We start from the raw sequence: 72,089 nt of genomic DNA on the forward strand, positions 1-72,089 counted from the left end.
TGCTGGGCTTTGTGCTGCTCTAATGGATGGCGTCTGTTTCTAACGAGAATACTGCGTGTTCTTGGAAGACAAGAAGTCCATGTTCAGGTTTCTGCAGTATTAGCAGCTGGAGAGTGCGCAGTGTGGGTTTTATTCTTTGCTCAGCAAAGGAATCTGCCAGCTGATTGAAGCTGCATGCAATGCTTTGACAAAAGGTAGGAGGACCGGTTGGTTCTCCTGTTTATTAAACACAATTCATATTCATAATAAGGGGGCAGAGGCAGCAGTCGAGAAAGATTAAAGAGCATGGCAGCGAGAGGAGAGATAAGACAAATAATATCGCTCACATAATAAATGAAACGCATTCCAGCTAGAAACTAAGCGTCGAAAGGAGCACGATGCAGAGGGAGAGGAATCTGTGGAAGGTTCCATGTGCACCGTGCAGAGGGAGAGGAATCTGTGGAAGGTTCCATGTGCACTGTGCAGAGGGAGACTCATCTCCGGAAGACTTCCATGTGCACCGTGCAGAGGGAGAGGAATCTTTGGAAGGTTCCATGTGTACCTTGCAAAGGGAGATGATCTCTGGAAGGTTCCATGTGCATTGTGCAGAGGGAGATGAATCTCTGGAAGGTTCCATTTGCACCTTGCAAATGGACATGAATCTCCGAAAGGCTTCAATGTGCACCGTGCAGAGGGAGAGTAATCTGGAAGGTTCCATGTGCACCTTGTAAAGGGAGATGAATCTCTGGAAGGTTCCATGTGCACCTTGCAGAGCGAGATGGATCTCTGGAAGGGTTCCATTTGCACCCTGCAAAGGGAGATTAATCTTTGGAAGGGTTCCATGAGCACCCTGCAAAGGAAGATGAATCTTTGAAAGGCTTCCATGTGCACCGTGCAGAGACAGCTAAATCCCTGGAAGGGTTACATGTGCACTGTGCAGAGGGAGAGGAATCTCTGGAAGGTTCCATGTGCACCTTGTAAAGGGAGATGAATCTCTGGAAGGCTTCCATGTGCACAGTGCAGAGGGAGAGGAATCTCTGGAAGATTCCATGTGCATTGTGCAGAGGGAGATGAATCTCTGGAAGGTTCCATGTGCACCTTGCAAAGGTAGATGAATCTCTGGAAGGCTTCCATGTGCACTGTGCAGAGGGAGAGGAATTTCTGGAAGGCTTCAATGTGCACCGTGCAGAGGGAGAGGAATCTCTGGAAGGCTCCATGTGCACCTTGTAAAGGGAGATGAATCTCTGGAAGGCCTCCATGTGCACCGTGCAGAGACAACTAAATCTCTAGAAGGCTTCCATGTGCACCGTGCAGAGGGTGAGGAATCTCTGAAAGGATTCCATGTGCACCACGCAGAGACAGCTAAATCTCTGGAAGGGTTCCATGTGCATCGTGAGGAGAGAGGAATCTCTGGAAGGGTTCCATCTGCACCGTGCAGAGGGAGATGACTCTCTGGGAGGGTTCCATGTGCACTGTGCGGAGGGAGATGACTTTCTGGAAGGGTTCCATGTGCACCGTGCATAAAGAGAGGAATCTCAGGAAGAGTTCCATGTGCACTGTGCAGAGAGAGCGGAATCTCTGGAAGGGTTCCATGTTCACCATTCAGAAAGAGAGGAATCTATGAAAGGGATCCATGTGGACCGTACAGAGGGAGAGGAATCTCTGGAAGTATTCCATGTGCACTGTGCAGAGACAGCTAAATATCTGGAAGGGTTCCATGTGCACATTGCAAAGGGAGATTAATCTCTGGAAGGGTTCCATGTTCACAGCGCAGAGACAGCTAAATCTCAGGAAATGTTCCATGTGCACCGTGCAGAGTGGAATCTCTGAAAGGGTTCCATGTTCACCGTTCAGAGAGAGAGGAATCTATGAAAGGGATCCATGTGCACCATGCAGAGGGAGAGGAATCTCTGGAAGTATTCCAAGTGCACTGTGCGGAGACAGCTAAATCTCTGGAAGGGTTCCATGTGCACCTTGTAAAGGGAGATGATTCTCTGGAAGGCTTCCATGTGCACAGTGCAGAGGGAGAGGAATCTCTAGAAGGGTTCCATGTGCACCATGCAGAGAGAAATCTCGGGAAGGGTTGCATGTGCACCGTGCAGAGGGAGAGGAATCTCTGGAAGGCTTCCATGTGCACTGTGCCGACACAGCTAAATCTCTGCAAGGGTTCCATGTGCACCGTGCAGAGGGAGATGAATCTCTGGAAGGGTCCCTTGTGCACCGTGCAAAGGGAGATGAATCTCTGGAAGGGTTCCTTGTGCACAGTGCAGAGGGAGAGGAATCTCTGGAAGGTTCCATGTGCATTGTGCAGAGGGTGATGAATCTCTGGAAGGTTCCCTGTGCACCTTGCAGAGCGAGATGAATCTCTGCAAGGGTTCCATGGGCACCTTGCAAAGGGAGATGCATCTCCGGAACGCTTCCATGTGCACCGTGCAGAGGGAGAGGAAATTCTGGAAGGCTTCCATGTGCACCATGCAGAGGGAGAGGAATCTCTGGAAGGTTCCATGTGCACCTTGTAAAGGGAGATGAATCTCTGGAAGGCTTCCATGTGCACCGTGCAGAGACAGCTAAATCTCTAGAATAGTTCCATGTGCAACGTGCAGAGGGAGAGGAATCTCTGAACGGCTTCCATGTGTACCGTGCAGAGACAGCTAAATCTCTGGAAGGGTTCCATGTGCATAGTGAGGAGGGAGGAATCTCTGGAAGGGTTCCATCTGCACCATGCAGAGGGAGATGACTCTCTGGAAGGGTTCCATGTACACTGTGCAGAGGGAGATGACTCTCTGGAAGGGTTCCATGTGCACCGTGCATAAAGAGAGGAATCTCTGGAAGGGTTCCATGTGCACTGTGCAGAGAGAGAGGAATCTCTGGAAGGGTTCCATGTTCACCGTTCAGAGAGAAAGGAATCTATGAAAGGGATCCATGTGCACTGTGCAGAGACAGCTAAATCTCTGGAAGGGTTCCATGTGTAACATGCAGAGGGAGAAGAATCTCTGCAAGGGTTCCTTGTGCACTGTGCAGAGGGAGAGAAATCTCTGGAAGGGTTCCATGTGCACTGTGCAGAGACAGCTGAATCTCTGGAAGGGTTCCATGTGCACCGTGCAGAGGGAGATGAATCTGTGGAAGGATTCCATGTGCACCGTGCAAAGAGAGAGGAATCTCTGGAAGGGTTCCATATGCACAGGGTGATGAATCTATGAAAGGGATCCATTTGCACAGTGCAGAGGGAGATCAATCAATGAAAGGGATCTATGTGCACCGTGCAGAGAGAGAGGAATCACTAGAAGGGTTACTTGTGCACTGTGCAGAGGGAGATAAATCTCTGGAATGGTTCCATGCGCACTGTGCGGAGGTGGATGGATCTCTGGAAGGGTACCATTTGCACCATGAACAGACCGCTAAATCTCTGAAAGGGATCCATGTTGAGTGTGCATAGGGAGATGAATCTATGGAATTGTTCCATGTGCACAGTGCAGAGGTGGATGAATCACTGGAAGGTTGCCATGTGCACCGTGCAGAGACAGGTAATTCTCTGGAAGGGTTCCTTGTGCACCAGGCAGAGAGGAATCTCTGGAAGGGTTCCATGTGCACCATGCAGAGACAGCTAAATCTATGAAAGGGATCCATGTCCACCATGCAGAGGGAGAGGAATCTCTGGAAGGGTTCCATGTACACCGTACAGAGGAAGATAAATCTCTTGAAAGCTTCCACGTGCACCGTGCAGAGGGAGATGAATCTATGAAAGGTGTCCATGTGCACCGTGCAGAGAGAAAGGCATCTCTGGAAGGGTTCCATGTGCACCGTGCACAGGGAGATGAATCTATGAAAGGGTCCCATGTGCATATGTCCCTTTAATGGTATGCGTTGGTCCAGGGGTATCACGTAGTACTCATGTGCGATACCTATGCTAACATCCAACCAAAGTCTCAGGGGGGTCCCGGTGTTACATGATAGCAGTATATTGAGGAAGGTCAGTAACCCTCTAGGTTAGATCTAATCGTGTGGGAGGGTGGTTCATATGTGAACGTGGTTCAAAGAATGTCCAAGGGCTTGTTATGTTTCGCAATGTACCCCATTATAGGCCTTGGTAGTCTCCTAACATTTCAACTACATTTACCTTGCCATTGTACTACCGATCCGTTTTGTTGCTGACGTTTTACTTAGTTAGGTGCTACATAATTTTTGTGTGGTTTTCCCCGAAAAACTAGCCTAATTTATTATGCATGATGATTCTCGGAATCACAGCAGGATTACCATCTTCTGTATAATAGATGTGTATAAGGCTCATCACTATTGTCATCCTCGGCCGACATGACACAGCAAGGTAGAACCCCTGGGGGTACCTTTTTGGTATATAACACCACATCTTCACTGAGCCAGGCAGAGGAGAAAGACTTCCCATGCTGACACGCTGACACAAACGTTGAAATCCCTGCACGCAGATAGTCCAGCACGCAGTATTCTGACATCCCTTGCGGGCTGTCCATTCTCTCACACCAGGTAATGGGGTTGGCTCTATCCTAGGGGGATGCTTGGCTATACACCTACATACATGCTAGGTACAGTTGGGTACATCTAGTTAGGGTTTGCATCCAAGGAGTACACATTATTACTGCCATGTATTTATATGCCTGCAAATATTCATTGTTTTAGCACTATGGTAGAATTCTACAATCTATTTACTCTTTTGGTGCTTATAACTGTATATATATGTTTCTGTCTTATGGCTGTTGCAGCACACGGAGTTTACACTAGAATGACGCCGCTTTAGTAAATTCTTATTGAAAACATCCCCATTGTTTATTCTGTGTATCTCTCTGAGACAAAGTGAGGACAAGTGACTGAGCAAAATGTATTGTACTGTTTCAACGATCCCTGAGGAGACAGGATTGTCATGTTCGATAGTTGCCAAAAACTATTCACTCCTTGGTAAGAGGGGCACATAGTGGCACTGTGAGCTAGCTGGTATACAGGCGAACATATCGGGTGTGGGTGTCTGGAATCAGTCTGGACACCAATCCCACAGTTTGTGCTGTCTAAACACACAGGAACTACATGACATTGCGCCCAACCTTGGTTTAGTTCAGTCGTGCTTTTCTTAGAGACCCTTACTCACATTTACCCAGAGACGTCTGGAGTGGGAAGGGAAAAATCTGCCACACCTGAATAGGCATATCCTATGTATTGGCTGTAGGTTTATTCAAGCTTGAAGGATTGTAGTTCCTTCCATTGTACATAAACCCTTATCTGGTTTTCCTTGAAACTCTTTCAACAGTGTCTATCGAAGAGAACGCTGCAGCAGCATTGCATGCAAATGCAGTGGAGGATGGAGAGCGGGAAGGTGCTATAAACATTTCAGAAATGCTCTTCCTTTAACACTAGCAGAGTTTGGAGTCTCAGCATTAGGTGAGACTGTTACATTCGTGATTGAGGCACACGAGCCATACAGGACAGAGGTATTCTATTCATGGGTTAAATTCCCACCTGCAGATGCACGCACAAATACATTTCATTCTTACACTCCAGATGAAACACCGGACGAATACTGTCCATACGAGGACATTGAAGTTCCTCTCAGTTACCAGGAGCATATAAACTAGTTTAAAGACGCCCTCCCACATACCACAGATAAAGTGAGACTCGGTCCGCTCTGCAGAGACCAAGCGACTTGGCCGGTCCTAGGGGCTTACACACCTCATCCAGACGTTGACATATTGCATATAGCAGACTTACGTCCACTTCACAAAGAAATAATAAAACTTTACAGAAATCTAAAACAGTTTGTTATGAGAACACTCACACTTCAACCCACTAAAATAACTCCAGCAGGTCAACTACAAGGGACTGCAACTATAATCACCTCACAAAGGCTGAACGCAGTTATGGGAAGAATGCCCACTATACATGAGCAAATGCCATTCTGGATAGCACAGAAAATAGCACAATTAGAGGAAGCGTTTCCACACACAGGGCCACAAGAAAAACACAGAATACTGACAATATGCTTGCCAATGGGGATAGGTCCTCTGATATCTTGGGGTACAGTTTTCGCTGCCATCTATATTAGAACTCATGATATCCCTACAATAGCAGCGATATCAGAAGTATTAAGACAAATACAGAATGAGTATGGAGCAGAACCTGCTCTGAACTTGCGGAAAATTTTATTAGGCAATTTTTCCCAGGTATCTACAATTATGTTAGTAAACATAAAAGGGGAGGCAGCAGCAGTGGCTTTACGACAACGCCTGAGGGAATGCACTTCTGCACAATAGGAGCAAGAATTGCCAAAAATTATCGAAGAGACATATGCAGAATTAGGTAGAGATCATTTGGGAGCTATAAAACCACAAGTAATGGGCAGTCCTGAAAAGGATAACACCAAGCAATCACCTGATTCTTCAAAAAGAAAATGGGATAGTAAAAAACAAAAAAATAAACAGAATAGATCACAATCTAGGGGTGGGTCTCCTCAACAGGAGACCTCTGAAAGGAGGTATAACCTTAGAAATCATCATAACAGTTAAAAACCTTACAGGTATCAGGATACTGATAAACGTTCCTCTCGTTCCTTTCAAGGTTCATCCAAAAACTCACAGAGGTAAAGATGGTCAGAACACAGTTCAGAAGAGCAAGCAAAGTCCAGAGATACATATCGTACTTTGGACTATAATATCGAAAAAGAAGATATACCCAAATCTAAACCTCGATTTAAAAAGAAGAAAGTAGCTGGCCTTAAGATAAGAAATGCCCAGGCTGCTGAAGACTCAAATGGGAAATGGGCTCTGACGATGCTAGACAGAGCAGCAGAAGTAACAATAGCTTGCCAGAACCTGATGGAATTTCTGGTGACAGCGGCGTTGAATGAACATATCACGTTGGAGACACCTGATACTAGGGTAGGGTAAGTGTCCCACATCCGCTATACAAAATAACACTCCAAATGGAGGAGGACAAACCCAGGAAAGTTAAAGGTCTCTTTTGGGTGAACCTGACTTTTGGATACAACATCCTTTTGGCTGAAAATGATTGGCCACCAATTATGGTGGTCTGCTCAAAAGGAGAAACTGTAATTTTACCTGCTTTCTCTGACCTCATTCCAAAATCACCACAATATCTGATAGAGACATCTAGCCGCAGATTCCTTAACTTAGAATATCCCCAGGCGTCAGACTGGATCTGGAAAACGTTTTCCCCAGCAGTACCTCTGCATGCCGGGGGCGGCGCCGCTTGGCTCTGTTCTGACGTCGTCCACGGAAGTGACATCAATGGAGCCATATAAGACCCCCCATCCCCCGGCGCTGATCTGGGAGAATCGGTTCCTCTGGCCTGTTTTGATTTCAGGCCTTTTCAACGCCTTTTTTGCGTCTGGAACAGTGTGTCGATTCCTGCGGGCTTCAAGTCAGGTGCGTCCTGTTCGCGGCAGATGTCGGCGACGGATCCACACGAGATCTCTATGTGGTGTTTGGGTGAACACAAAGACTCCGTCGAGTGCTACGCCTGCCGGCAGCTGAAGCCGGAGTCCCTGCGGGAATGATCGATTAAATTGATGTCCGCCCGGTTGTCCCCGGTTGGAATCCTCGCGGTGCCGACCTCCGTCTCCGGCAGAAGGCTCCCAACAGCAAAAGAAAGGGGGGTGTTAATGATCACAGGGTATGGAATGGCGCTTGCCAGGTGGCGTGGAGTTAACACAAATGAGGACAGTAAATGCGGTGCTACAGGTGAGGAAAAAAACCCTAAACCCTCAGTTCTGGACCTGGGTCCGACTATAAACAACAACAAGTCCTCTGCACACGCATATGAGATGATAAACATTATTAAACAGTTTCCGTTGGTCAAGGATGAAGACCCTGATGTCCTTTCTTTGAAATGTTGATTTTTAATGGTGTATTGCTTCAAGAGCCAGCCAACACGTGTTTCGTCAATGGGGTGTAAAACCCTTGACTTCTTCAGGGCTGGAAACAAACATGGAAAACAACGTGTGTCACAATGTGTTTACAAGAGTATTACAAGTAAGCGCCTTCAAAGATGGTTCATTCAGTGGTGCGCCAGGAATAGAAAAATGATTGAATCATTGAACTGGCTGCCTTTTTGACCCCCCATATCCAATCCTCTTCCAAACGGCCCATAAAGAGTTTCGCAAAGCTGGGTGAAAATTTTGAACCCATGGCGACACCTCTTTTTCGTCTGTACCACTGTGTGTCAAATAAGAATACATTGTTGTCAAGGATCAGGTTCATCATAGCCAGTAGCATGTTGGTGTGTTGCCACTGTATAGCTGATCTCTTATGCAGAAAGTGTTGAACCGCCTTAGACCCAAGTCTGGTTTGATGCTTGTGTAAAGCAACACCACATCTAAGGTCACGAGGGTCATGCCCTCTTCCCATGTGAAGTTAGTCAGAATACTAAGTATGTGCTTAGTCTCCCTAATGTATGAAGGGAGATTCTGGACTAAAGGTCCAAGAAAAAGATTAGCACCAAAAAAGGGTACAAAGTTCCTCGTATACAGTAGCGAAGAGGAAGGCAACTGAAGGTGGGGAGGAAGGTGTCTCAACCAACCAATGGTGATAAGAAAGTAATCAAGGGAAGACACAGGGGAATTCCCTTACTTTCTTATCACCATTGGTTGGTTGAGACACCTTCCTCACCACCTTCAGTTGCCTTCCTCTTCGCTACTGTATACGAGGAACTTTGTACCGTTTTTGGTGCTAGTCTTCTGGGGTATGTACACTGGACCTCTTTAAACAACAACACCCCCGGTCCCTATTTTTGGATAATAACCAAGAAAAAGATTGACATATTCGGCTATTCGCTCGGTGGGGCCTCCTATACCCGATACAATAGGTCTTCCGGGGGGGAAAGGTAAGTGTTTGTGTACTTTGGGGAGCGTGTAGAAACACGGATAGTGAGGTCTGAAAACTTTCAGATATGTATGTTCATCGTCATTGATGAGACCCGCATTGTGCCACTCAACAAGACCTTTGTTAATTTTAATGGTTAAAGGTCCAATGGGATTGTAAGCGAGGCGTTCATAGCAGGTTTCATCCTGAAGTTGTGTAAGGATCTCATGGTTGCACTTCATCACTGATAAATACTAAGACCCAGTTGTAAGGTGAGCCAATTACATTAGCGCTTATGCATTTTGTGTGTACTGATACCCATGGTGTCTTTGCCTCATACTTACATAAGGCACTGTTTTACCTGAGTGCCCACCTCTCATTTCAGGTCCATGAATCATATTACTCAATTACAGGTAGGCTTGTCGTTATCTCTCATAAGAGTTATATCCGGATATCATAGGCACTTTCACTTGCATATTTGATCTCTGTTTTGACTCAATTAACACCCTGCATTCGCTTTCTAGTCTGGATCCCACACCCACATTTTAGACTTTCGCTCACTATTAAACACATTTTACCCTCACTTTATTCTGGATCTCGCGCTTACATCTCAAACCTTAGTTGGCAACAGACTGTGCACTTAAATAGTGACTCACCACCACTTTTGCACCAACACCACGCTATACTGTGGCAGATAATGTCTAAATTTCACACACAATGTTGAAACCGTGCATGAATTTCACCACAATGGGTTTCACGATGAACTTAATATAAACTTCATCTCAATATTCTGGTGCTTTCCCTTAACAGTCAGGAAATTTCTATTCCTGGCGCACCACTGAATGAACCATCTTTGATGGCGCGTACTTGTAATACTCTTGTAAACACATTGTGACACACGTTGTTTTCCATGTTTGTTTCCAGCCCTGAAGAAGTCAAGGGTTTTACACCCCATTGACGAAACACGTGTTGGCTGGCTCACAAAGTAATACACCATTAAAAATCAACATTTCAAAGAAAGGACATCAGTGTCTTCGTCCTTGACCAACGGAAACTGTTTTATATTGTTTATCTACTCATATGCGTGTGCACAGGACTTGTTGTGGCTCCCAACAGCGCAGCCCCTTCTCCCACGCTGAGGTTCCTGTTCAGGACAGGTCCCGGAGTTGTTCCCGTGGACGTCGCTCGCCTGCCTCAGGTAAGCACCGAAAGAAATCACGGAGGTCTCCGACCTCGCACAAGCGTGACGTCAGGGCCCGCTGCTCCTGGTTTTCACTGGACATGGGCCCTAAGGAGTCGGCCCCTGCCTACCTGCCTTTTCCTGGTGATGGAATGACTCGGACCCAGACGGAGGCCTACTCCAGGGCTCTGCAGGCCATCTTTGGGTCACCCCAACTCCCTGGCACGCCTTCGGGCCCCACAGTGGGTAGGGACTCAGGTCGGTAGTTCGCCTGCGGGTTCTCCCCTGGCGCCGACCGAGTGCCTTGTCTCCGGGTCCGGAGTCGCTGCGACGTCAGGACACGGCCCGGAGGGGCATCCCACTCAGACGTCTAGTTCTCCTGATGTGTCTTTGCACAGTCCTGCGGGGTTCCCTGCATCGTCGCTGGATGCAGCTGCAGCGCTGAGCTCGACTCCGAGTCGACTTCGTTCCACTCCGCTGGCCCCGGCCTTGGTGGAGGTCGTGTCGACGCCGGGCGAGCGAGTCCTCTTCGGGGGTCATCAAAGTCATTCCGATTCCGTCTCGACGCCGGTTGATGCCGGTTCCGTCCCCGGCTGTTCCTCTGCTGGTGGAGGACGTGACCCCAGTGGTTTCCCCACCCCATGGTTTTTTCAATGTTCCACGCTGCAGGAGCCCATGAGGCACTGGCCGGTTCATTCTTCTGCAGGGCCTCCTTCGTTGGGTGGACGGATTAGCCTGCAACCGTCACCAACAGATAACTTGCTGTCTCCTCCTCGGATGGTCACGGAGGCTAGCACAGAGTTTGTGAGGGCGGTTCGCAGGGCTGCAGATATCTTGCTGATGCAGCTGCCCTCTGTTTCCCTGCCTTCGGATCCTTTGTTGGATCTTCTCCACCAGGGCACGGTGGACGTGAAGCCCTTATTGCCCTTTAGCGGGGCATTGTATGAGGTAATTCTGGGGACTTGGGCCAGAACCTCATCGGGTGACCCCGTAGGTCGTGCTATTGCACATCGTCCAGCTCCAGATGACCCTGCCTGTTTGTCCCTCCGAGGGTTCATGGACTTGTAGTCCAGGCAGTGCTCCCTTCCTCTCCTCCTCCGTTGCTTCCTCCCACTTGGGAGTCTAGGTGGTTGGAGTTGTGTGGCTGCGATGTCCACCAGCTCAAGCCTTCGGTCCCTGAAAACGACCTGCGTGTTTGCTCGGGCTACTTTTGCCCTTTGGGACTCAGTTGGACAACTCCTTCCTTCTTTGCCGGAGGGCCCTCGCACTGACCTGGCCCGACTTATTTGGGATGGCCGCGACAAGGCACAGTTTTCCATTCATTTGGTCATGGACACCACTGACTCTGTGGGTCGAGCTATGGCTGTGCGATGGCGGTTTCCCCGAGAATGTTTGGGAGCGACTCAGAGATCTGCCCTTTGATGGAGTCTATCTTTTTAATGAGCATGCCGATTCGGCGGTCCGGCGCCTCCTATCTGGATTTCCATGACTGCCAGGTTTTTAGTCCTCTATAGTGGACTTGCGTTTTCGTATGCAGTTTTGTCACTGCTTTTATGATTTCTGCCTCTGGGTTCAACACATTATTTCCCAGACAGACTGTATGGCTGTTCAGCCGTGGTTCTTTCCTTCCTTTGGTAGGGCCAGCTGTTGATATGACTCTTTTTGACCTCTGCCTACGAGCTTGTCTCAAAAGGTGTCCCTTGCTTTTTATAGGGATGTGACATACCCTATGTGGGGTATTTGTTCGCTATTGTGTAGCTGCTCTTCCTTACCAGGAAGTTTCGGAGGCTCCCCTGGAGTTCTCTTCGTTCTTTCTGTCTCTCTGGGGATTTTTCCTGTGAATTATGCTGTGTGCATCTCTCTTTGTTCCATACTACCTGCTGTGGTGGAACGCCTCCTCTATTGAGACCCACGGACTGACGTAGCCTTCTCCTGGAGCTCCTGTAGTGCTGCCCACGGTTGTTCCGTCGCACTCTCATGCGTCTATGGACGCAGACTGCTCCTGTGTATTGTTGGGGTTTTGTAGTGTCCGACTCGCCCCAGGGGGTTTCCGTCCTCCTGCCCTGCATTTTGCTAATCTTTCCACCTACATTCTGCCCCTTGAACTGTTGGCTATCTCGGGCTATCTCGGGGAATGTGCCCCTGCAGGCGCTTGTTCCGTTCCGCTCTGGATCAGTTCTTCTATGTTTTGGGAGGGCACCACCTCTGGCCCACGCTGGGGGGTATGTGCTATCTCGGGGGGACCTTGGTGTTCCTTGAGCCACTGTCTTGGCTGACTTCTCTGCCTTTTGCCTTCTTCACTGGTGTTGGGAAGGGCTTGGGCACACCCTATTAATATCACAAAAAGGACACTGTTCCTGAAAAGTAGGGTGCAAAAAGTCACCCATACAATAAGGTGCAAACAGTCACCATATGTTAAGAAGAGGAATCAGAAAAAAGAGAAAAGAGGAAGGAAAAAGAAAAAGAAAGGTAAAGTTCTGGTCCTGACGAAGCGCCAACGACCCTTATGGCGACGTAGCCGCGAAACATGTTGACCTATGTCTTTCTACACCCGGGCATAGTATGCCTTTGGGGCTAGATTTTATTTAGCAGTTGAGTCTGCTTAGGGTACACAATTCAGACAATCGCTGCAGGTTTACCCTTCACGAATTTTCTCTTGATACTTGCACGCACTTTTGTTTTCACCCTCATTGGACCCCCCACCCCACACACCCACATGCACCATCCGGCAGTCCTATAAAAGATCTCCGACAAAGAGACCCTTCGGGGGACCCGTAGGGAATTGCAGCGCCGGCCCTACGAGGAGCAACTGCCCGATGATGAAGCATGACAGCCTTTGGGGTGTGTGAGGGCAACAGAGGACACATTATGGTTTTCCCTTTCATCTAAGGGTCCCTTCACCTAGGTATTTCTCTCTTTCTTTTTCTTTTTCCTTCCTCTTTTCTCTTTTTTCTGATTCCTCTTCTTAACATATGGTGACTGTTTGCACCTTATTGTATGGGTGACTTTTTGCACCCTACTTTTCAGGAACAGTGTCCTTTTTGTGATATTAATGCAGATATTAGGAGCGTGGACACTGGACCTTTTATAAGCTCCCGGTCCCCCCCTCTTTTGTATAGCAAGTCATGTACGGCGGCTCAGCCGTGGGACCTTACTATTTTACCTTTTTTTTCCTTTTTTATCATAGGCGCATGAGATAATACCCTTTTGAAAGTGGTTCCCCCCGTTATACAGGCACCAGCAATTATGGACCCCTTGTGTATTCACTGGGTCTGTTAACAGTAATGTGGGAACTTTTCTCACTCTAGGAGATCTTACATATTGCAGCAATGATAATTGATTGTGAGCACGAGTTGAGTCTACACTCATTAGTAGGCATTATCGTTTGTATTGAGCGCATGATTTGCGCATGTGTTGGGGATTAGTTTGCCCTACCTATGCACTTGCGCGTTAAGCTCATAAACTCGAGCATGCGCACTAAACTTTTCGACTATCAGGATTTACCGGATGGAGTTAACGCCCTGTACCTGACCCCGGTGATTTGTTATAATTGAACCGCGTAAAGCTTCGTTGCTTTCTGGCATATGCAACGATGGGGTAGGTGCACTGGCGGCAGTATCCGAGGAAAAATGTGAGTAGCCTTGTTTAAAAGGGATACAGGCACCACTATTAGTGGGGGCTTAATATATATTTGGTCCCATGTTTGTTTTTGTAAACTCCTTTTGATCTCCCGTTTTCCACAGCACGTTAAATTAGGGGCGTTTCATTGCTTGTGCCAGCGGTTTTTTTCTTCAGCAGTGCGAGGTAAGCACTCATTAAAAAACCCCTGTTTTAATTTTGATGGGGTGGTATGTGTATAAATCTTAGAGCGGTTGATTCCTCTGGACACAGTGTCCATAAGCACTATTCGATGTGGGTTATTATCTCATACGCCGATCTATTTCTTGTTTTTCATGTACTGGATGTGCAGACAACGGTGGCACATCATGTGGCATCAAGGTGTTCCTGATGCTTATATTTGTGTTTTACTTCGTTTTGTTTTTTCTGTCCTAGGTACTGATCAGGAGCGGTTACATCATGCAGCTGTAGCCAGATTTCGGGTGATACAGGTTACTGCCCACCCTGATCTATTTTGAGGGTATTTTAATTGGTTTTCACGTGCACATTACATTTTAAAGTTCTGGTCCTGACGAAGCGCCAACGACCCTTATGGCGACGCAGGCGCGAAACATGTTGACCTATGTCTTTCTACACCCGGGCATAGTATGCCTTTGGGGCTAGATTTTATTTAGCAGTTGAGTCTGCTTAGGGTACACAATTCAGACAATCGCTGCAGGTTTACCCTTCACGAATTTTCTCTTCTCACTTGCACGCACTTTTGTTTTCACCCTCATTGGACCCCCCACCCCACACACCCACATGCACCATCCGGCAGTCCTATAAAAGATCTCGACAAACAGACCCTTCGGGGGACCCGTAGGGAATTGCAGCGCCGGCCCTACGAGGAGCAACTGCCCGATGATGAAGCATGACACCCTTTGGGGTGTGTGAGGGCAACAGAGGACACATTATGGTTTTCCCTTTCATCTGAGGGTCCCTTCACCTAGGTATTTCTCTCTTTCTTTTTCTTTTTCCTTCCTCTTTTCTCTTTTTTCTGATTCCTCTTCTTAACATATGGCGACTGTTTGCACCTTATTGTATGGGTGACTTTTTGCACCCTACTTTTCAGGAACAGTGTCCATTTTGTGATATTATTGCAGATATTAGGAGCGTGGACACTGGACCTTTTTATAAGCTCCCGGTCCCCCCCTCTTTTGTATAGCAAGTCATGTACGGCGGATCAGGCGTGGGACCTTACTATTTTACCTTTTTTTTCCTTTTTTATCATAGGCGCATGAGATAATACCCTTTTGAAAGTGGTTCCCCCCGTTATACAGGCACCAGCAATTATGGACCCCTTGTGTATTCACTGGGTCTGTTAACAGTAATGTGGGAACTTTTCTCACTCTAGGAGATCTTACATATTGCAGCAATGATAATTGATTGTGAGCACGAGTTGAGTCTACACTCATTAGTAGGCATTATCGTTTGTATTGAGCGCATGATTTGCGCATGTGTTGGGGATTAGTTTGCCCTACCTATGCACTTGCGCGTTAAGCTCATAAACTCGAGCATGCGCACTAAACTTTTCGACTATCAGGATTTACCGGATGGAGTTAACGCCCTGTACCTGACCCCGGTGATTTGTTTTAATTGAACCGCGTAAAGCTTCGTTGCTTTCTGGCATATGCAACGATGGGGTAGGTGCACTGGCGGCAGTATCCGAGGAAAAATGTGAGTAGCCTTGTTTAAAAGGGATACAGGCACCACTATTAGTGGGGGCTTAATATATATTTGGTCCCATGTTTGTTTTTGTAAACTCCTTTTGATCTCCCGTTTTCCACAGCACGTTAAATTAGGGGCGTTTCATTGCTTGTGCCAGCGGTTTTTTTCTTCAGCAGTGCGAGGTAAGCACTCATTAAAAAAACCCCTGTTTTAATTTTGATGGTGTGGTATGTGTATAAATCTTAGAGCGGTTGATTCCTCTGGACACAATGTCCATAAGCACTATTCGATGTGGGTTATTATCTCATACGCCGATCTATTTCTTGTTTTTCATGTACTGGATGTGCACACAACGGTGGCACATCATGTGGCATCAAGGTGTTCCTGATGCTTATATTTGTGTTTTACTTCGTTTTGTTTTTTCTGTCCTAGGTACTGATCAGGAGCGGTTACATCATGCAGCTGTAGCCAGATTTCGGGTGATACAGGTTACTGCCCGCCCTGATCTATTTTTAGGGTATTTTAATTGGTTTTCACGTGCACATTACATTTTAAAGTTCTGGTCCTGACGAAGCGCCAACGACCCTTATGGCGACGCAGGCGCGAAACATGTTGACCTATGTCTTTCTACACCCGGGCATAGTATGCCTTTGGGGCTAGATTTTATTTAGCAGTTGAGTCTGCTTAGGGTACACAATTCAGACAATCGCTGCAGGTTTACCCTTCACGAATTTTCTCTTGACACTTGCACGCACTTTTGTTTTCACCCTCATTGGACCCTCCACCCCACACACCCACATGCACCATCCGGCAGTCCTATAAAAGATCTCCGACAAAGAGACCCTTCGGGGGACCCGTAGGGAATTGCAGCGCCGGCCCTACGAGGAGCAACTGCCCGATGATGAAGCATGACACCCTTTGGGGTGTGTGAGGGCAACAGAGGACACATTATGGTTTTCCCTTTCATCTGAGGGTCCCTTCACCTAGGTATTTCTCTCTTTCTTTTTCTTTTTCCTTCCTCTTTTCTCTTTTTTCTGATTCCTCTTCTTAACATATGGTGACTGTTTGCACCTTATTGTATGGGTGACTTTTTGCACCCTACTTTTCAGGAACAGTGTCCTTTTTGTGATATTAATGCAGATATTAGGAGCGTGGACACTGGACCTTTTATAAGCTCCCGGTCCCCCCTCTTTTGTATAGCAAGTCATGTACGGCGGCTCAGCCGTGGGACCTTACTATTTTACCTTTTTTTTCCTTTTTTATCATAGGTGCATGAGATAATACCCTTTTGAAAGTGGTTCCCCCCGTTATACAGGCACCAGCAATTATGGACCCCTTGTGTATTCACTGGGTCTGTACAGTAATGTGGGAACTTTTCTCACTCTAGGAGATCTTACATATTTCAGCAATGATAATTGATTGTGAGCACGAGTTGAGTCTACACTCATTAGTAGGCATTATCGTTTGTATTGAGCGCATGATTTGCGCATGTGTTGGGGATTAGTTTGCCCTACCTATGCACTTGCGCGTTAAGCTCATAAACTCGAGCATGCGCACTAAACTTTTCGACTATCAGGATTTACCGGATGGAGTTAACGCCCTGTACCTGACCCCGGTGATTTGTTATAATTGAACCGCGTAAAGCTTCGTTGCTTTCTGGCATATGCAACGATGGGGTAGGTGCACTGGCGGCAGTATCCGAGGAAAAATGTGAGTAGCCTTGTTTAAAAGGGATACAGGCACCACTATTAGTGGGGGCTTAATATATATTTGGTCCCATGTTTGTTTTTGTAAACTCCTTTTGATCTCCCGTTTTCCACAGCACGTTAAATTAGGGGCGTTTCATTGCTTGTGCCAGCGGTTTTTTTCTTCAGCAGTGCGAGGTAAGCACTCATTAAAAAACCCCTGTTTTAATTTTGATGGGGTGGTATGTGTATAAATCTTAGAGCGGTTGATTCCTCTGGACACAGTGTCCATAAGCACTATTCGATGTGGGTTATAATCTCATACGCCGATCTATTTCTTGTTTTTCATGTACTGGATGTGCACACAACGGTGGCACATCATGTGGCATCAAGGTGTTCCTGATGCTTATATTTGTGTTTTACTTCGTTTTGTTTTTTCTGTCCTAGGTACTGATCAGGAGCGGTTACATCATGCAGCTGTAGCCAGATTTCGGGTGATACAGGTTACTGCCCGCCCTGATCTATTTTGAGGGTATTTTAATTGGTTTTCACGTGCACATTACATTTTAAAGTTCTGGTCCTGACGAAGCGCCAACGACCCTTATGGCGACGCAGGCGCGAAACATGTTGACCTATGTCTTTCTACGGTGAGCAGTCTATATATCGACTTTTTAATATCGAGGGACATAAATATCGAGTCAAAAATATCGAATGTCCAAAATATCGAAATAGATAATATCGATGTGAAAAATATCGCTTTTTTTTGTTTTTTACTTATATGTCGATGTAAGTAATATCGTTAGTAATGATATCGACATGTGAAAATATCGTCATTGTGTGTTTAGTAAATATTTTGAAGTTGTTTGTATAAATAGTTAAAATGTATATAATATGAGAAATATTCATATTGTTTTAGGGGCGGGATGTTGGGTTATAGGGGATAAGGGTGGGGAGTGTTTTAAAAAAGTTAATTTATTTTTTTAATATATTGTAAAATTTAATTAGTACATTTTATTTAAAATGTGAAATGTATATTTAATTTTAGGAGCGGGATGTTGGTTTATAGGGGATAAGGGTGGGAAGTGTATTAAAAATGTTTATATATTGTTTAATTTAAAAAAAAAATTATTTAGAAATTGTAAATTAAATGTAGAATTTTAAAAATAATTTTAGGAGCGGGATGTTGGTTTATAGGGGATAAGGGTGGGAAGTGTTTTAAAAATGTTTATATATTTGTAAATTTTTAAAAATAATTTTTTAGAAATTGTAAATTAAATTTAGAATTTTAAAAAACATTTAGGAGCGGGATGTTGGTTTATAGGGGATAAGGGTGGGAAGTGTATTAAAAATGTTTATATATTGTTTGAATTTTTTTTTAAATTATTTAGAAATTGTAAATTAAATTTAGAATTTTAAAAATAATTTTAGGAGCGGGATGTTGGTTTATAGGGGATAAGGGTGGGAAGTGTTTTAAAAATGTTTATATATTTGTAAATTTAAAAAAAATTTTTTTTAGAAATTGTAAATTAAATTTAGAATTTTAAAAAATTTTTTAGGAGCGGGATGTTGGTTTATAGGGGATAAGGGTGGGAAGTGTATTAAAAATGTTTATATATTGTTTGAATTTTTTTAAAATTTATTTAGAAATTGTAAATTAAATTTAGAATTTTAGAAATAATTTTAGGAGCGGAATGTTGGTTTATAGGGGATAAGGGTGGGAAGTGTTTTAAAAATGTTTATATATTGTTTAATTTAAAAAAAAATTTAATTTAGAAATTGTAAATTAAATGTAGAATTTTAAATAAAATTTTAGGAGCGGGATGTTGGTTTATAGGGGGTAAGGGTGGGAAGTGTTTTAAAAATGTTTATATATTGTTTAATTTAAAAAAAAAATTAATTTAGAAATTGTAAATTAAATGTAGAATTTTAAATAAAATTTTAGGAGCGGGATGTTGGTTTATAGGGGATAAGGGTGGGAAGTGTTTTAAAAATGTTTATATATTGTTTAAAAAATTTTAAAATTTATTTAGAAATTGTAAATTAAATTTAGAATTTTAGAAAAATTGTTAGGAGCGGGATGTTGGTTTATAGGGGATAAGGGTGGGAAGTTTTTCAAAAATGTTTATATATTTGTTAATTTTTTCTTAAAAATATTTATAAATTGGAAATAAAATTTCGAATTTTACAAATATATTTCGGAGCGGGATGTTGGTTGATAGGGGATAAGGGTGGGAAGTGTTTTAAAAATGTTTATATATTTGTTAATTTAAAAAAAAATAATTTAGAAATTGTAACTTTAATTTAGAATGTTACAAATAATTTTAGGAGCGGAATGTTGGGTTATAGGGGATAAGGGTGGGAAGGTAATTTAAAATGTTTATATATTTTTTAATTAAAAAATAAAAATATTTAGAAAATTTAAATATATTTTAGAATTTAACAAATCCCATAATTAAATATAGATTTCAGTCAGAATATTAAATTAATTAAGTTCACTGTCCAGCACTTATCTTAATGAAATATAGACAGGAGTAGGAATAGTAAATTAATTAAGTTCATTGTCCAGCACTTACTGTAATTTAATATAGTTTGGAGTGAGAATAGTACATTAATTTAGTTCAGTGTCCAGCACTTATCTTAATTAAATATAGATTGGAGTGGGAATAGTAAATAAATTAAGTTCACTGTCCAGCATCTACTCTAATGTAATATAGGTTGGAGTGAGAATAGTAAATTAATTAAGTTCAGTGTCCAGCATTTATCTTAATTAAATATAGACTGGAGTGGGAATAGTAAATTAATTCAGTTCAGTGTCCAGCACATACTCTAATTAAATATAGGTTGGAGTGAGAATACTAAATTTATTAAGTTTAGTGTCCAGCACTTATCTTAATTTAATATAGACTGGAGTGGGAATAGTAAATTATTTTAGTTCAGTGTCCAGCACCTACCCTAATTTAATATAGGTTGGAGTGAGAATAGTAAATTAATTAAGTTCAGTGTCCAGCACTTATCTTAGTTAAATATAGACTGGAGTGGGAATAGTAAATTAATTAAGTTCATTGTCCAGCACCTACTGTAATTTAATATAGTTTGGAGCGAGAATAGTAAATTAATCAAGTTCAGTGTCCAGCACTTATCTTAATTAAATATAGATTGGAGTGGGAATAGTAAATTAATTCAGTTCAGTGTCCAGCACATACTATAATTAAATATAGGTTGCAGTGAGAATAGGAAATTAATTAAGTTCAGTGTCCAGCACTTATTTTAATTTTATATAGACTGGAGTGAGAATAGGAAATTAATTAAGTTCAGTGTCCAGCACTTATTTTAATTTTATATAGACTGGAGTGGGAATAGTAAATTAATTTAGTTCAGTGTCCAGCACTTACCCTAATTTAATATAGGTTGGAGTGAGAATAGTAAATTAATTAAGTTCAGTGTCCAGCACTTATCTTAATTAAATATAGAGTGGAGTGGGAATAGTAAATTAATTAAGTTCATTGTCCAGCACCTACTGTAATTTAATATAGTTTGGAGTGAGAATAGTAAATTCATTAAGTTCAGTGTCCAGCACTTATCTTAATTAAATATAGATTGGAGTGGGAATAGTAAATTAATTCAGTTCAGTGTCCAGCACATACTCTAATTAAATATAGGTTGGAGTGAGAATAGTAAATTAATTAAGTTCAGTGTCCAGCACTTATTTTAATTTAATATAGACTGGAGTGGGAATAGTAAATTAATTTAGTTCAGTGTCCAGCACCTACCCTAATTTAATATAGGTTGTAGTGAGAATAGTAAATTAATTAAGTTCAGTGTCCAGCACTTATCTTAATTAAATATAGAGTGGAGTGGGAATAGTAAATTAATTAAGTTCATTGTCCAGCACCTACTGTAATTTAATATAGTTTGGAGTGAGAATAGTAAATTAATTAAGTTCAGTGTCCAGCACTTATCTTATTTAAATATAGATTGGAGTGGGAATAGTAAATTAATTCAGTTCAGTGTCCAGCACATACTCTAATTAAATATAGGTTGGAGTGAGAATAGTAAATTAATTAAGTTCAGTGTCCAGCACATACTCTAATTAAATATAGGTTGGAGTGAGAATAGTAAATTAATTAAGTTCAGTGTCCAGCACTTATTTTAATTTAATATAGACTGGAGTGGGAATAGTAAATTAATGTAGTTCAGTGTCCAGCACCTACCTTAATTTAATATAGGTTGGAGTGAGAATAGTAAATTAATTAAGTTCAGTGTCCAGCAGTTTTCTTTATTAAATATAGAGTGGAGTGGGAATAGTAAATTAATTAAGTTCAGTATCCAGCACCTACTCTAATTTAATATAGGTTGGAGTGAGAATAGTAAATTAATTATGTTCAGTGTCCAGCACTTATCTTAATTAAATATAGACTAGAGTGGGAATAGTAAATTATTTAAGTTCAGTGTCCAGCATCTACCCTAATTAAATATAGATTGGACTGAGAATAGTAAATTAATTAAGTTCAGTATGTAGTGGGAGTAGTATGTTAATTAAGTTTGGTAAATAGCAAATATTAGAATTAATTATAGAGTTGAATAGGAATAGTTAAATTAATTGGATTTAATTTACAAAAAATCTGTAGATTTTAGTTTTGGTTGGATAAAAGATAGAAGTTATATCAGAATGCAAATTCCAATTTTTTTTTATTAAATAGTAGAAAGGAAATTAATATTTATTTTATAGTTGTTGGAATGTATATTCATTAGAGAGAAAATTGTGTTTATTATTACGCATATTCTAATAATTTAATCATTGAAATAAACATGTAATAAAATAATTAATATTTAACATTTGTATTATAGTTATAATTTTTTTATAATGGATATACATTTGTTTAATGTATATTTTGGACATGAATATATGAACACACAAAATAAATAAAAATTAAAGAATCAGATTTTTATAGCTGTATAATATTTATAAATTTATATTGTGTACTCTGAAATTTTTTAGAATTTATTTGGATTTATAAGAAATTGTATGTTTTGAAATATATGACTAATATATTTTAATTATTAATATTTATATTATATATTTAATATTGAAATTGTTAACATTTTAGAATATGTATTTTTATAAATATTTTTTTGGTATGTTGTAGATACAATATATTAATTATATCATGTTCATCTATTTATTTTGTTAATATATACTGTTTTATTGATATATTAATAAAAATATTTTATTTATTATATTTATTTTTATACGTTAAAGAATTTTCACATAGAGACAAAAATTAGGTATTCTTTTTGAGTATTGTATTCTAATGTTTTACTAATTTTTAAAGTAATGTGTAATGTTAAATAAATAGTTAGGCCATTTATTGGTATTTTTTTAGTTGTTATGTTTGTTTGGGTCTTTTATTTGGTAACCGCTCGCTGTTGTTTTGGGTTATTTTGGTCGAATCCAGGTCGCGGTCCGGAGCTGTTTCGCGTTTGAGAAGGTAAGAGTTATTTTCTTTATTATTAAATAGTTTTAAGTGTTTTGTGGAAGTAGTAATGTTGTAATAAGTGTGTATTGATTGATGTTTTAGAAGTTAGGGTGTTAGTAATAGTTTGTATACGGTTTTATAATTTACGTTGTGTTCCGTGTTTGTGGCTTTGTTAGTGTTTTGTTATTTCGGTGTGTTAAAGTTTTATAGTGTTTGAATAACGTTTGTAGTGATGTTTTTAGTTGCGTTTTGTGTGTTTGTGGGTGGGTGGGAATGTTTGTTTCTCTTTTGTAGGTTTTACGGAGAAGATATTTTCGTCGGTTTCAAACACCTTATGTTTTTTTAAAGGAAGTGTGTATTAGTTGTGTTTACTAATGTTTATTTTACACTTCCTTTATTGTGCGGGTTTCCAGGAGCGGTTATTTACCTTTTTAATATTTTTCGGGATTTTTATGGTTAATGGATAGTCGTTTTTTTGCGTAGACGTTGTTTTCGTTAAACAGATGTATTTTTACATTTTATTGGGATTTTTTTTGGGATACCTATGGATTTTGAACTCCCTGGATTTATTTGGAAGGAATGTTATTATCCCATTGGAGCAACTACACAGGTAAGTTCATTTAAATATTTTTATTGTTGGTGGCCAAACCTTATATATTTAATATTGTTGTTGTGTACTTGGTTTGTTTAATTATGTTGTCTAAATATATGTCCATATAATTGATGTATATATTTTAGACCACATAATTAAATATGTGATATAATAAAGTGGTTTATTTGTGTTGTGATAGTTGTTTTAGTAGAATTGTGGGTTAATATTTAGGAAAGGGTTTAGAAGAGAGTTTGAGCTATTATATTTAAGTACTCAAGTCCTCTTGTGGATGGGTATAGCTGTACCTGTTGTTGTAGGTAATTATACATTTGAGTAGTTTGTCTAGACTGTTTTGGTTTTAATTGTAGGACAGATTGTTGCATTCTTAATTCTTGGAAACTTTGTTCCTTTTGTATGGCAATTAGTAGTTTTTGTAGTGTTGGAGTTGTTCTCCCAGTAGAAGTTAGGAATGCATTATGCCAGCCCTCGACGGCGTTGTTAGTTTTGGCTTGTTGGTTGAGTGTACTTACATATACATTCCACCAAGGTATTTGGAACTTGGGCTGACGTCTATGGCCTGATCTGTGTAGTCTCCCCACCCAGGTATCCTCAAAATAATCTAAGAGGGGAGATAACTTAACTTCATTTTGTTTGTAGAATGGACTTTCTAATAAAAGATTGTAATGTTCTGCAACATCTGTGGTTGGTACATAAGCTAGGGCTGTTAGAAGTTTTATTTGATGTGCAAAACTTATGTTAGTGGCATATTCTACACAGAGGTGGCAATTCCGATCCGGTAAAAAAATTCCCCGTCCGACTCGTATCCGGATTTTTTTCCGTCCGAATCGTCAAAGTAGCGTACAAACTGCCAAGTACGATTCGAACGGAAAAAAGTCCATACGAATCGCATTGGGAAGATTTCCCCACACGTCCTCGGGTCGGGAAAAGTCACCGACACGTCCCCGGTTGAAAAACCCACCGTGCGGAAAAATAAAGTCCGGCTGCGCAAGTACGATCCCTCCCGTCCTCCCCATTTCACAACCGTACGCAAAAAACACCGTCCGAACCGAACTCCCATAGCAACCATGGAGACATGTGCCCGCATACGCGCCGAACACCCCACCACCCCCCCGCCCGCGTATGTACGCACCGAACCACCACCCGTGTATGTACGCCCCGAACCACCACCCGTGTATGTACGCCCCGAACCCCCACCCGTGTATGTACGCACCAAACCCCCACCCCAGCCGTGTATGTACGCACCGAACCACCACCCGTGTATGTACGCCCCCGAACCCCCACCCGTGTATGTACGCACCCAACCCCCCCCAGCCGTGTATGTACGCACCGAACCCCCACCCGTGTATGTACGGACCGAACCCCCACCCGTGTATGTACGCACCCAACCCCCACCCCAGCAGTGTATGTACGCACCGAACCCCCACCCGAGTATGTACGCACCTAACCCCCCCCCAGCCGTGTATGTACGCACCAAACCCCCCCAGCCGTGTATGTACGCACCGAACCCCCCCCAGCCGTGTATGTACGCACCGAACCACCACCCGTGTATGTACGCACCGAACCCCCACCCCAGCAGAGTATGTACGCCCCGAACCCCCACCCGTGTATGTACGGACCGAACCCCCACCCGTGTATGTACGCCCCCGAACCCCCCCCAGCCGTGTATGTACGCACCGAACCACCACCCGTGTATGTACGCCCCCGAACCCCCACCCGTGTATGTACGCACCAAACCCCCACCCCAGCCGTGTATGTACGCACCGAACCCCCACCCCAGCAGTGCATGTACGCCCCGAACCCCCACCCGTGTATGTACGCCCCGAACCACCACCCGTGTATGTACGCCCCGAACCCCCACCCGTGTATGTACGCCCCGAACCACCACCCGTGTATGTATGCCCTGAACCCCCACCCGTGTATGTACGCACCAAACCCCCACCCCAGCCGTGTATGTACGCACCGAACCACCACCCGTGTATGTACGCCCCCGAACCCCCACCCGTGTATGTACGCACCCAACCCCCCCCAGCCGTGTATGTACGCACCGAACCCCCACCCATGTATGTACGGACCGAACCCCCACCCGTGTATGTACGCACCCAACCCCCACCCCAGCAGTGTATGTACGCACCGAACCCCCACCCGAGTATGTACGCACCTAACCCCCCCCAGCCGTGTATGTACGCACCAAACCCCCCCCCCCCCAGCCGTGTATGTACGCACCGAACCCCCCCCAGCCGTGTATGTACGCACCGAACCACCACCCGTGTATGTACGCACCGAACCCCCACCCCAGCAGAGTATGTACGCCCCGAACCCCCACCCGTGTATGTACGGACCGAACCCCCACCCGTGTATGTACGCCCCCGAACCCCCCCCCCCAGCCGTGTATGTACGCACCGAACCACCACCCGTGTATGTACGCCCCCGAACCCCCACCCGTGTATGTACGCACCCAACCCCCCCCAGCCGTGTATGTACGCACCGAACCCCCACCCGTGTATGTACGGACCGATCCCCCACCCGTGTATGTACGCACCCAACCCCCACCCCAGCCGTGTATGTACGCACCGAACCCCCCCCAGCCGTGTATGTACGCCCCGAACCCCCAGCCGTGTATGTACGCCCCGAACCCCCACCCGTGTATGTACGCACCCAACCCCCCCAGCCGTGTATGTACGCACCGAACCCCCACCCGTGTATGTACGGACCAAACCCCCACCCGTGTATGAACGGACCGAACCCCCCCCCAGCCGTGTATGTACGCACCGAACCCCCCCCCAGCCGTGTATGTACGCCCCGAACCCCCAGCCGTGTATGTACGCCCCGAACCCCCACCCGTGTATGTACGCACCGAACCCCCCCAGCCGTGTATGTACGCACCGAACCACCACCCGTGTATGTACGCACCGAACCACCACCCCAGCCGTGTATGTACGCACCGAACCCCCACCCGTGTATGTACGGCCGTACCCACACCCCACCAGGGAATGTACGGACCGCACCCCCACCAGTGCATGTACGGACCGTACTGACGCCAAAAAAACACGTACTGAACCAGGACAAACCATACTTACACAAGGAGAGTCAAGTAGAGTTTCCCCACACCACCAAACATGCCCAACAACCCCACAAACATCACATACACTCACCTGCAACTGCCAAACTGCCAAACAGAGGCCCAAAACTCAATCACTCCTCATAACACACCCACACAAATTTCAAACACAGCCACACCCACAAATGGACCAATAAAAATGGACCACACACACAAACCATGAGCCTTTGCAACAGACCCACTGCTGCCAGAGCCCACAGACGACCCACACCACCATACTTGAACCTCACACTTGCATACCTTCACACAACCACCTACACAAACACCCCCTCATCACATTCACACACACACCTCCACTACCACACCCACACACCCACAACCATCCACACCCACACCCCCACAACCATCCACACCCACACCCCCACAACCATCCACACCCACACCCCACGCCATGTCCACCACCAAGAATCCAAAGTTCACAAAGGAGGAGCTGGAGATCCTTGTCGACGAAATCCTCAGAGTCGAGCCACAGCTCTTTGGGACATTGGTCAGACAGACCAGCATATCCGAAAAAACGGCCATGTGGCAGAGGATCGTCGATTCTGTGAATGCTGTTGGGACCACCAGAAGGACCAGGCACGAGTGCCAATCCAGGTGGTACGATCTGCGGAGGACGGTCAAGAGGAAGATGACTGACAATCACAACCAGGGGAACATCACTGGAGGAGGGCCGCCCCCCAGACCGGTACAATACCATCCCTGGGAGGAGAAGGTGATGTCCACGCTGGCGGTGGAGGGACTACACGGACTGCCTGGACTCCCAGACCCTGGTGAGTACACAAACAACTCACCTCACATGGGGGGGATGCCATACACAATCAATCATGCATGCCACCCCCCCCAAGCCACCACCGCACACAACAACACTCCACAAACACACACATGCCACTAGCGCCTCCATGCCCCATGCATCAATCAGGGCCATGCCAAGTCACAGGCCACACAAAACACCAACACAACACAGGATGTGGTCGATGCTGGGAGTGGGGGCATCAAAACTAACATTGAGCAACTCACAAGCACAAAACAATGCCCCAGCCCATATGGCCCTGGGCACAGCCATACAAACTGTGTGTACCCACACAGTACTGTCTTGCCTGCAAATGGTGGCTGCCATGCAGGATGACATGGGTCTGAAGGCAGAATTTGCACATTACAGCAGACAATGAAGATGCACCGCTCTGATAGAGTCTCAGCACACACCGCCACAGCAGCAGCCTACACTCAGACACACTGCCCAATGGGTGCCCGGAGAACAGGGACTAACTCACATGAACAAGCCAATGGCCATTCAAAGACCGGCTAACTGTGTGTGCCCAGGAAGCTGGCCTGAGGTGACAGAGAGTGACAAAGAGAGGGAGGGAGAGGGGGAATGAGAGGGAAGGAGACAGAGGGGGACACAGGGAGACAGACAGAGGGAGGGAGTAGGGTGACAGAGGGAGACCGACAGAGGGAGGGAGGAGGGTGACAGAGGGAGGGAGGAAGGGAGACACAGGGAGACTAAATCACCCTTGGGTGGTGTGGCCATGTCCACTCGTCAGCCGGTGGACTGTGTGCATGCAGACCAGGTCTGGCAGTGCCTCAACCCCCCCTTCCGTAGATGAAGACCGGTCCATGTGTCAATCTGTGCACGAGTCCATCCGTGCTGCAGGCACAGACCTAACCACACACCCAGTATACCCACCCACTGTGTCGGTAAGAACCCTGTCACAAATGCTTCAGTCCCCTACCTGCAACATCAAATTGCCTTGGCAAAACACCATTTGGCCACGTACAGTGCAACACGTAAGGCGCCTCTGCATGGCTCGCTACGCCCGCACACCACACTGCTGACTGTGTACCCAAATAGATGCATCAACTAAGATTGTGTCTCACACATGCGTAAAGCCCTGACAGCTGTGGCCAAGGGACATAGCCATGCACAAGTGCACTGTGAGAGGAATGCAGGACAGATCCAACTACCCAGAGGAAGAGTGCCAAATCAGAAATGCATGCAACATGGATGCCACATGTGACACTGTTAACATTGTCTCTCTCACACACAGGTCAACGTCGACGAACACCCCCCAACACTGGGGGGGAAGTCTCACAGGACCAGGCTCCGCGGGATGAGGACCCCACCGCCAGCGATGACTCTCACCACTCCGTGGATGACCCAGACCAACCTGGCCCCTCTGGTGTCCAACCACCTGCAGCACCTGCGTCAGGTACAACTGTGCCAACCACCACCCCCATTCCTGCCACATCCCAGGAGACGTCCAGGAGCCCTGCCCGCACACGACCACCCAGCCAGTCTGCCCAGGAGGGACACGGTCCTCCGGGCACCCAGGAGGAGGCAGGCGGCAACGCAGATGCCATCCCTCAGGGGTCCCGGAGACCCGATGCACCCACAACGGCAGGCCAGGTGCACGTGGGCAGGGGTGGCGGGAGTGGAGGACGGCGGAGGCGCGAACCTGACCAGGCAGCTCAGGACCCGGTAGTGTCCCAGGTCAGCAACATCCTGGATACATACCGGCGTGACACCAGGGGCATGGACCAGATTGCGTCCACCCTCAATGACATCAAGGGGACCCTCCAGGAGATGAAGACCCTGCAGTCCCAGCAACATGCCTGTCAACTGCAACACCAAGGAAGGATGGAGGATAGACAGGCTGAGCTTGTGGCGGTGCAAACCCAAATGACCGGTGTACTCCGTCGGATTGCCGACAACATGGGCAACCCTCCCTGTGGCACCAGGCGAAGGCCATTACCAGACACAGGGAGGGATCAGGAGGAGGAGGATTCATCCGACGGAGCGTCACAGACAACGTCACGGACTGCTTCCGAGGGTCCCCGCAGGAAGGTGGGTCGTCCACGAAAAAGACTGTGAGAGTCAGCAGAACATCACCATCTCCCAGGTCACCTGGCCTGGCACCTGGCCCTCTGGCCCAATAGCAGCACATGACATTCTCTGCCACATGGACTTGCTGGTCACTGTCTGACCTATGTTGACGAAGACTGTGGCATGGACTCTGACATTTTGCTACGGCAAGGATACCAACTCCCCCAGTGAACTTTGGATTCTACACTCCCGCTGTGCACCTCTTGTCATCCCCACAAACCCGTACCCCACCACAAATAAATTAATCACACTTACAAGATGATGCCGTGATTCTGCATTATTACAATACATGTGTGTGTCGTGAAGTCAAAGCATGCCTGATCTCAGAATTAACTCCAACCATCCAAACCGTGGGGTCGCAGTCTTGCCCAGGACACACATGGGTCCCAATGTATCATCTGATACAGACATGGAGTACCATACTCACCTGTGCTGGGCCCAACCAGCTGAGTGGTTCCCGCACAACTGTGGCTACAGACACATTCAGGGGAGCAACAGTCATGCGCAGAGGTCAGGGATCATGTGGAGTGCCGCTCCCAGGTATGTCTAGACATGTGTCCCTACAATGTGCAGCATGCTTGCGTCAGGCGGATGTTGAGAATGGTGGCTAGGCCAAGGTTGGATGCATGGAGATGCCAGAATGCAGTTTAGGATCACAGTGCCACATGGTTGTGTTGGGGTTGTGGGCTGCATCATGAGTGTGGGCGTGGATCGAGAAGGTCATCCTGCAGCTGGCTGTGAAACATTCCCCCCATCCCGTTTGGACGTTGATGTGGCCTGGTTGCCCGACGCAGTAGCAGAGCTGTGCAGATGCACTCCGGATATGGACAAGTACCATGGGAGTCGTAAGGCACATGTCCGTAGACTGCAGGGTAGGATTCGACACGGATGTTGTAGTTGCCCTGGGGGATGGTCTCTCTTGCCTTGAGGTGGATGGAACTGTGCATCTTGTGCATAATACAGTTCCCACTCCCTGACAAACCCCTAGCATCTTGTCACTCTACACATAGACACATATGCACCACCTATGAAAACTATGCCAGACATGCCGCACGCACAGTGGCAACAGGCCACCATTGACAGGGAAGAGGCACCTTGGAGACAGAGGGACAAATTTATTAGTCATGTGTGTTGGAATGACAATGATACTCTGTCAACACATACACAGGTCATGTGGATGAACATGTGGGAGCAACACTGGCACCCCCCATTGCAACACAGATGCTGGTATCCCATTGACCTGGCACACAAGTGACGGATAACAGCTAAACACCCCCTGCTGCCACGGAGAGGCCGCTATACACCATTGAGGCCCTGATGGGGCAATCACACACCATGTCAACCCGGTGCAACCTGTATGTTTCCGAGGCCAGTATTACACACAATGATGGCCTCATCACAATCCCCAATCCCCTGCCACATGACAGTCACCAAGTCTGAACATGGCTCCAGGTGAAGCCTGCCCCATGTCATGTTCCCCATGTAGGATCACCATGTATGCAAATGGAACACACATGAACCGGAGAATTGCACACAGACTACAAACAATTCACACACCCAAAACGACGTGAGGCATCCCTTACCCTAAGGAGATTTCAACACTTGCCCGTGCATGTGACGCTGAATCAGCACATGTTGCTGTGTTCATGAGGAGTAGCAGGAGCACAACAATGCCACCAGCAGACAGCATGCACATGGACCTGTGGAAGAGAGACACACAAGGAGTCAGCACAAAGGAGCACATCCGCAAGCATGTACTCAACACGTATCATGTTGTCAACATGACAGGTGACAATGATGACCCTCAGACAACATCCTTCCATTGCGCCATCACTTGAGTGACACTTCAATACACACCACTGACTCACTTGGCAGACATGCAGATGGACACACACATTGCAACACATGCCACACACGGCCCAATGCGTGCACACTCAGACACTGGAACTCACCACTAAGCAAAGAAGTTGCGTATGAGCCGACTCCGCATGTCCTCCACAGCCTCCTCCTCCTCCACATCACTTGCCCCGTCACCAAGGCCTTCATCCTCCACGGGTGGATGGTCCTGGTCATCTTGATCCAGTATGAGTGGAACAGCTTCCTCCACTGCCATGTTGTGCAGCATGCAGCAGACGATGATGATCTTGCACACCTTCACCGGGGCATATGGGAGTGCTCCGCCGGTCTTGTGGAGGCACCGGAATCGGCTCTTCAGAAGTCCAAACGTCCTCTCAATGACTCTCCTGGTCCGCCCATGTGCGTTGTTGTAGCGGTGCTCGGCAGCCGTGCTGGGGTTGCGGACAGGCGTCATCAGCCATGGCATGTTGGGATAGCCAGCGTCCCCTACAAGGAAACATCATGGACAGAAGTGTGTCAGCACAGGCAGTGAGATTGGAAGATGACGCCAAACACTGAACTGCCAGAGTCTACCCACCAACAATACATGCTCGCTCGTTCCGCAGCTGCAGCATCATTTCAGGCAGCCTGCTACGCCTCATGATGAAGGCATCGTGTGCTGATCCTGGAAAGCGAACACAGACATGTGAAATCACCATGTTGGACAGACACACCACAAGGGCATTAATGGAGTGATAATGTTTGCGATTCCTATACACCACCTCCTGTGCCTGTGGTGGTACCAACGCAACATGTGTCCCATCTATGGACCCAATGACATGGGGCATCCCTCCCAGGGCATAGAACTCACGCTTGACATCTGTCAACTGCTCACGATTTGGGAATTTAATGTACTCATCCAGGTGAACCAACATGGCCTCTAAGAAATCATGCAGAACACGGCTGAACATCGTCTGGGACATGCCCCCGACATCAGCAATGGTATGTTGGAACGTACCCGTGGCAAGGAAATGTAGGGCTGCCATCACCTTCAACTTGGGTGTCAGTGCACTGGGATACCTGTGGCGCGGGAGGAGTTGTGCTTCCAGCCGGCCAGTCAACTCATCAATCAACCGTTGGCTGAATCTGTAGCGGCGTATACAGTCCCGTTCATGCAGGGCAGCCATGTCTGGCATACGTCGAGGGAGAGGCGGAGCCCTGCAGTGAAATGGAAGGAACACCGAAGAGTGAGCACTGTACAACGACATCGTCAATGCACTGAGCACATGTTACACAGCCAATATACATATGCCACGTTGTGAGTCAGGTCTGTGCCACATTTCCTGGACACGTACGCCAGTCAGGTGACACTCCTACCAAGGGACAGCCACTAACGGAGGGGGGCAAGATCACGATGACATGGCATGAGACTAGCTGTGGGCCAGTGTAAGTGAACATGCACACGCATCACAGGATTCACAGACATCCACACATGTGCAGAAGTAGTATGCGTATGGTACAGACAGGTAGTTGGATGCGATATGCACTGGTCACATGTCATAGGAATAGGACAGGCCACACACATTGCCTTTGAGGAGTACATGTCGAGACAGAACATACATAGGGAGCATGTGGATGGGGAACCACCTTTACAACGCAACTTTTACAACGCTATGCTATTACAACGCATTTTTTACAACGCAAAAACTTTTACAACGCATGCTTTTACAACGCGTGCCATTATATGGTAAGTACTGTTACAACGCATATACCTTTACAACGCATTATGTGAAAATGCCTTTACAACGCATTCATTTACAATGCATGGCTTTACAACGCAAGATGTTATATGGTAAGTACTTTTACAACGCATATACTATTACAACGCATTTTTTTTTCTTTGTGTTTCCATTTAAATAAATATTTATCTTGTTTAATTATTTTTAAAAAAGCATTTGTAATTTGACAAAAGTTATTTGTTTTTCAAAATATTAATACTAGAGTATTTTGTCTAGTAGAAATGTTTGGATGTATAGTAGTTAAATTAATACTTGAGTATTTTAATTATTTATAATAAAGCAATATTAATTTTTAAAAAGTGAGTAGTTAATTAAAATATTAAGGCTTGAGTATTTTGTCTAGTAGTAATGTTTGGTTGGATAGCAGTTAAATTAATACTTGAGTATTTTAATATTTATACTTGGCCATTTAGTTTAGTAGGAATGTTTTGTTGGATAGTTAAAAAACTAAAAGATTTTTAAAATATTAAAAGATGATACTTAATAATTACCAAATTTAAGAGTTGAGTATTTTTCTAAATTGAATGTGTTTTTTAAAAAAAATAATGGAGTATTTAATATTATAATTTAAATAAATATGAGTGAGTACCTAATTTAAAATACTAGAGTATTTTTATCACATATGAAAAGACTAGAGTATTTATAAGTACAAAAGACAGTGCCCTTTTTTAAAGTAATGGAAGAGTATTTTTGGTTTAATTATTATAAAAATAATATAATTTTATTTTAAAAATTAAAAGAGTAATATATTTACAAATTTATCATTAATAAAGTTTTAAAATTAGAAAAAACATTTATAACTTACTTTTTGTAATAAATTCCCACGCTTTTCCATTGTAGTCTATGAGCGTCTTTGTCCTTTATTTATTTTGGCAGCCTTAGAATATACAACCCGCGGAACAAGAAAAGAAGGTACAGAAAGTGAAGTAAGAGAAAGTTTTGAAGGGAAAAGAAAATAGAGTCAAGGTAAGGAACATATTTAGTTAATTTACATTTATTTAATTACAATATTGGTGTTTAGAAAAATTAATTTAAAATAATGATAGTAAACAATTTTTGATTTCACATTTTTATTTGTTTTAAAAATCATGAAAAAAATAAGCATATTTTTAATAAATTTTTCAAAGTAACTTTGATTTTTATTACAAAATATATATATTTTATTTACAGATATTAACATTTATTTACAGTAGAATTAAAAAAAGTAGTCCGCCATAAATTGAGATGCACGCGATGACGTAAGGACGTGAGCGTCGACGTAATGCGCCATTTTGCAGAGCATCGGAGGAGGAAGCAGCAGGAAGCTGATCTGCGTCCAGGTAGGAAATGTTTTCAGTTGATATTATAGATTAAACATTTAAAAGGGATACATATATAGTAAGGAAAGAATAAGGGGAGGTTGCTGGAAAACTAATAGATGTCTTAAATGTTGTTAAACATGTCCACATTAATGTCATTAATACATGACTATGTCGGGTCGCTTAAAGTAAGTTAGTTATTTAAAAAAAGTATGTAACTCTTACAAAATTAAAAGTTACTGTTCAGACAGTTGATTTGTTTATTTACGAAGTAAAATACGTATTGTCGAACTTCATTTCTAAGTTCAAAAATTGTGCGTACTTGTAAATTTTGTAAATGAAAAACTGAAATACAAATGATGATTCAGCTGCAAAGTGCATTTCGGAATATGGTTTGATTTGTATATTATACATCTGTTTGAAATTTGGTGATTGGTTTTGACGGGATTTAAATTGGATTTTTTCGGTAATTTGAAAAATGGAGTTCCGATAATGGAAAGTGGTTCAAATTCGATGGAACAGTTAATTTGTACTAATTGGTTTATTTTGGTGGAAATGAAGATTTGTATTAAATAAAAAAAAAAACCCGATTTGTTTGTTTGAAAAAATTTTTAGAAAAAAAAAATTTGTATGCCAATTGAATTTTAAAAATTACTATAATTTAAAGCAAAGCAGGAAAGTAAGTACATTCATTGTTTTAAAAAGAAAGAATGTTAGATAGATTTTCCAGGTAGTCTATAGCCACACACAACGAAAACTGTTGCAGAATTGCCAATAGTCTCTCAGACATTTCCCTTGTTTTGACTGTTACTCGTGGGTTTAGACTACCTGCGAGTGTTTGTGCTATTCTCATTTCTTGGAAACTTTGCTCCTTCTTCAAAGTTTCCAAAAATGAGTAGAAGTTAGGATGTGGTTTTCCAATTGTATGATTGAAGGAGTTATGCCACCCCTCAATGGCATTGTTTGTTTTGGCCTCTCCCTCTAAACAACTCGTGTAGCAGTTCCACCACTCCACATGGAATCGTGGCTTCCTCCTGCGACCCGATCTGCTTAGGTGTCCAATCCATGTGTCCTCAAAATAATTTAGAATGGGTGCCAATTTATCCTCGTTACTCGTATAATAAACAGATTCTATAATTGCAGTGTAGTACTCGTCCACACTATCGGGAGGAACAAAACAAAGTGCAGTTAATTTTTTAAGTTCAAACTGTAGTTTGCTATCCCGAGAATATTCTGCAACTAGGGATGTTTTCTGTAGTTTACGCCAAAATGCCTGCGAAAAATGGAAGAAACATCCCTGAATTTGGGTATCCGTGTACGTTTTGGTGATCACATTGATCATGCTCAATTCGAAATCAATAATTATTTTTCGAGGACTTGCAGATGTTTTGCTTTTAATCACTGATAAAAGTTCAGTGTATGTTGCAGAAGTCTTATCAGGTAGCAAACTATACACTAAGGGAATTACACTATTGTTAATTTTAGCATGTATAGTGTAAATTTGAGTGAAAGGATGGGGTGTACTTTTAAACGTCCCATCCATCATCCAAATTTCACTACTTTCTAACTTAGCAAGGTTACGTGGGGTACTAAAAATTAGAATACGTTTCTGAGGGTTTTCGTTGTCATGCAGAAGGAAAGGTTCATCAGAAAAAGAAATAGAAAGATCATGAGGTATTCTAATGTCAGAGAATGTATGTGGTGTAGACAATTGAATATTACTTGCCTGCTTTTGTCTCTGAATAATTCTTCTCAAATTGGGTATTATAGGCATGTTACTAGCAACATGACTGGGGACATGCTGTGCAACCTCCCTTAAAATTGATCCTGTAGAATCATTGGAGGTGCTTGCAATTGCTTTCATCTCATTTATTGTCTCTCTGATTTCTACATCCATTGCAGAGGCAGAGTGGTTATGTTCAGTGGTTTTCACAACCAAATTATCAACAGTAACCGCTCTGCCACTGCAATGGGTAGTGTAGTATTGCACGCACCTCCAATGATTTCTAGTTAAACTTATTCTTTCCTTACTATATATGTATCCACCATGGTTTAACAAATTTTTGCCCTTCCTGGATTTAAGGTAGTTGGCTGGTCCAAGGCTAGACATTATCTGAAAAAAGGAGAAAAGTTAAAAAAATTAGCATGATATAATTTACGATTTTTTGACAACATAACTTTTACTCTATCCATTATTTTGCCTACTGATGCACCTTCATGGAGTAAAAATAGTAAATTGTTACCCCTACACTATCCAACACTTTCCCTACTGATGCACCTTCCTGGAGTTAGAATAGGAAATTGATACCCCTACACTATCCAACACTTTCCCTAGTGATGCACCTTCCTGGAGTTAGAATAGTAAATAGATACCCCTGCACTATCCAACACTTTCCCTACTGCTGCACCTTCCTGGAGTTAGAATAGTAAATTGATACCCCTACACTATCCAACACTTTCCCTACTGATTCACCTTCCTGGAGTTAGAATAGTAAATTGATACCCCTACACTATCCAACACTTTCCCTACTGATGCACCTTCCTGGAGTTAGAATAGTAAATTGATACCCCTACACTATCCAACACTTTCCCTACTGCTGCACCTTCCTGGAGTTAGAATAGTAAATTGATACCCCTACACTATCCAACATTTTCCCTACTGATGCACCTTCCTGGAGTTAGAATAGTAAATTGATACCCCTACACTATCCAACACTTTCCCTACTGATGCACCTTCCTGGAGTTAGAATAGTAAATTGATACCCCTACACTATCCAACATTTTCCCTACTGATGCACCTTCCTGGAGTTAGAATAGTAAATCGATACCCCTACACTATCCAACACTTTCCCTACTGCTGCATCTTCCTGGAGTTAGAATAGTAAATTGATACCCCTACACTATCCAACACTTTCCCTACTGCAGCACCTTCCTGGAGTTAGAATAGTAAATTGATACCCCTACACTATCCAACACTTTCCCTACTGATGCACTTTCCTGGAGTTAGAATAGTAAATTGATACTCCTACACTCTCCAACACTTTCCCTACTGATGCACCTTCCTGGAGTTAGAATAGTAAATTGATACCCCTACACTCTCCAACACTTTCCCTACTGCTGCACCTTCCTGGAGTTAGAATAGTAAATTGATACCCCTACACTATCCAACACTTTCCCTACTGCAGCACCTTCCTGGAGTTAGAATAGTAAATTGATACCCCTACACTATCCAACACTTTCCCTACTGATGCACCTTCCTGGAGTTAGAATAGTAAATTGATACCCCTACACTCTCCAACACTTTCCCTACTGATGCACCTTCCTGGAGTTAGAATAGTACATTGATACCCCTACACTATCCAACACTTTCCCTACTGATGCTCCTTCCTGGAGTTAGAATAGTAAATTGATACCCCTACACTATCCAACACTTTCCCTACTGATGCACCTTCCTGGAGTTAGAATAGTAAATTGATACCCCTACACTATCCAACATTTTCCCTACTGATGCACCTTCCTGGAGTTAGAATAGTACATTGATACCCCTACACTATCCAACACTTTCCCTACTGATGCACCTTCCTGGAGTTAGAATAGTAAATTGATACCCCTACACTATCCAACACTTTCCCTACTGATGCACCTTCCTGGAGTTAGGATAGTAAATTGATACCCCTACACTATCCAACACTTTCCCTACTGATGCACCTTCATGGAGTTAGAATAGTAAATTGATACCCCTACACTATCCAACACTTTCCCTACTGCTGCACCTTCCTGGATTTTGAATAGTTAATTGTTACCTCTAAAGCATGGTACATTTAAAAATCTGCTGCACCTTACAATGTTGCTTGAAATTACCTTTTTCTTTTGAAATTGCTTTTCTTGCTGACTCTTGTTCAGTGGTATTGGTGTGTAGGCTTGTGTAGACACTTACAAGGTGATTTGTTGTGGAATCGATAAATAAATGTCTGGAAAAGTGAAAAAAGAAAAAAATTTGGAAACAGAACGATGTTGAGAAATGTGTTTTTTAAAAATTTCCTTAAAAAATCGCACATGTGATATAAGTTGCAGCACATAACAATTTCCGTAATGCTAAACCATCCTTTAGACATAAAATATAATTCTGAAATGGGGAAATGTAATCATAACTGCATTGATTTTTTTTTGAAATCTTTAGCAATGTCATAGTTATTGTAGTATTTTTAAGGTTAAGAATCCGTGCTGAAAATAAATACCTTGTTTCGTAGAACTCGCTTTTCTGGATGAGGTGGCTGAAGATGATTTCCTTTGTTGGCTCAAGATTTTAGTTGTGATTTAAAGTTGTTTTCTTTGGGAAAAAAAAAAGAGGAAAAAAAAATAATTAACGGTGGTTACAAATGTTGAAACTGAGTATCTTTAAAATTATACTGACATACAATATAACTAGTACTACATGACACTGTCCTAATCAATGCACCTTACTGCTGTAGAAATAGAGATATGTATACCTACACTACACTGAAATATCCCTAATGTTGCTCCTTCCTAGAGTAGAAATAGTATATTGTTTCTCTAAACTATCCATTAGTTTTCAAATTTGGTCCGTTAGAGGAGGAATAATTGCAAAAGGAAGGATTAATAATGTATAGTACTAAAAAAATGGAAAAGGTTACATACCTTTTCCAGTGGTTTTTTTGTTATCGTCCCTTTAACCTTATGCTTGTAGGAGGTTGAAATTTTTTGGGAGAAAAGATGTTCTCTGGTGGAAAAAAAAACAAAAATAATTGTTCCTTTGTCAACGTTGGTTAGAAAAAAAAAAAAAAAAAAACACACTTTGGTAATATGAAAAAGGAGTATGAGTAACAATTGGTGAGAGTAAACATACTAGACATTTGATGCATTTTTCAACTAAAACATAACAGGTAATTTCGAAACTGTTACTAAATTAGTAAAATGCAGAACATTCATGGACTTAGAATACAAATATTTGCCCTAGTAATATGAAACGCTGTTGCAGATGTGGTAACTAACTGAAGTCTTATTAGAAATTGTTACTCCAGCATCATGGTAATTTTTCGTTTACTATGTGGTGAGATTGAGTAATAAAAAAAAAACACCTTTGCCAAACATGACTTTAGAAAATTTATAAAAATAAATTTAATAAGTAAAACCATTATACATAAATAACATTTACCTGAACAATTGAGTTTGACAATCGTTAACGTGGTGAGGATGCCAAAATAGGTGCAGCTAATGAGGAATGTCAAAATCTTCCGATTTTCTGGTTGTGGAAAATAAAAAACTTCTTTTAATTTTGAGTTTAATTTTGTTGATAATATATTGAAACATTAGATTTGTAAAGTTTTTATTATTAATTAAAATTATATTTTTTGTGGGTTATGAAAATATATTTTTCTAAAAACTAACGTTTAGAAATATATTAATAACTTACTAGTAGTTGTTCTGCTGTTATGCTTTCACGAGTGAATTCTGTGCTCTCTCTGAGGAGGTCGCAGTGCAGGTGACAGAGGGTCAGCTTATTACGTCTGCTCTCTCTGCTAGTTGATAATCAACTGAGTGCAAAATGGTGTCTCCCTTGTATTTATAAGTTTTACTCTGTGTCACTATTAATTTTTTTAAAAACTGCGTTCGATGTGTTTTTTTTAATGCTTTGTTTTACTGTGGAAAATGATAATTTACAAAATGCTTTTTAACAAATATTGTGTTCATTCATTTGCTCCGTTTTGGCATCCATTTTGGAACATGTCTTTTGGTATTGTTTACATAGAAACTGTGGTAGGACAAGTTTTACAAGTGAGATGGGTAAAATGGCGCCTATGTGTATGTGTGTTATGTTTCAGTTGGTTTACTTACTTTGCGATCTAATCATGTTAAAAATGTGTTTGCTCTGTTATTTATTGTTTCGTTATTTTTTAAAAGCTTAGTAATGTGTGAAAACTGATTTTTTGGGGGATTTTGAGTATTAATTTTAATACTCGAGTATTAATTTTAATACCCGAGTATTAATTTGGTAATGCGTTTCAGGCGGTTTACGTACAGTTATTCTCCACGTTTTAATACACTTCCCCACCCTAAAACCCCTAATTTCCCTGCATCCCGTGCCAGATTTGATTGTACTTTTAATTTAAAAAAAAAAAATATCGCGTTGTAATGGTATGCGTTGTAATATACTTCGTTGTAACAGCTGTTTTCAGTATTTATATAGGTTTGGCGTTGTAAGAGAATTCGTTGTAAAGTAATGCGTTGTAGTAGTACTAGCGTTGTAAAAAATGCGTTGTAAAGGTATGCGTTGTAATAGCATGCGTTGTAACGTCATACATCCGCATGTGGATATGTACTTGTGTTGATACTCCGTGTAGTTGCATACATACACACCTCATGGCAAATCACATATGTGGGCTGGTGTGCGGAACAGTGTGCCATGCCCATCGACACACAGACACATGTTGGCAGCAGCAACTGCTGATGCATTGAACCACACACCCACAGCAAAATCATGGAAAGACATGCCACACACATGACATGGTTGCAGCGTGCAACGCAGCCATACACATGTCATGTGTAATATTCCGTGTACCTGGCATCAGGGGACAGGTGCGGGTGTCCGTGACTGGGACATGCAAGTGACTCATGGCTCCACTAGTGTGTACGACATGCACACATGTCAAAGGAGTGCAGGGGATGTGTGGTACAATGCGCACCATCACACACGACATGTGTACACAGCTCATCGTACATGTGCTTTGCCCACACCTCAGGGGTAAAGTGCCACATCACATCCTGACACATCTGTGTCACACACATGTGGTATTGCACAGACAATGCATTGGTGTCCACCCTTGGCAATACCTGTCCGCTCCATTCCTGTCTGTGTGCCGCCTGTCACCACTGACAGTTGTGAAACGCACCGTACATACGCTCGGAGTGCGTGTATAGGGTCCCTGGGCCAATATTGCCGCTGGCGTATGCGTACGCCACAGTAGTACGGACTGTACAAGCGCTTGTACGGTCCGGATCACAATATGGGCGCTGGCGTATGCGTACGCCACAGTAGTACGGACCGTACAAGCGCTTGTACGGTCCGGATCACAATATGGGCGCTGGCGTATGCGTACGCCACAGTAGTACGGACTGTACAAGCGCTTGTACGGTCCGGATCACAATATGCGCGCTGGCGTATGCGTACGCCACAGTAGTACGGACTGTACAAGCGCTTGTACGGTCCGGATCACAATATGGGCGCTGGCGTATGCGTACGCCACAGTAGTACGGACTGTACACGCGCTTGTACGGTCCGTACTACTGTGGCATACGCATACGCCAGCGCCCATATTGTGATCCGGACCGTACAAGCGCTTGTACGGTCGGTATCACTGCTTGTGGGGTGCCCTAGGGCGTGGAACGCACCGTACCTGTGTGTAAATGTATGAAAACACATAGGGGACACATGAGGGACAAGTATAAGGGCCTAAATGCATGATGGTTGCCATGGAGACTGAGTTAAATTTTTGATTTTGAGCACCAGGTGCACAGCAGAAGTCAGTTTGAAAGAATCTACATTGTTGCAATGTGGATGTTGACTTGACATCATTATCAAAACTGAAACCATGCAAAGCCACACACTGGGGTAGGTTTGAAGGGATTGGATGAAACGTAGGATGCTAATGTGACTGACCAATCAATCTGTACTCCTATACATGAACAGGCCAGCCAGGCATATATAAGGCAGCCAGGTCCCATGAGAGAGCACTTGCCTGCACATCCATTCATCCATGACCACTGCTGCTGATAGTGATTCCTCTGGCACCATGTCCAGGACTGTGGAGAGGTCACAGCCATTCACCCAGGAGGAGAACCTTGCCCTGATAGATGTGATCCTCCCACAGTTCCAGAGCCTGTATGGTCGACCAGGGGTTCAGGTGAGTGCAGACTCCACTAGCTTAGACTGTGCCCCTTTTGTGTGACAGACATGCACTGTTGTTTAGAGTGGGTCCCAGGGTGTGGAAGGCCTCATGTCACCCATGCAGAGCATGCTGTGTTTCCTGTGTGCACTCCTCACTTGCATAGTGCCTACTGTGACAATGAATGCAAGGTGCATGCCACATTCTGCCTGCATACTCCTGGGGATGTTGTTTCCACAGTCCTGATGTGATCCTGTGTTCCCCCCAGTGTGACAGGTGTCAGTACCCATGGATGTGTGTTTGTTCAGTGTACCTGTGCTGTGAGTGTCCAAAGGCCGTGTTCGTCCCCTGCACATTGGTGTGTGTGTTAGTCCCCTGTCATGTGGGTGAGTGCATATGGGGAGTGTTGCACACAAGCAGCATTAGGGATGGATATGGCCTGGCCATCCGATGTGAGCAGGGAGCAGTGCTGTGTGCATGCCGTGCTGAGCCAGCCCCACACCTGTGACACCCCCGTCTACTGGCACATGGGCAGAGTGAGGTGTGTACCCGCAGTTGGGAATGCCATGTGATTGTCCTGTACCTGTGTGTGTCTGTGTACTCTGCTGAGGTAGCATCAGTGTGCTGGGGCAGGTGACTGCTGTGAGGTGCTGTACATAATCCTGGTGTAGCCTGTGAGGCACAGTGTGATCCCTGGTCAGTGAGTGTGTGGTACCCCTCATGCCACCCGTGTGCTTTCACTGGCACGTAGTGCATTTGGCCTTCCACAGTGGATAATGTCCCTATGACAAAGGTGCAATTAGTTGCATGCATACCATGGCCTGTTCATAATGAGGATTGTTCTATATGTGTGTCTCTGTGTCTTTGCTCATGTGGATTAATGTATTCTCTCTTTTGCATCCTCACAGGTAGGCGCCATTGCCAAGGGGGAGATCTGGAGGGAAGCCGTCAGTGCCGTGAGGGGTACAGAGGGTCGGAGGCGGAGCCTGTCTCAGGTGAGGAAACGCTGGCAGGACATCCGGTGCTGGACGAGGAGGATTGCACGGCTCCTGCTGGGGGACTCACCTGAGAGCCGTAAGAACCGTGGGCGCCGTCGTCTGACCCACATCCAGAAGCGTGTGCTGGCGGTGGTCTTCCCCGATATGGACAGGCGCCTACAGGAGAGGCAGCAGCAGGAAGGGGGTAGGTACATGTGTGTCAGTTGTGTGTCCCCAGCCAATGTAAGTGTGCAGTTGCATGGATACACTGCCAGGGTTTGATTGTGCAGTGCGTCAACTTCTCCACAAAGTAGCACAGTGCTGTTCTCACTCCCTCCCTTCCCCTCCTTGCCATGTGTTCCCTGGTCTGTCTGTAGCCACTCTTGCACAAGGTTATTTAGGCAGGCAGTTCATGCAGGTGCCCTATGCTATCAGCATCATGTGTGGGGGTGATGTGCCACAGGCATGGGGACCTTGCGTGTGCCATGGCCAATTTCAGTCATTGTGGTGTCCATGTCACTTGGCACTGATTGTGAATCACGACATAGGGGTGTGTCTCCAAAATGTACAGCCTTCCAGCATGCATGTCCAATTGTGTGCCCTCTGACATGATGTGCCTGAGTGGGAGGCCTGCTAAGTGCAGGGACGGTTGCTTAATTTGCAGTCATGTCCATCCTGGACCATGGAGGAGTGTGGGCACTACTGTGCCCTGGGGCACCTCTTCCTAGGTATCATGTGCGTCATCCAACAATATGGCCATTCACTGTGTCTTCACCATGGGTTGGGTAGGGTGGCATTGTACCCTGGGCTCAACTGTTAGGACCTACAGGTTGCTACATGTGTCCACTGTACAGGGGGACCCATTTTGCTTGTGCATACTCACAGTGGGCATTACCTGTGTGTGTTGAGACAATCTGATGATGTTTGCCTGTCAATGATGTGTGGACATGGCCACCAGGGGCTGTGTGTGTACAGTCATGAATTAGTGGAGGCCATGTGTTTCCATCCCAGAGTAAGAGGTGTACATACTTTCTCCGTCTCAATGAGATTGTCTCAGGTGTGGGTGGTTTGTGCGTACAAGGCCTACATGTCAGAAGCTTCATCCTCCTTGCTGGGTTTAGCCTGTGTGTGATGTTTGACTGGACATACGCTCAAGGTGCAGTGACCCTGTCATGTGTGGCCTGGTTTCATGTATTGCCTTTGCAGCATGCGGCAAGAGTAAATGGATATGATTCATGCTCATCCCTTTTTGACGACGCAGTGTGGTGCAGGTGCTGTGCACATTTGTCCCCAGAGGCTGGCTCCTCTCTAAAATTTCAGGTGCAGTGATTTGCTGTTGTGTCATGATCTCCATTGTGTCTCAGTGGCATGGTGGGTCGAAAAACTGTGTGTTCCATGGCCTACATGTGTACATTGTTTTGTAGGTGTTACTCCTGTTGCTTTTCAGGCTATGCAATGTGACCTATGTATATTTGACTCATGTGACATATGTGTACAGGTGTCTGATTTTCTCCTGTCTCTTCACCTTGCCCACAGCATCGCCGGGGGACACGGAAGGAGACACTAGCACGGACCGGGAGGAGGGATTGAGCACCAGTGCCAGCAGTGCTGTCCTGTCTGGCACATGGAGTGGCACGGAGGCCGAAGGGAGTGAGGCAGAGGACCTGTTGACTGCCAACACAGACTATGACGCAGACGGGTCCGAGGCTGAGCTCCCAGAGGTGGCGGAGTCTGCCCCCCAGCTGATGGCAGCCCTCCACATCCCCCCGCCACCTCAGGTTCCATCACCGGCCTCCCACATGCTCGTGGCCCTTCCCTCCGTGCTCGGTCCCCACATGTCTCCTTCCTGCCAGGCACCGCACCCCCTGCCCCTGTCACCACTGCTGCGGTGAGTGCGGAGTCTGTGGACATCCTGAGGCAGTTGCAGGTTGGTCAGACTGCGATGCTAAATGTCCTCCATGCCCACACCCAGGTGCTGACCCAGATGGAGGCATACATGGAGGGCATGTCGGCTGCGCAGTCTGACCAACGGCAGTTGCTGAGGTCCATAGACTCCACACTGACTGCAGCACTGGATCTCCTGCAGCGCTGCGTAACACCCCTACCCCTGCCCCATCCACAATTCCCACTCCCGTGCCTGTCCCACGCACATCCAGACGTCAGCGTGCACGCACCCCAACAGACACAGGCACCACACCACCAGGGAAGTCGAAGCACACACCTCCTGTCACGCACACACAGGGTGAGGAAGGCACACCCACTGGGTCGGGGGGGAAACGTAGAACACGCAGCCACAGTGGGAGTCCGCATTCCACACAACCCACTCCCTCCAAATCCACTCCCCTTAGCTCTCCTGGCTAACAGTCAGTGACAGCATCATCCACTGCGAGTGTGCCCCCCAGCCCCAGGATGACACCACCCCGCAAGCGGTGGAGGCGGGACCCGGCCAGGGGAGTTGAGTCCCCCACCCTGTCCACACCCTCCCCCAGTGGCGCTGCGACCCATCCCTTTGCCCCCCCCCCTCCTTGGGGCCTGTGGTTGGATTGGGTGCGGGGGAGTCGCTGGGGGAACTTGCCGACGTGTGCAGCGCCATTCTGTCCTCCACCTTTGGTGCTGGCACCCCCCCTGTGGCAGAATCATCCCTCCCTGCACCCACAACACCTACCCTTTCCCCTCCTGTCCCTGCGGTGCCTGTTTCCACCCTCCCCCCTGATGCCCCCTCTTCTGTGGATGAAATGGACTTGTGAACTGTGCAGGCAAGCTAGGGGACACACGTCCCGATGTGTACCCCCCCCCCGGACTTTGCTGCTGGGCTGGCCCATGGCCCTTGTACATAGTGGACATTTTCTCAGATATATTTTCCTGCTGAATAAAGCCTTTTCTTTTGGTTTTGCACACTGCTGCTTTCCTGGACTTGCTGTTGGTGCTGGTGCTCCCTGCGTTGGGGTGGTGATAATGTGTTAGGGGTCTGTGAAATGTTGGAGTGTGCTGCTCATGGGGTGTACCCTGCCATCTGCGTGCCATCACAAAGGTCTCTGCCAATGGTATTTGGTCATGTTTGCTCTCACTGTATGGTGACATTGTCCCAAGGTGTGTTCCATCCTCTGTGGAGCAGGCCATTTTCCCTGCAGGGTGTCTCCCAAATGCTGTGCTGTGCTGTGTCTACATTTCCTGGATGTGTGAGGGTTGCCGTTCAATATAGCCATGCTGGTTCAGCGATGGCTCCGCCTGCATCTGGGGTATCACCCTTGTAGGTCACTGAACTTGTTGATGGGGTATATTGTCCTATGTCTGGGCACTGCTGGGAGTGATAGGTACACACCCCTCCTGTGTCTGGGCACTGCTGGGAGGACTCTGCACCCACCCCTCCTGTGTCTGGGCACTGCTGGGAGGACCCTGCACCCACCCCTCCTGTGTCTGGGCACTGCTGGGAGTGATAGGCACACACCCCTCCTGTCTCAGGGCACTGCTGGGAGTGATAGGCACCCACCCCTCCTGTGTCTGGGCACTGCTGGGAGGACTCTGCACCCACCCCTCCTGTGTCTGGGCACTGCTGGGAGGACTCTGCACCCACCCCTCCTGTGTCTGGGCACTGCTGGGAGGACCCTGCACCCACCCCTCCTGTGTCTGGGCACTGCTGGGAGGACCCTGCACCCACCCCTCCTGTGTCTGGGCACTGCTGGGGGTGTTTGGCACACCCCATTCTTATTGCAGGTTCGGTGCGTACATACACGGGTGGGGGTTTGGTGCGTACATACACGGGTGGGGGTTCGGTGCGTACATACACGGGTGGGGGTTTGGTGCGTACATACACGGGTGGGGGTTCGGGGCGTATATACACGGGTGGCGCTTGGGTGCGTACATACACGGGTGGGGTTCGGGGCGTACATACCAGGGTGGGGTGGGGGTTCGGTGCGTACATACACGGGTGGGGGTTTGGTGCGTACATACACGGGTGGGGGTTTGGTGCGTACATACACGGGTGGGGGTTCGGTGCGTACATACACGGGTGAGGTTTCGGTGCGTACATACACGGGTGGCGCTTGGGTGCGTACATACACGGGTGGGGGTTCGGGGCTTACATACACGGGTGGGGGTTCGGGGCGTACATACACGGGTGGGGGTTCGGGGCGTACATACCAGGGTGGGGTGGGGGTTCGGTGCGTACATACACGGGTGGGGGTTCGGTGCGTACATACACGGGTGAGGTTTCGGTGCGTACATACACGGGTGGCGCTTGGGTGCGTACATACACGGGTGGGGGTTCGGGGCATACATACACGGGTGGGGTTCGGGGCGTACATACACGGGTGGGGGTTCGGGGCGTACATACCAGGGTGGGGTGGGGGTTCGGTGCGTACATACACGGCTGGGGGTTCGGGGCGTACATACACGGGTGGGGGTTCGGGGCGTACATACACGGGTGGGGGTTCGGGGCGTACATACCAGGGTGGGGTGGGGGTTCGGTGCGTACATACACGGCTGGGGGTTCGGGGCGTACATACACGGGTGGGGGTTCGGGGCGTACATACACGGGTGGGGGTTCGGGGCGTATATACACGGGTGGTGCTTGGGTGCGTACATACACGGGTGGGGGTTCGGGGCGTACATACACGGCTGGGGGTTTGGTGCGTACATACACGGGTGGGGGTTCGGTGCGTACATACACGGGTGGGGGTTTGGTGCGTACATACACGGGTGGGGGTTCGGTGCGTACATACACGGGTGAGGTTTCGGTGCGTACATACACGGGTGGCGCTTGGGTGCGTACATACACGGCTGGGGGTTCGGGGCGTATATACACGGGTGGCGCTTGGGTGCGTACATACACGGGTGGGGGTTTGGTGCGTACATACACGGGTGGGGGTTCGGTGCGTACATACACGGGTGGGGGTTTGGTGCGTACATACACGGGTGGGGGTTCGGTGCGTACATACACGGGTGAGGTTTCGGTGCGTACATACACGGGTGGGGGTTCGGGGCGTACATACCAGGGTGGGGTGGGGGTTCGGTGCGTACATACACGGCTGGGGGTTTGGTGCGTACATACACGGGTGGGGGTTCGGTGCGTACATACACGGGTGGGGGTTCGGGGCGTACATACACGGGTGAGGTTTCGGTGCGTACATACACGGGTGGGGGTTCGGTGCGTACATACACGGGTGGGGGTTCGGGGCGTACATACACGGGTGAGGTTTCGGTGCGTACATACACGGGTGGGGGTTCGGGGCGTACATACACGGCTGGGGGTTCGGTGCGTACATACACGGGTGGGGGTTCGGGGCGCACATACCAGGGTGGGGTGGGGGTTCGGTGCGTACATACACGGGTGGGGGTTCGGTGCGTACATACACGGGTGGGGGTTTGGTGCGTACATACACGGGTGGGGGTTCGGTGCGTACTTACACGGGTGGGGGTTTGGTGCGTACATACACGGGTGGGGGTTCGGTGCGTACATACACGGGTGAGGTTTCGGTGCGTACATACACGGGTGGCGCTTGGGTGCGTACATACACGGGTGGGGGTTCGGGGCGTACATACACGGGTGGGGGTTCGGGGCGTACATACCAGGGTGGGGTGGGGGTTCGGTGCGTACATACACGGCTGGGGGTTCGGGGCGTACATACACGGGTGGGGGTTCGGGGCGTATATACACGGGTGGTGCTTAGGTGCGTACATACACGGGTGGGGGTTCGGGGCGTACATGCACGGGTGGGGGTACGGGCCGTACTTCCACGGGTGGGGGTACGGTCCGTACATACCCCTGCCCACGCTCTGCGTGCCTGGGTACGGGCCGTACCCATGCCTTTGGTGGGTGGGTACGGTGCGTCCCCCCATTGTTGCGGTGCCGTGGGGTCCGCACCGTACACAGGCCTTGGGGGCGTGGCTACGGGTCGTACCACGCGTACCCCTACATGACCCCAGCAATGCTGGTACGAGCTGTACCAAGGCCTTTCTGACGTGGGTACGGGCCGTACCGCCATTGTTGGAGTGACGTAGGGGGACGCGTGGTACGTTCCGTACCCACGCTCTTGCGGCCTGGGTAGGGTACGTACCGGTTCGCGTGACCATCCACTTCCGTTGTGGCGGACGCTTGCGTTGCTGGCCTCGCCCCCACACCCTGGCAGTGTCCAGGCCCTGATGGTCAGGTATGTCCAGGCCATGTGTGATTTGGTACCATGTGTTGGTGTTGTGTGTCCTGCCCCTGCCCCCCCTTTGCCCCTGGTTGTTGTGCTGACCTTCTGCGGCGTCTGCGTCGGTTCCTGTACGCCAGGTGGACTGCTAGGAGGGCAGGGATGGCACGTAGGTTCGGGTCCATGTCTGTTCGTCGCGTCCAGCTGCTCCTTGCGTGTGTCGTCCTGATTTCCCGGCAGTTTTTGGCAGCCGGTAAATATTTACCGTGCGGGATGACGTCGGTTCGAATCGTACTTCCTGGTTCGTGAAACGTAGGCTGGATGCGTACCGACGTCACGTCGGCGCCTTTCAGGATCGGAATTGTGTTTAGTTTCTGTTCGGTCGGTGTTTTGTTCGATTCGTACGGAAATGGTGTTTCCGTATGAATCGTACTTGCATTTTCGGATGGATTTCGCACCGGGTACGAGTCGGACGGAGAAAAGGCTCCGTCCGACGGTTCGTACCCGGTTTTTACCGGATCGGAATTGGCACCTTAGTGAAGATTTTTGTAAATGTCTCCATATACATTGGTTTAGATGGAAGTAACATCCTTGGATAGCTGTATGGGGGTACAGTTTTAGAATGGAATTTATCATGGCTTGCTCAAAGTCTATGATAATTGTTTGAGGGTAAAAATCATTTGATTCTTGTTTTAGTTTTCCTAGCATTTCATTATATGTTGTGTTTTGTTTGTTAGGTAATAGTGCATAAATTAAAGGTATGGAAGTGTTGTGATATTGACCGTGTATTGTGTAAAGCTGGTAGAATGGTTTTGGGCATATTGTAAAGGTGCCATCCATCATCCATGTTTGGCATTGTTGCAGTTTAGTTATATTGTTTGCAGTAGCAAACATCATGATTCTTTTTTCTGGGCTTTTGTTATCAAAAAAAATAAAAGGTTCATTATTGTGGGTGATACTTAATTCTGGTGGAATGATGATCTCTTGAAAAGTTTTAGGGGATGGTATAGTTGTCGTGGTTGCTTTTTTGGTCCTAGCAATAGTTCTTTTTATAGAAGCAATTGATGGTAATTGGCCTCTTGCTTCTTTGGGCACTCTAGGTAATAGTTCTTTTAGGATTACACTTGTAGCAGTTTGTGAACCTGTGCTTAATTCTTTGATATTTTCAAGAGTTGATCTGACTTCTATTTCAGAGAGATTGGGTTGATGGTTATGCTCTCTTGTATATAGTACAGTTGTTTCTCTTGTTGTTGCTCGTCCGTAGCATTTGTTAGAATAATATTTAGTACACTTCCAGTTCACTTTTCGGTCCGTCTGCTTTTCTTGGGTGTATGTGTAACCCATGTAACACAATAGGAATTTTCCTTTCTGCGAAGTTATAAATTGGGCTTCTTCTGTCATCGTGATGTGTTACAAATCTGGAAAAAATGTATATTAAAATATATGCAATAGTACTTTATATATTTAAATGAAAATAGCAAAAAAGCATTTTTTTAATATATACTTACCAAGTGTTTTTGGTTGTATTTGAATGAAGATGTTGTTTGTAGACAAAATGTTGTTTAGTTGATGTAGTCTCTGAAAGTTAAAGAACATTTATTGTTGTGGTTGGTTTTTTTTTTATCAATAAATTTCAGCTTTATTTCGACTTATTTTGTCATAAAAGCAACATACATAGATATTAAAAAACATATATAATACACAGTCCAAATTCCAGGCAATAAAGATGGAGATCAATCACATTAAATTCTATCACAGCTATGCTAAAAACATATAAGTTAGTTAAAAGCCAGATAATGTTTAAAAGATTATTAGAATACATTTTGAAAGGGGAAAAGAATAAAATTCATGGTGTCTGACCAAGCAAGAAGGTTATCTAACCAGCCTTTAAATATTATAGCTTACATCCTTTCTGATTCCTTATGAGATATACATTAAATAGGAATCTACTTAAGCTGAAAACTATTATTTGTGAAGTATTTGCTTTGAGTGTACGTTCTGCCTCTTTGAAAAGCCTAAACCCCATATTTATACACAGGGGTTTAATCCATCGAACTCTTGGCTTTTTGTAAACAGGGCAGAAAAACAGTACATGGGCATCATTTTCTTTTGCTTTTTGTGAACAAAGGGTACACAATCCACTATCATCTTCATTGCCCCTCCAACTACTAGTATTTGCAGCAATCTGTAAGACCCCATACCTAAATTGTAGATACAGTGTTTTAGCTAGTGGTGGTCTTATCTCGTCCATGAATTGTTCGAATACGGGAGTATCCTTAACGGACAAGAATTTCTGTGTCAATATACCTAGTGTGGAGCTAGTGGATACTTCATTCTTTACGTATGCCCAAAAAGCAGATTTCAGAAGTTTTTTTGAGGTTGGTAACATATTCTGGGGATTTTCCCAAAAATGGGAAAACCCAAGCTTTTTAAACCACTGGGAAATATGTTTTAGCCAGGGAATACATTTATATTCATCAATCCTAATTATTTCTAACAGTCCATTCTTATAGTCGCTCAACTCAGGGGTTGTCCATAATCTAATCCAATAGAGTAGTGGCCTTAATGTGGCTTGATGATCAGTTCTTTTAAGATTGATATCCAGAAAAACTGGAATTATCGGTGTTCTTACTGGTATTTTAAGTAGCCTGCGTATGAAGATATTCTCTTCCTTCCTAAAAGTGTTGTTGCAGGAGTAACCCCAGACCTCAGCGCCGTAGAGTGCTGCCGATTGGGCCTTAGCTTTAAATAATTCTAGTGCCGGCGTAATTGATTTAGATTGGCTACTGCCGTGCACCTTTAGAATAGGCATTAGATTTTGTTTTAAAATTAAATTACTTTTTTCCAATTGCCCTTTCCAATGGGGTTTACTATCCAGCATAATGCCCAGGTAATTAAAACTCTCGACGTATTCCAATTTCTGGTTTTTTAGGGCCAGATTCTTTCTAAAGGATTTCTGGGGGTTTATGGACATATATTTTGTTTTGGATGAGTTAATTTCTAGCCCCTTTTCCACACAGTAATTATTAAAAGTGTTTACTAGGTTTTGTAAGCCTTGCGGGGTTTGGGAGATGAGGATTGTGTCATCAGCAAAAAGTAATGCGGTGACCGCCTCATCTGATAATTTCGGGGAGTCATGTTTACAGTCTTTTAGATAATTAGGTATATTATTGACATATAAAGAAAAGAGTGTGTTGTCGCCAGCACACACCCTTGACGGACGCCCCGGTCCACAGGGATATCTTTCGAAATTTCTCCTCCCTTGCCCCATCTAACTCTAGCATAATTTCCTGTGTGGAGTCTAATTATTTCCTTGAGTAGCTCACTGGGGACTGCCATATCATTAAGGGTGGACCATAGTAATTTACGGGGTACAAGGTCAAATGCAGCCCTTAGATCGATGAATGCTACGTACAGGCTTCCCTTTCTTATATTAATATATTTCCAGCAAATACACATGAATCTAAACACTTGATCCACTGTGCTAGTTTTTAACCTAAATCCTGCTTGGTATTTGGTTAAAATCTGTTCCTCTTTTATCCATGTTAAAAGTCTATTTAAAATATGTCTGGCGAAAGTTTTTTGTAAAAGATCAATTAAACTTATCGGGCGGTAATTTGCTGGATCATAACGATCCCCTTTCTTAAAAATTTTAACAATTTCAGCCCCTTTCCATGATTCGGGAATTGGTGTCCCAGCCACTATAGAGTTACATAAGAAGTTAATGTAGGGTCCCCAAATTCCTACATCATGCTTTAGCAAGTCACCGGGAATTTTGTCGGGGCCTGGTGCTTTGCCCGTTTTAATAGCCTGTATTGCCTCAACAGTTTCTTCTAAACTAAAATCTAGACGAGTATTATTATCAAGTAATCTATTAATCTCTTGGTCCTCCGTGGCCATCTCCTCATTGGTGTTACAATATAATTTAGAGAAGTGATTGCACCAGGTTTTTTCATCGAGGTATATGTCCCTGAATGATCTGCCTTTTTTATTTCCCTTGGAGATTAGATTCCAGAATGTGGCCTGATCTTTCTGGTGGGCTGCATTTAAGAGGTCATCCCAGAGAACATCGTCCCAGGCTTTTTTTGCTTCGGCCAAGGTCTTTTTATATGTTAATCTACTATCTTTAATTCCCTGGAAGTCCTTTAATTTTACAGCCTGAATCAGGTCAGTTTTAGCATTACGACAATCTTTATTGTACCATTGGTTTGTTGTCGTTGGATGGTTACATTTCTGGCTCAAATCCTTTTTATAGATTTTACTTAAGTGGGGAATCAATGCGTCTACTAGTTTGTAATGTAAATCAAGGACATCCTGAGTACCTAGAACAGGCATTTGGCTTCCCTCCAATATATCGGCAAAGGAGTTGTATATGTTTGTCATCGTTTCATCCTTGGCCAGAATATAGGGCCACTTGATAGCACGCCTATTATTTGAGACCTGATGTTCTCCTACAGGACTATTTAGCATTGTTATCATATTTGTTTTAGGTGCGAAAGATTCTGAATGTAACCATAGTTGGAGGGGGAAGTGGTCACTCTCTATTCTATGGTCTATTTTAAAATCTATTATTAGATACCATAGATTGATGGAGACCATTAGAAAATCTATGTGAGACCTGTAATTTCCCCTACCAAAAGTTGGAGCCGCTGGTCTATCAGACTGAAAGCGGCCATTACACGCCCTTAAATCATGATTTACTGAAGTTTGTAAAATCTGCATAGCTGCTCTTGAATTTTTTACCATATTATTGGATTCTAAGGGAAGGACATTATTAGCTATGTCCTGTTCTTCAAATAAAGTATCCAAGCCCAATATTGGCTCGTATTGACAGTTAAAATCTCCTCCAACAATTACCTGCTTGCTTGGACTTAAAGTATTTAAAAAAGAATCAAGGAGGACTATCACCTGTGAATCTTTACTATGGGGATGCGGTCTATTATATACATTTAGTAAGTATATAATTTCTTTCCCCGTAGTTACCATTTTTAGTCCCATTATATCAGGGGAATCAATCGACAGTGATGTAATATCTACCTCCATAGTAACCCTTACCCAGATCACCAGGCCCCCAGATGCTCTTACTCTCGCTGACGACACTGCTCCACGACTGAAAGTTCTATAACCCAGTCTATGAGGTATATCTATGGCCCAGGTCTCCTGCAGGAGAATGATATCAAAATTCTCAGTGTAAGAACACCAAACCTCATCCTGCAAGTTCCTAGATACCCCTGCTATATTCCATGTTATTAGTTTAACAGATGGGAATTCAGCTGCACCATCCTCAATAATGTGTGGGACAGTATTTTCATGCGGAGGTGGGTTTGCGGTAGTTAGCCCCCCAATCTTAGTATGCTTGGTACCACATTGTCTATTCTCACCCAAGCTAGCAATAGTTATCCTTGGATTTATATAGGTGTCCATAGTTGTCCTAGGATAGGGTGTCTGAATATCATGTGCAATTACTGGGGTCTCCAACCTTATTTGAACGGTTTCAACATTAGGTTCCACTATGGTCAGAGTCCTGTCTCCACCTTTAGTTGCTAACTTAGTCTCCACATCTGACACATAGGCCGGGGTTAGTAAGTCATTTAGATCCAAGGTGCTTAGTGCCAAATACCTATTGTTTGTATTGGTCTGAAAAGGTGGGCCTTGGATATTGTTTTGGGATATACTTAAAGTATTAATCTGTTTATCCCTAGCTAAATGCTGATAAAAGTAGCCTAAAGGATGTACACCCACACTATTCTCTCTCAGTGCCAATGATGCTGCTCTAAGTAGTACAGTCGCCACGTGTAGAGGGTGTTTAAAATTAACAATTATGCAATCACCTTTACAAGTTTTCCTGGCACTCCCGATCCAGGGGACCCGTCTAGTTGATAGTATCTGATCTGAATAGTTGACAGGAAACCCACAATTGTGGTTTAGCCAGGAGACTGTTTTCCGTTTAAGGGAATCATGTGATTCATTTTGTACATTAGACTGCATATTGTCTAAGGGTGGCACATTTGTAAGTACTATAACATATGGTTCACACTGTGGGGGTAAATTGGTAGAGCGAATTTTCTTGGCTTGAACCGTTGTCCAACCTGTAGAAAGTGGTTCTACATTTGGGGCATTAGTTTTATCCAACGTCTGGTTGTTTGGTATGGGATTAGTTGGAAGGGTATTCTCTTTAATCGGGACTTTAATTGGGGCATTAGTTTTATCCAACGTCTGGTTGTTTGGTATGGGATTAGTTGGAAGGGTATTCTCTTTAATCGGGACTTGTACATTTCTTCCCTCTTGCTCCATTATCCCACCCTGTCGATTAATCTGAGTATCAATTAATGTAGAAAGAGAGCCACCTAGTCTAAGCACTTCTGCTGATAGTATATCTATTTTCTCAACTAGTGGTTTAACCACAGCCTCTAATTTGTCCTCAAATGCCTTAATAATACAGGACATAGTATTTGTCGTCGAAAATATATCAGTGCCACAGTTTTTGGTCATAGTTCCCTTTTGGCAAAGGGAATTTTTGGTAGTAGCTTCACAGTTCGATTTGTGCTGTGCCCCACCTCGCTTTGGTATCGTTTTTCTACATTCCCTTACAGCCCTTTTTTTGGGGGAGCATGCTAAATGATGATCAGTTCTTGGTTCGTCCAACAGATTCAAAGGTGTAGCGTTGGAGTCTGCAGACGTAAGTAAAGGACATTCTGAGACTACAGGAGACTCAGGTAGCGCCATAAACTCTGTTGGCAAACATTCAGCGGCTAAGACATTAGGTGTCACAGTATTTACATTAGTATTAGCAACATTAGCAGCATTACTTAGAGAACCTAAGTCAGTAGTAGTAGTATTTTCGCGACCCAATGATTTCCTTCTGTCTTTATTAATTTGGCTTACTACTTTCACAAGGTAGTTATCCATAGTGGAATTGTTTTTTACCATGGAATAATAATATGGGGTACAGTTTGGTTCAAAAGCCCGATTAATAGCTGTCTGTGATCACCCTAATTGCCCTGATCTTAGGGATATATTAATTGGAATTCTTCGAGCACCACATTTGCAACACAATGAAATATTAATTATAAGTTGGAGTATACACAAGATAGGGAATGACGGCTATCCTCTTATATAAATTATATATCTTGGGTCAAAATGGTAACTGAAAGCTCTATCTAATTCTATTTGCTGTTACTGAGTAAAAATGGAACAGGAGCTTCTGGCAGCAAGAGATAGTAAGAACACGGAGCAAGCCGGCAACCAATTAGTCAGAGTTCAGATTTTGTCCAATATTTGGGGGGAGAGGCCTTCTAACGAACTTGTAAGCCAGCCTTCTAGTTAATGCAAGTCACAAACTTACATGCATAGGTAACTAAAGTGCAACAGGTGATATGCTACGGGGTATATCCAAGCGTAAGTGTTCACTTGCCTTAGAGGGGTGGCCCAGCCGTGCCTCTGTCTGCCCCTGACGGCCACAGACGGCCCGCCCTCTGCCCGGGCTTAGCCCGGCGTCGCCCGCGCGCGTCCCGCGACGCGGAGGGAGCCTCTGAAGTTATAGCGCCTCCGGGCGCGGAACAAGCCGGAAGGAAGTCCTGGCCGGTGCTAGGTATGCCGGGAGCTGTAGTTCCCCCCCACTGCGGCCAACGTTCACGAGTGGCGGTGAGGGGAACCAACAGCGTGTGCGTCCCGTCCCTGGTGGTCCAGCGGTGTCCAGCGGTGTCTGCAAAGAAGGTAAGTCCCCTACTCCACCGAGGGAGCCTCTGAAGTTATAGCGCCTCCGGGCGCGGAACAAGCCGGAAGGAAGTCCTGGCCGGTGCTAGGTATGCCGGGAGCTGTAGTTCCCCCCCACTGCGGCCAACGTTCACGAGTGGCGGCGAGGGGAACCAACAGCGTGTGCGTCCCGTCCCTGGTGGTCCAGCGGTGTCCAGCGGTGTCTGCAAAGAAGGTAAGTCCCCCACTCCACCGAGGGAGCCTCTGAAGTTATAGCGCCTCCGGGCGCGGAACAAGCCGGAAGGAAGTCCTGGCCGGTGCTAGGTATGCCGGGAGCTGTAGTTCCCCCCCACTGCGGCCAACGTTCACGAGTGGCGGCGAGGGGAACCAACAGCGTGTGCGTCCCGTCCCTGGTGGTCCAGCGGTGTCCAGCGGTGTCTGCAAAGAAGGTAAGTCCCCCACTCCACCGAGGGAGCCTCTGAAGTTATAGCGCCTCCGGGCGCGGAACAAGCCGGAAGGAAGTCCTGGCCGGTGCTAGGTATGCCGGGAGCTGTAGTTCCCCCCCACTGCGGCCAACGTTCACGAGTGGCGGCGAGGGGAACCAACAGCGTGTGCGTCCCGTCCCTGGTGGTCCAGCGGTGTCCAGCGGTGTCTGCAAAGAAGGTAAGTCCCCCACTCCACCGAGGGAGCCTCTGAAGTTATAGCGCCTCCGGGCGCGGAACAAGCCGTAAGGAAGTCCTGGCCGGTGCTAGGTATGCCGGGAGCTGTAGTTCCCCCCCACTGCGGCCAACGTTCACGAGTGGCGGCGAGGGGAACCAACAGCGTGTGCGTCCCGTCCCTGGTGGTCCAGCGGTGTCTGCAAAGAAGGTAAGTCCCCCACTCCACCGAGGGAGCCTCTGAAGTTATAGCGCCTCCGGGCGCGGAACAAGCCGGAAGGAAGTCCTGGCCGGTGCTAGGTATGCCGGGAGCTGTAGTTCCCCCCCACTGCGGCCAACGTTCACGAGTGGCGGCGAGGGGAACCAACAGCGTGTGCGTCCCGTCCCTGGTGGTCCAGCGGTGTCCAGCGGTGTCTGCAAAGAAGGTAAGTCCCCCACTCCGCCGAGGGAGCCTCTGAAGTTATAGCGCCTCCGGGCGCGGAACAAGCCGGAAGGAAGTCCTGGCCGGTGCTAGGTATGCCGGGAGCTGTAGTTCCCCCCCACTGCGGCCAACGTTCACGAGTGGCGGCGAGGGGAACCAACAGCGTGTGCGTCCCGTCCCTGGTGGTCCAGCGGTGTCCAGCGGTGTCTGCAAAGAAGGTAAGTCCCCTTTAGTTTTTTAAGTGGGGTGGTATTGCTGTTTGGTATAGACTATATTTTTATTGTAGAAACGTATTTTATTGTTTTACAAATTAACAACTCAAAAAACATTCCCCCGCCTTCACCTGTCCCGGAAGTACCACACATTTATCATCAAGACCAATTATCCAGGAGAATGAACAACCTTTCCACCCAGTTCTCTACCCCCCCCCCTCCCCCACCACATGTCAATGTACCCCCGTCCCCTACCCCTCTTACTATGTGCACCTCTGCCTAATAAATAAGATGCAGTAGCCTAACCTCTCCCTAAGCAAACAGAGCATACCCTCATGCCCAGTGGTATAGACTATAGGTGTTAATTTATACAGGTTTTTAAAAATTTAAAAAAGAGAACATGGATTTGTTTAGGGGTTTAGGATGTTTTGGGGTTTGAGTAGGATTTAATTAATATTTTATAAAGTATTTTGATAGTATACTTACTTTTTAGTGAGTCTTTTCTGGCAATCTTCAATATTTTCTTTAGCTGTTTGGAGTAATATCTGTAGTGGAAACATAAAGAGATGGAATATATAAGTTAGTTATTTATTTGAGTAAAGATAAATTAGTGTTTTAGTTTAATTTGGCAGTTTAGTTAGAAAAGAATATTTACTTACGTTTTTAGAATAGTAGTAGGATGTAGGTTTCTTCTGTTTAGTAGAGTTTCTTCTTCGTTCAATGCTTTGGTTTAAGGCACAGTAGAAGACTTGTTTTAATTAGTTTATATAGTGGTTTCAAATTGTTTCTTGAATGTTATTGGTTGTTTTCTGTATGTGGCCTTTCTATTGGATGGTTTGAATTTATTTTAGTTAATTGGTTTCCTTTTATGGAAAATGCTAAGTAAGAGTATATTTAGTTTTAAAGGAGGAGAGTTTTAAATCATTATATATAAAAAGATTGTTTATAATGTGTAGTAATGTTATTTAAATGTGTTCGAAATGCCAATGTGATAATTATTTCAGTGTTTTTTTATTATGTTGTTAAATATTGAGATCGCTATAAATGTAATGTTTATGTTTAAGTAGAATCTCATTTGAAAATGTATGTTTTGGGAAAATATTGTCTTTATGTTGTTGAAAGTATTGGTTTTATTAGTATTAGAATTGTCGATATATTTTAAAAAAACGATATTATCGATGTCTATATTTTGGTTATCGATATTTGTGACATGTGTCATATTTATTAACTCATGTCGATATTTAGTATTGCGATATTAATGTGTGCGATATTTGTGTGATCGATATAATTGTATTACGATATTGTAGTGTCGATATTAGTGTAGTTTTTTAAATAAGTATACAATGTCGATATTTTTGATGTTGATATATTTGATGCGATATTTGTGTAGTTCGATAATGTGTCTGTCGATAATATGTCAGAGATTCGTCTTTCTACACCCGGGCATAGTATGCCTTTGGGGCTAGATTTTATTTAGCAGTTGAGTCTGCTTAGGGTACACAATTCAGACAATCGCTGCAGGTTTACCCTTCACGAATTTTCTCTTGACACTTGCACGCACTTTTGTTTTCACCCTCATTGGACCCCCCACCCCACACACCCACATGCACCATCCGGCAGTCCTATAAAAGATCTCCGACAAAGAGACCCTTCGGGGGACGCGTAGGGAATTGCAGCGCCGGCCCTACGAGGAGCAACTGCCCGATGATGAAGCATGACACCCTTTGGGGTGTGTGAGGGCAACAGAGGACACATTATGGTTTTCCCTTTCATCTGAGGGTCCCTTCACCTAGGTATTTCTCTCTTTCTTTTTCTTTTTCCTTCCTCTTTTCTCTTTTTTCTGATTCCTCTTCTTAACATATGGTGACTGTTTGCACCTTATTGTATGGGTGACTTTTTGCACCCTACTTTTCAGGAACAGTGTCCTTTTTGTGATATTAATGCAGATATTAGGAGCGTGGACACTGGACCTTTTATAAGCTCCCGGTCCCCCCCTCTTTTGTATAGCAAGTCATGTACGGCGGCTCAGCCGTGGGACCTTACTATTTGACCTTTTTTTTCCTTTTTTATCATAGGCGCATGAGATAATACCCTTTTGAAAGTGGTTCCCCCCGTTATACAGGCACCAGCAATTATGGACCCCTTGTGTATTCACTGGGTCTGTTAACAGTAATGTGGGAACTTTTCTCACTCTAGGAGATCTTACATATTTCAGCAATGATAATTGATTGTGAGCACGAGTTGAGTCTACACTCATTAGTAGGCATTATCGTTTGTATTGAGCGCATGATTTGCGCATGTGTTGGGGATTAGTTTGCCCTACCTATGCACTTGCGTGTTAAGCTCATAAACTCGAGCATGCGCACTAAACTTTTCGACTATCAGGATTTACCGGATGGAGTTAACGCCCTGTACCTGACCCCGGTGATTTGTTATAATTGAACCGCGTAAAGCTTCGTTGCTTTCTGGCATATGCAACGATGGGGTAGGTGCACTGGCGGCAGTATCCGAGGAAAAATGTGAGTAGCCTTGTTTAAAAGGGATACAGGCACCACTATTAGTGGGGGCTTAATATATATTTGGTCCCATGTTTGTTTTTGTAAACTCCTTTTGATCTCCCGTTTTCCACAGCACGTTAAATTAGGGGCGTTTCATTGCTTGTGCCAGCGGTTTTTTTCTTCAGCAGTGCGAGGTAAGCACTCATTAAAAAACCCCTGTTTTAATTTTGATGGGGTGGTATGTGTATAAATCTTAGAGCGGTTGATTCCTCTGGACACAGTGTCCATAAGCACTATTCGATGTGGGTTATAATCTCATACGCCGATCTATTTCTTGTTTTTCATGTACTGGATGTGCACACAACGGTGGCACATCATGTGGCATCAAGGTGTTCCTGATGCTTATATTTGTGTTTTACTTCGTTTTGTTTTTTCTGTCCTAGGTACTGATCAGGAGCGGTTACATCATGCAGCTGTAGCCAGATTTCGGGTGATACAGGTTACTGCCCGCCCTGATCTATTTTGAGGGTATTTTAATTGGTTTTCACGTGCACATTACATTTTAAAGTTCTGGTCCTGACGAAGCGCCAACGACCCTTATGGCGACGCAGGCGCGAAACATGTTGACCTATGTCTTTCTACACCCGGGCATAGTATGCCTTTGGGGCTAGATTTTATTTAGCAGTTGAGTCTGCTTAGGGTACACAATTCAGAAAATCGCTGCAGGTTTACCCTTCACGAATTTTCTCTTGACACTTGCACGCACTTTTGTTTTCACCCTCATTGGACCCCCCACCCCACACACCCACATGCACCATCCGGCAGTCCTATAAAAGATCTCCGACAAAGAGACCCTTCGGGGGACCCGTAGGGAATTGCAGCGCCGGCCCTACGAGGAGCAACTGCCCGATGATGAAGCATGACACCCTTTGGGGTGTGTGAGGGCAACAGAGGACACATTATGGTTTTCCCTTTCATCTGAGGGTCCCTTCACCTAGGTATTTCTCTATTTCTCTCTTTCTTTTTCTTTTTCCTTCCTCTTTTCTCTTTTTTCTGATTCCTCTTCTTAACATATGGTGACTGTTTGCACCTTATTGTATGGGTGACTTTTTGCACCCTACTTTTCAGGAACAGTGTCCTTTTTGTGATATTAATGCAGATATTAGGAGCATGGACACTGGACCTTTTATAAGCTCCCGGTCCCCCCCTCTTTTGTATAGCAACTTGGGCACACCCTGCCTGGGGTTTGCCTAGGGGAGGTAGAGTTTTCGCCACGGCGGATCCCTGTTGCGTTTTGCCTTGTGTCCTTGCTTATCTCAGCCAATCACTGGCCTAGGCTCCGGGTTTTTTATGTTTGTTGCCGCTCACGGCGCAGGTGTTCTCCTCCTGGCCTCTGCTGTGCTTTTCAACAGACGTATTCTATCTACGGATGCTTTCTGGAATCATTCTGTATATAGGTCTATACTTTTTCATACATTCTATGTTTGAGTATTACTGACTTCTTCTTCACTGGTGTGGTGGTCAATCTTCCCGCCTGTGGCGCGGTGGTTCGATTTTCCCTCCCCCATCGGGGGGTTGGGATCGCTTTGTTATGTGGTTGGACTTCAATGTCCTGATATGTGTCACATCGGTGCCGTTGGTACCTCTTGGGTTATTTACTATTCTCTAGGGGTGCTCTTCCAGTTTCCCCTGGGTGGTCAATTCCTTGACTTTTCATATATTTGTATGTGCTGCGTGTGCACGTATATATGCAAGCATGCAGGGTTTCCCTGCAGTGGTTTCTGGGGTTTGTCCCAGATTTCCTCTCTTATTTTCTATCTATCTTTCCTCTTCCTCCCTCATGGGAGATAGCTTTCGGGGTGTCCAACTTTCTGGTGGCCCTTGGCCATTGCACCTGTGGGTACGGTTGACTGGTTGGCTCCCTGGTGCTGCGCACGTCTTCTCTGTCGACGCGAACATGCTGTTGCTGTTCCGCTTCTTCGAGTAATGCATTGTGTGGTAGTCGTGGTTCGTATGTCTCGGCATGATACCTTCTGCCCTGACATGTCATTTGTTGGCACCTGATGTTGTGCGGCTCACATTGTGTGTTCTGAATCTGTCATCATGTTTAAGTCCCTTCACTGGACCTTTGTCTCTTACGGATCCTGGGATCCTCTACTCAGTTACCCTCTTTTCGTATAAGTTATAGCATTGTGCACTGCCTTTCTGGTTCTGTGATTTTGTTCGTCCCTGTCTGACCGACAGTGGACTCGTGCCGTCCTCTGAGGGATTGTGGTACTTAGCTTCTCCTGCTCATGCTTCGCCCTGAGCTTCTTGGTCTGGTCTCAGCTCCGTTGGCAATGCTGAGCTTTATGGGTTTGGTGTCAGCCATGCTGGCATTGCGGCCCCCACCTTGTTTCAGTCACTGTTCTTGATGGACTATGTCCTTTGGACACTTGGTGGGTTTCAGTCGCAGACCCTCCTCCTATGGGGTATAGCTTTGGTATTTATTCTAAGTTAAGGAATCTGCGGCTAGATGTCTCTTATCAGATGAACGAGTTACTTACCTTCGGTAACGATGTATCTGGTAGAGACACAGTCTAGCTGCAGATTCCTTATTGCCCACCCACCCCCTTTCCATGTGGGGATTTACCACCTTGCACCCCTACAGACAGCCTTGGTCTTCCTGAAGGGTGCTCTAGTTCCCCTACCTTCGGGGCAGGGCGTGTCATTCTGTGTTGGCACATTAGCTCTCCACCCATTCTCGTTCTTGAGTGGCTTAGTTATGTGTTTTTCAACGGTCTTCTGCTGGTTTCTTCCGGCGTGGAGATTCTCATGTTCTTCTACCCTCCCTCCGCACTCGTTTATTTCGATTAGGTTGTGGTTCTACTTGAATATGCTACAGTTCATAGGTCACTGTAGGGGGGGTGTGGTGCACATTCTAGGTTGTTGTTCACTTCTGGACATGTTGTTCCAGTATTGTGGTCCCTTACAGTTACATTCTGTGGTTACAGGTTGTTTTTCATACAGTTCCATCCTGTGGTTGCATACTATCCTTCGTTTGTCATGCCATTCGTTTCCACCACCTTTGCCTTTTAGGGGGGGGGGGGCACGGCTCTTCGCTTTGATGGGACTTTTGCTGGGACGGTTGCCCTGTTCGCTCCCTTCAGAGTACTTTTTCAACATGGTGTTGTTTCTCGCTCTATGATTTCTTATCATTGTTGTTTCAAGGGTTTTGTTCTTTTTTGACACACTGCTCCTATACTCTCACAGTTTTTGTCGTGGCTCCGCATTGTGGCACGGAAAGGTTTCACTGTAGAAATCTGACGTCAGCACGCCGGAGGGGTCTTATATGGCTCCATTGACGTCACTTCTGTGGACGACGTCAGGACCGAGCTGGGCGGCACCCCCCCCCCCCCCTTGCGTGCAGAGGTACTGCTGGGGAAGAAGTTTTCCGGATCCGGTCTGGCGCCTGGGGATAATCTAAGTTAAAGAATCTGCGGCTAGACTGTGTCACTACCAGAAGGTAAGTAACTCGTTCATTCATACACGTGGGCGGTAGCACATGCTCCTGCATTATACAGCAATCATGTAGGGTAGGATGCTGAGTCACCTCACCACGTAATCCCAGTAAAAACTACTCCAACACCATAGAGACAGTACCCAATAAAACAAGATGCAAAAAAACAAGTAAGGGAGATCTTAGATCAACTTGAATATGAGGGTGTAATAGAGAATTACACCTCTTCAATTAATAATCCTTTGTTTCCCGAAATGAAACCTAATAATTCATATTGTCTACTTTTAGACTACAGGCATTTGAACACTTACACAAAGCCATTTGCACTACAGAATGCACACAGTGCCGCATTGATGAATAACATAATGCGGAAAATACAAAACAAAACTAGATATCTCAAATGGATTTCTTTGCAAAATATAGCACCTGCGAGCCGATATCTGGCAGCATTTTCAGCATTAGGCTCTTAGCGTCAGGTTTGTAGCCTGCCCCAAGGGTATAAGAATAGCCTGGGGTTGTTTTCAGCGAGAGTAACAGACTTGCTTAAAATTTTTGATGAGGAGGCATAGTCCTATGTAGATGGAATTTATCTGATGGACGATGAAGTATTTGATCATTTGGCCAGATTGAACAACATAATTTGGGGGTTCGCCTCTGAGGGCTACAAATTTAGCTATAAAAAATAAAAAATTGGCCACCTAAATGTCCTATTTTTGGGATATGAGTTGTCAAGTGAAGGAAAAAGCCTAGCAGCTAACTTTTTAGAAAAGTGTGTGCTGCTCCAACCTCCAAAGACTATTTACAATCTGTTTTAGGATTCCTAAATTTTGTCAGAACATACATTTTGGTTACCGCAGAAAAGGTAGAACCTTTCTACGGCTTAATCAGAGCTGATTTTTCAGTTCATCATTGGACACAGGAACACACAGATATCCTTTGTTCCTTACAAGCTGACATGATGGCTTCCAAACAATTAAACACATCTGTAAACACCGTAAATGTGGTGTTCCGTGTAATAGCAGGTCAATCAAGATACACCTACCTTACCTTCAATGAAGGCAAAATGGTACCAATTGCATACAGATCAATCAATAACATCTTTTCCATGGCTACTCTCCCATGCATGAGCAGTGGACAGCTCTTGGAACTTCTAAATAAAGTAAAATCAGGCTCCCCAAATGACATTTTTCCCCCTCACATACAAAAAGCCATATGCTCAGTATATCCTCTCCCTACTGAACCTATCCCTTAGCCAAGGAACGGTTCCACAAGCCTTCAAAGAAGCAGTCATCATCATTCTACTGAAGAAACAAGGTGTCGACACACAGAGGTTGGACAACCATAGGCCTATTTCACTTTTGCCACTCCTTGCCAAGGTATTAGAGACACATGTAGCTAAACTCTTCATCGCCTTCATAGAAGACACTACATTTTTAGACCCTCATCAGGCAGGCTTCCACTCTTCCCACTCTACTGAATCTGTCATTCTATCCATCAAGGATGATCTTAAAGAAAAAGCTGATGTTGACTGCACTCAAGCCCTGATCCTCCTGGACCTGTCGGCAGCGTTCGACACTGTCCATCACGTCATTTTGATGGAACGCATTGCCGCAGCAGGTCTCAGAGGAGATGCTCTTAAGTGGTTTTAATCCTTCTCAGTAAATCGGAGACAATATATAAATTCAACACATGCAACCTAAATTGTGGAGTTCCGCAGGGTTCATCACTGTCTCCGCACCTCTTCAACGTATATATCCGACCCCTCATAATCACGCTCCGTCAGATGGGTGCACAGATCGATAACTATGCTGACGACATGCAGCTGATTTTTTCCATAGATGATTCCATAAACTCCAAGGAGTTCCTTAGGAATACTATGTTGCTTATCAGCAACTGGATGAATAAAAATCAGCTACAACTAAATTCAGATAAAACTGAAATTTTTATCCCTAACAACAAACTTCAGCATTGGACCCCTACTTATTAGCCCGCAGAACTAGGACCTGCACCTGCCCCTAAGACCTCGATTAAGAGTTTAGGCATTTATATTGTCTCTGAGCTCACCATGAACTCACAGATCGGGGCAGTTACTTCAGCTTGTTTCTTCCAACTTAGGAAACTGCAGCATTCAAATCTTCATCACCTTGATCCTATCCAAAATTGATTATGCTAACGCAATCTACCTAGGCCTCCAGCGTAACCAGATATACCGTCTGCAGCTGAGACACAAAATCAGGCAGCAAGAATCATCTATCAACAAGGCAGACGCTGCCACGTTAAACCACTGCTGAAGGAGCTGCACTGGCTTCCGGTGAAGCAGCGTTCCATGTTTAAAACAGGCTGTATCCTGTTCAAAGCCATTCATGGTACTGGCCCTAAGTTCATTTCCTCAAAAATTCACAGGTTCTCCCCAACGCGCACGCTAAGATCCATGCACAAGAATCTACTGGTGGTACCGGACTTCAGACGTAAACGCATGGGAGGATCGCGCTTCTCTATTCAGGGACCCAAGTTCTGGAATGCCCTGCCCATGTCACTGATAATAAAAACTGACCATCTGCACTTCAGGAAAAAGCTGAAGATCTGGCTTTTCTCGCAAGCTTACAGTTAGACTTTGCTTTCTCTTAGCGGTGTCTCAAAGGATGAAATAAGGAATTATTTCAGCACCAAGAAACTTGTTGGTGAACATGCGCGCCACAAATTCTCAATAACATAACGCAACAGATCACATTTGTATACAAATGCAGAAATGCGTTTTGCATCAACTGAGAAAATGCTGACAGACAGAACTAGCTCAGGGGAAACAAATAATTGTCGTGACTTCAGTTCCAGCTTTAGAGGCTGTTATAAAAGTGAGCGTTCCAAACGCAAAAGCACTGCATCCGTGATGGATACAATGGGCTAATTCTCTCACTGCCACGGATGTAGACTACAAATTTGATTCTACATTAAAGACACCAGCAATTCTGCAGTAAGAACAAGAATATCCTCTCCCAAATAAAATTATGTCTCTAGATCAGTATGAATACATAATCTACGCTGACGGATCTGCTCAGCCTGCCGTAGGAAGTAAACAGCAATACAGCGCAGCTTGTGCGATTGTTAAAAGGCGTATTCGGGATGGCAAGTTCCGTCCTGGCAATACGCAGACACAAGGCCAGATGTACGACCTGCAAAATAGCGCTTCGCAAATTGCGAGTCTTTTGAGTTTCACAATTTGTGAGGCGCTATTTTGCATGTACAACAGTGTGTTTAACACTGTTTGCGATTCCCAATGGGGTCGCAAATTGTGCGGCTCATGAATAATAATGAGCCTCTCGCAATTTGCGAGCCCATGTGATGGTGTCCTGTTAGGCTCAGGAGACCACCATCTCTGGGACTGCTTTTAAATAAAGCAGTTTTATGTCTTTTAAATGCAGCCCGTTTTCCTTAAAGGAATATGGGATGCATTTAAAAAAGAAATATGAAACTTTTCAGTTTCATTTTTTTAAGGGCAGGCAGTGGTCCAGTAGGTGGTAAACTGTGAGTGTTTTGCAGCCGCAAATGCAGTCACAAAACACTAGTACATACCATGTTGACTAGCTATTAGGAAGGGACGCCCCTTCCTCATAGCGAGAGTCGCTAATGCTATTTTGCAAGTCAGTGACTCGCAAAATAGCATTTGTACATGCTATTATCCTTTTTTGCAGCCACAAACAGGAGGTTCTCCCATTTGCAGTCGCAAAAAAGGGTCGTACACCTGGCCCACTCTCTCGGAGATAGCATGGCTAGCTGAGCCAGGCCTAATACTGGCACTAAAAAATATGGATTCAGAATACCCCACACTTATTGTGTGCGATTCATTTTATTGTGCCCAGTCATACAATTAATATTTTCACTACTAGGGTTAGTATGGTTCTAAAGACTCAAAAGGTTGCACAATAAAGCATAAGTCACTTTGGGAACAGGTGGCAGAGCTGAAAAAAGGCTTGCCGCACTTGGTTCATATGCTGAGTCATCAAAGTGTTAGCGCTAGTTGAAAAGAATTAATTATCTGATGACGCTGCCAAGGCAACAGTGCCAACTGCTGCCATAGCTGCAAGCACTCGTTCTAGCACGAGGATAGATGGACAGATAATGATAGATGTCATTGCTTCACCTTAAAACAGCTCAGCCGTGCCAAAAGGCTTTCCTCTCAGGTACTCCTACAAGTTAGATGCGTCAAATATTCCGTATGCTCAAATTCCAGGAGTGGGGGATAGAATAGTACCAAACATGGATCTCAAATTAGGTTTAATTCTAGTTGCACACGAGGGTCTGGGTTCAGCAAACGCAGGTATTACCTCAAAAGTTTCATTACTAAAATGACGTTATTGGTGGCCAGGTCTTACCAAACAAACAAAAGCATTTTTCCTTAAGTGCAACATTTTTCAATAGCTACTGTAGCGCGCCCACCGCAAACATCACTACTGATATCAGACAGACCACTCACATGACTCTATTTGGACCACTGCGCCCCTTACAATCTGATGGGACTTACAAGTACATCTTGGCAGTGGATTCATGCTCTAGATTCCTGTGGGTTTGGCCTGAGCGCTCGGCTGACGTCCGAACTGTTTTAGAAAATGTGTGAGTCTTTATAAGGACATACGCAATTGGCACATTACATTCTGACTGTGGACCAGGGTTTAGTGCTCGAGATTACAAGGAACAATGGGAAGTTTGGGTGCTGCATTGCAGCACTCATCTCCGTATCACCCTGAGGAAAATTTGATTGTGGAGAGGATAAACCGGGACTTAAAGCAATCTGTAACAGCAAGGTATTAGGCTTGGTGGTAGTTGGGTCAATCACCTATATGGGGTCCAGAGGGCACTTAATAATAACATGCCAAGATGTTCCCTAGGAGGCCATACTCCTTACGAGGTTCTATTTGGGGTAAGAATGGGGTACCCGACCTCGATTGTGGCAGCACAGTGGCAGATGAAAAAGCATTTGACATCAATGATTCTTTGGCTGTTTTTACAGGAACTCAATGAATTCCAGGCACTACAAAGCAACATCCAAGTAAAACGTACCGCCACTGGGGAAGTCAAAGCTGTTCTGGCAAGTCCCGCCTGGGTCCCAAAAGTCGGGGACCTAGTCAGAGAAAAGATTATGGACAAGATAGAATTTGGGCCATCTTACAGAATGCGTGTTCCTGTCTTGGCTGTCAAAGGAACAAAAACAGTATCTTGCCGGTAAAAGAGAAAAGAGATTCATCTTCATTGATCTGATCAAACCACACTATGTGGTGATACAGAATAGCAGGCCGCGTGGGCCCCCGTGTAGCGATTGTTTTTCTCAGACAGAAAGACTAATAACATTTGAAGAGTCTTCTATACAAAGTAGTTGAGTTACCAACAATGAAATGGAATTCATACCTGTTGAAATTGAACAGAAACAAAATAGAAATGAAACACAGATCTCAATTCGACCTAACACCAACATCTTCATCAATATGCCTCTACAGGAGACATCTGCCAATTCAACAAAACCCGCTCAGCTACCAAATATGGATCGAACTGCATCTGGCTATTTCATTGATTTTGACACCTTCTCTCTGGATTCAAGTGAACCTGAGTCACCGTCGGCTCCAGTTTCCCGCAATAAACAACTTCATGATTTCTACCTTTGTCTGAAAAAGACTTACCTTGTTTCACCCTGGCCACAGCTTTTGATAGCACTTGGTCTATTGTTCCTAGTCCTCTGGATAGGTTTAGTGACTGTCTTTTTCTTACTACTGATTTGACATTATCTCCCGGAACCCTCCTCAGTTTCCCATGTGAACTTGGTTCTGAAACCACATGCATCATCACATCGTGAACAAAGAGACGTGTCCTTTGTGAACATTACAGAAGTTCCGGTTCCTGAAGGAATAGTTTGGGATAGGGTTTCATATGATGTATTTGGTCCCATTGAACTTTTGAAAATACCACATGTATTTAAAGTTTCTTTGCATTATATCATCAACTCCAGTACATACTCTGACAATTGGGACTTTGAAACTGTAAATAGTATGCTCTCTGATATAGAACAATCTGCTGCATTTTCAAAAGATAAAATGTTTGATGATACGTCTGATTTTGACACTATGTATTGTTACCAATGTTATGGTCAACATTTTTTGCATAAAGCATGTATCCCACGTAATGTTTTACCATACCACCAATGGGGAAATTGCCCAATACCACCGAAAGGTAGTTCACAAACATTTGCTCAGAAGTTTGCCTGTTTTCTGGGTTTAATACATCTGATCCATACTCATATTATTATAAGCTTTCACCTACATCTGCAAAGACAAATATGCTCACCAACACGAAACAGATATACTCTGCTTCCTTTATCTACCAACTGTCTGAACAGGGTTTTGACATATGGAAAGACACTATAAACATAAATTCAGACTAGGGGACTAAAGAATGGCAGGTATAGGAAACTGAGGCACTATTAAGAGCATGCCTCATACCACACGAATTATCTTCCTGAACAACACTGTGCAACAGACTTCCTTTCTTGGGTTAGCCAAGATCAAGGACTTGAACACACATTCCATCGCTTTCACACTCTGAGGGATGGCAAAATTATACATAACACTGTGAGGGTACGCTAGATGACATCATGCATGAGGTTTCATACAATTCATCGGCCCCTAATTGGAAGGGATGGTTAGTTTGGCCTATCGACACAAATAGGTGTCAGTCAAGATTCAAGGGTACCACCAAAGGGTTTAGTAACCATAGGCCAGATCAACGGGTGGTGTCATCCTTCAGTGTTGGGAAGTTATGCCTAGATTGGCTAAGAACCTCAGCACTGTCCCACTCTCAGATGACATGGATTTTAGGAATTTTTTGCTAGGTCCCCGGAAACCACGTCGTAAACGCGTCTTATATGCTATTTAAAATGAAGTTTATAAAATCTCTCAACAGGAAGCTGCGGAGAGACTGCGTGACATTGACAGAGTTAACTTAGAAAAGGCTTCGGCAGTGGTTGAAAATGACAACACTAACATCCAGAATGTATTCACTGGGCAACATTGTGTCTTCTGCTATAGATATAATGAAACAGGATCTGTCCATCCTACAATATGGGCAATCGCTGTTGCGATCTATTCTATTATTAAGTTGGACGCTACAGTCATGCGCGCTGGTTATATGCCCTGGAGATATATTAACAGTACATCTTTGTTCTCTGCATATAATCTAACAGAAAGGCAGATAACAATGGCACAAAGAGATGAAACATATACAATGCTGCACATTGAAAAATTAGACCAATTACCTTTTACCGTGGCAGAGTCACCGTCCACAGAATGGTTAATTCATAGCCATATAACAATGCCAGTAACAACTTTCCAATTTCAGTATTGCCTAGAATGCCACTAAGTAGGCAGGCATGAAGCGATGGGAAAGGACTTCATCCATGAATTTTGGGAATTACCGTTTCCACCGGCCCACACAGTCAGGTAGGCTCCAATGGCCTTCGTTGAATGTTACCTTTATACGGTTTGATTCTCTGAACCGACTGAAAGCCATGCTTTTACAGAAAGATGTGCCCTTAACCTCGGCCCGAGAGACTTTTGATCTTCCGGTTGCAAGGTCCTCAGCTGAGATACAGGCACTAATACGAACAAATTGTCCTTTCCATTTCAGAGAAATGGTACAGGGTATCTTTAACATGTCTGATAGAAAGGGAATTGTACACCTATTTAAGACCATAGGTTCTGAACTGTTAAACACCTTTCAGACACTCTTCGGAGTGATTCCAGCTTTCATACACTCTGTATTAGGAAGCGTTTTTGGAGAGCGTCCGCTAATCCTGCCACTGGTAGTGGGTATCCTGATTTGTATTTTTCTGCTATGCAATGGACGTCCCCAATCTCCAAAGAGATGGAAAAAGTGCTCTTGGAGCGACGTTGCCATGACCGCATGGTGCTTCATCTGGGCACACTTGAACTGTGGGAGCTAAGCGAGTTTTGGTTCCTATCACACCGACCAGTCTGGATTGACTGCGTTTTGCCTGTTTTTGGCTGCTTGTTCTGCAGAC

Source organism: Triturus cristatus, chromosome 2_1 (genome assembly GCF_964204655.1).
Source record: "Triturus cristatus chromosome 2_1, aTriCri1.1, whole genome shotgun sequence".
In the NCBI taxonomy this organism is placed as follows: Eukaryota; Metazoa; Chordata; class Amphibia; order Caudata; family Salamandridae; genus Triturus; species Triturus cristatus.